General features: G+C 40.1%; 2 protein-coding genes across 4 annotated transcripts in view; one reads left to right on the plus strand and one right to left on the minus strand.

The window, feature by feature from the left end:
- The window catches only part of tdrd3 (tudor domain containing 3), a 12,555-nt gene extending 5,651 nt beyond the window's left edge, over window positions 1-6,904 (plus strand). Inside the window, exons 5-14 of the mRNA XM_086290393.1 lie at window positions 15-156; window positions 349-420; window positions 2,157-2,306; window positions 2,618-2,770; window positions 3,381-3,558; window positions 4,156-4,281; window positions 4,710-5,638; window positions 5,879-6,004; window positions 6,178-6,317; window positions 6,633-6,904. Of these exons, the coding sequence (XP_086146519.1) occupies window positions 15-156; window positions 349-420; window positions 2,157-2,306; window positions 2,618-2,770; window positions 3,381-3,558; window positions 4,156-4,281; window positions 4,710-5,638; window positions 5,879-6,004; window positions 6,178-6,294 (1,993 nt within the window). The 3' untranslated portion in view covers window positions 6,295-6,317; window positions 6,633-6,904. The remainder of the gene's footprint in view (window positions 1-14; window positions 157-348; window positions 421-2,156; window positions 2,307-2,617; window positions 2,771-3,380; window positions 3,559-4,155; window positions 4,282-4,709; window positions 5,639-5,878; window positions 6,005-6,177; window positions 6,318-6,632) is intronic.
- Window positions 6,905-16,834: 9,930 nt separating this feature from the next.
- pcdh20 (protocadherin 20) lies at window positions 16,835-36,015 on the minus strand. Of its 3 annotated transcripts, XR_015128902.1 has the most exons (4): window positions 35,865-36,015; window positions 33,233-35,467; window positions 18,607-19,304; window positions 16,837-18,125 (listed from the first exon to the last, which is right to left on the minus strand). XR_015128902.1 is itself a non-coding variant. In XM_086290413.1 (3 exons), exons 1-3 carry the CDS (start codon window positions 35,910-35,912, stop codon window positions 19,224-19,226), a joined length of 2,364 nt encoding a protein of 787 aa, XP_086146539.1. In that variant the 5' UTR covers window positions 35,913-36,015; the 3' UTR covers window positions 16,835-19,223. The 3 variants fall into 3 exon arrangements, 2 of the variants coding, with proteins under 2 accessions (XP_086146539.1, XP_086146530.1); XM_086290413.1 differs by having other exon boundaries at window positions 16,835-19,304; XM_086290404.1 differs by lacking the exons at window positions 16,837-18,125; window positions 18,607-19,304 and having other exon boundaries at window positions 31,145-35,467.
- Window positions 36,016-72,089: the final 36,074 nt, after the last annotated feature.

The following is a 72,089-nucleotide window of genomic DNA, read 5'->3' on the forward strand; positions in this document are numbered from 1 at the left end:
ATTTTGTTTTTCAGTTTTAACACCCCACCAGGAACAAAGGTGAAGCTTCTTGGTACAGTCCAGGTTAAAAATGGTCTTTTACTGCTTGACGATTCAAAAATCTCTGTCCTTGGAGGAGAGGTTGATCACATGGTGGAGAAGTGGGAACTACAAAGGGTGAGGGTCAATATTTTAATGACGGATCAGCCACTCTGGCTAAAAAGATAAAAGTCATATTTTAGTAATCATTTTAAATGTGTAATAAAGGCCTCTGCTACGCCATCATTAGCTGTTGCTGAGGTTGTATTTATCTGAGTTTTGTATTTAAAAAAAAAAAAAAAAGGGGTACCTTTATCCTTCATCCTGCAGAGTCTGGCCAAACACAGCAGGAGTAACATTGGAGCAGAAGGCGGACCTCCTCCCTTCGTGCCATTTGGTCAGGTGAGGAAGAACATTTCATAGTTCACTTAAAAAGCAAAACATCCAAAATTATATTTAAAAAAAATGTTTCTAAGAAGAACAAAAACCAGAAAGAATAACATAAAAATTGAACAAAATTAATACAGACAGGAACATTAATATGAAATGATACTTCAGCAGTGATTTAATGGAAGCCAGGCAGTAGTGAATAGCAGTAACCTCATAAATGTATGCAAGGAACTAAACACAGATCTGGCGCCAGGAGTGTCCCTATCTTGGCAATGTTCTCTCTGATCTTTTGGAACAATTACGCCTTCATGAATCTTTAAAATGTTTGATCGCTGTGTGTGTAATAAAGCAGAATTAAAAATCAAACTGTCCTGTGGCAGGTTATCTCCCGCCAGCAACATGAGGCTTAAATGTTGCATTTTTGTTAAAATAAAAAGCTCTAGTAATTGATGTAAAAGGGCAGCTGAGATTAAGCGTTGTAAACATGAAAAGCAGATCGTCAAGGTAACCACTAATAATTAGATGCTTTATTTGCTAACGTTTTTCTTTTTTTTAACGACTATTATTATACACAGAATACTTAAAGCTTTAAAAAAGACTGAGTCTGAGTCTCGGCTAGGATCACAGCTTCCAAGTGAATGCATTGGTATCAGCTTCACACTTGGATTTTGGGATTTTCCTTCCAGATTTGCTCAAGCTTTGTAAAGTTTTATGACAGGGGAGCATTTGGGACTTATTTAACAGCCTCTAGATCTTCTGCGTAACTGTATTTACTAATGCGGGGTCATTCCAGGACTTGGTGTTGAGTAAGTCTGCTTTGGGTCGCTTTAGATTGCTCTGTTCCAAGGTATTTGGCGCTGGAAAGCAAATGTGTGTGCTTGCGCTTTGCTTGGATCTATGTTCTGTCAGTTGAGTCAGTTTTACTTATTCTGGTTGCTTCTACTCAGAGGCGCTCTCACAGCATGGAGCTTCTACCATCATGCTTCACAGCAGGAATGTTTTTAAAAGTGTAGTTGTGGTGTGTTTCTACCAGACATTTTCCAGTCAGAAGAATTTAGTTTACATGGCATTAGACGGTAGACTTTTTGTCTTTTTACCTCAAGCTCTGAGTTCAAAACAGTTTTACTTACATGATGATCCTAATGATATTAATGCAGATAGATTTCCTGTTGTCTGCTAGTCATTCTCAAATCCTTTTGTTTTTGTGCCTCTTCTTTGGCTAACAGAAAATTACTGAACTTAAAAATAGTAAACTGTCCTCACTGGAAGGTGAGTTATTATGTGAGCGATAACTAAATAAGACAGAAATCCAGGCCTTCATCATTTTCACATAAGCATAATCTTGTTACTATGACGAATATCATTTTTAATACAACCTGTTATGTTAGATACCCACAAATAGTCGCAGGGTTTGATTTTTATTGAAACAAAGAGTGGCTGAACCTAGTCAAAAGTAAATATCATTGCTCCGGTCATTTGCTGGCCTGTGTGACTAAATCATCACTTGGTGCAGTCGAGGAACAGCTGCAGGAAGTGATGAGTTCCATCTCATTGGCACCGAGCCACCATCTGTAATTGTTTTGAAATTAAATACAGTTCACAGTCAAGTTTGAGAAAAACCAGATGAATTCATCTGGTTCTAGTTTGAGTCCATGAAATGTGCAATCTGTCAAGCGCACTAATTTCTGTACTTAAGAGAGCGTACACGAGTGATGATCTCTGCAGCCTTGTTCTCGCTCTCCCTGTAGAAGTGTGCAAGGAAGGATGAAGTGGATAGCCGAGAACTGGACCAGAGGAAGACCCTGCAGACTCACACTGTGGTCAAAAGCACTGACGAGAACGACGAGTTTGAAAAGCAGCGGACTGCGGCTATTGCTGAGGTGGCCAAGACCAAAGAGGTATCCAAACCTTTATCACTTGTTAGCTTTTCAGTTGTTAATTTTCGGGACCAGTGTTTTTGCCATGCGGGCAAAATTTGCTGCTTTATCGATTGCACGTCCTGCACAAGTGACTTAATTTGGCCTCAATTTAAAAATATACGCTCTTTATCGGCATACACCTCAACCTTAAGTGCCTTTGACAGTTGTGTAACTCTTCAAATTAAAAGTCATAATTACGTTGCCATTTGCAGAGTTCTGTTTCTTTTATTGTATTTTTCTCTTTGTCCAACCCTGCAGCTCTATTGATCCTAATGTTGTTTCCTTGTCAGGGCCCCCGCACATTTGGCGGTGGAGGAAATGCAGGCGGCAATTTATCCAATGCTGCCTCCTCCTCCCGGAGCCGAGAGTCTTACCAGCAGAGGAGACGGGAGGACCGGGCTGAAAGAACAGAAAGCAGACAAGATGGAAACTACAGAGAGCTGGTGAGAACACAAACTATAATCCAACACACACACACACACACACACACACACACACACACACACACACACACACACACACACACACACAAAAACGTTGTTGAAATAATGGCTTTACCTCACATTACTGAAGTCCCAATTCACTGTAACAAAGCAATTTAAAGGCTCAAACTTGCTCTGTGTTCTTCTGTGGTTTCTTTAGTCTGGTTTGAAGTCTTATTTCATGGTTCACAGATTGGGTGAGGCATCGGTTATAATATTGTGGAGATGTAAATGGATTGGAGCCCTGGTGAGGTTTTCCAATCAAGTGGCAGTCCATTTGTCTTGCTTTTTGTTGTGTCCTGCCAGTTTCTCTAGTCTGAAGGGTTTGGGTTGAAGACATTAATAGGACAGAACGTAAAATTGTAGTGTTTGACGAGGGAGTAGTGTTTGCGATCGTTTCCAACACCAACAGGCTCTCACAGGTAAAACAGAATTTAAAAGGGAGCTCCTGGGTGCGTCACACTAAACGTCTGCATTTATAACCTCGTAATTGTACTTATAATTATCATATGCATGTAATCTTCCTCTGATTTCCATACAACAAATATATTTCCTGTCATTTGTTGGGTAGGTTGACGAACGCGCTCTGAGGCACATCATGGAGATGGGCTTTAACAGAGAAGCTGCTCGACAGGCTCTGATGGACAATAATAACAACCTTGAAGTGGCACTGAACAGCCTACTGACTGGATCTTCTGGTAGCAGACCTGGCCCTGCGGCTGCAGAGTCTAACAAGCCACAACCCAGAGGTATACACACAAACACACACATACACACACACAGCCCCAGATGCACCTTTAGCCCACTTTGGCCGCATAACAATTTATGTCTGCAGAGCAAGCAGAGCCAGATTGAGGTTGGAGGAGTGATGTGGAGGTTCTTTAAATGCAATGAAAATCACCGGCAGCCTAGTTAAAGGTCCTTTGTGGCAGGGTTTTTTTTTGTTGCATTTACCAGAAATTGCAGGCACACACTTTATTGCTCTTTTCAAAAGCACACCTTAAGGTTTTAGATGGAAATTCTGTTTTAAATGCAGTCATTGCTTTGTGTCTGTTTCATTAGTGAAAATCAACCTGTTTTACCTTGAAACTTGCCCAATCACACTGAATTACTTAGATATTCTTTTTTCAAACCAGCTACTGGTACAGTTTACTCTAAAGCTATTTTAAATGTACAACACAAACTCATTAAAAGTAAATTCAGTTGAGTTCTCACGTGCAGGCTAATGCAGATAAAGTCACATACTTTATGTAGATGCAGGAGACCACAAAGTGTGCACATTCAAACTGATCGATTTAATCTTTGTCAAAATAATGTTTTGTTTTTTTTCGCTGTGTTTTCTTCAGGCAGAGGAAAGGGAAGAGGCAGGTCCAGAAATGAAGATGATCAAGAGGGAGCAGGAGGAAGACCATCTGGACCGAGCACATTGTTTGACTTTCTGGAATCCAAAATGGGTGTTTTCTCCATTGATGGTGGGTTATATTCCAAGCTGTGGAATAGTGTATTTTTTTTCTTTTTAATCATTTTGGAAAAGAGAGAGACTAAGTGTAAGGGACATAGATGTGTGCAACTTCCAACCCAGTTCCTGTGTAGTGATGACTTATGGGAGGGCCTCTGGGAGAGCACACAAATTAAAGCAAAAGTATGGCTGATGTTTGTAGCACCTTTTGAAGCCAGTTCTTTAGGAGGAATCTACTGATTTCTAACTGAGCCTTGATTAGACTGAGACAGATGGCTGTTGTCAGGTCAGAAAAACTAAGACATGTTTCTGACAACAAGACATCAGCACTGGTCTGAAATACCAACCAAGCACTTGTTAGTATTCCCTCCACTATTTTTCCCATTATTGTTTTGCCATACTTCTTAATACAGCTGATCTTTTCTTGTTTGCTTTTATCAGAGCCAAAGAGCCAGGCTCCACAGAGACATCACGAAAACAAAGGAAATTTCCACAACTCAGACTATCACACCAAAGACGCACCTCAGACCAAGTTCTCCTCGCATAATGACCATAGGCAACAAAGGAATGACAGACCGCCTCGCTTTCACAGGGACACTGATTTTCCCAAACCTGGCCAGGAGCCTCTCTCTAATTGTACAACCCCCCAAACGTCAGGCCAAGCCCAGCAGTGGAAGGGCCAGGAGAGGTGGTCACGAGGGATGTCCGATAGATCGCAAACTGACAAGAAAGAGATGCGTGACGATCAGATTTTTCCTTCTTCCTTCGTGTCTGCTTCCACTCATTCAAAAGACCTTCAGCAGCAGGTGGAGTTTAGTGGATCTTACAACCAACGGTCCAGAAATGGAGATGGTGGTGGGAATATGTCAGCGGCGTCTCATAGAAGAGGGGCACCCACATCAAAACTGAGCAATTTGGCGGGAAGTGAAGCGAACGGAAAAGGAAATAAACGTGTAGACAGAAATGAAGACTTCAACAACAGCAGGAGGAAGGGGAAGATGGAGAGGGCAAATTTGGATCACCCTGAGCGACAAAGGGATAGTGGGCCAGCAAACTTTAACTCAAAGGGAGGAGGCTCCGAAGTGGGGTCATCACAGAGTTCTTATATACCAACAGGAGATCCTTCTCATTTCCAAAATGGCGTTATAGAACACAAAAGAACTGGGCCGATCAAACCACAAACCTCGTCTTGTCCACCGAACAGGGAGCCGCTGCCCCCAAAGAGAAACAATGCTAATAACCCAGGGTCTAAAAGAAGGGGAGGTCAAGGCAAAGGACAAGGTCCTCGAGGATCAGAAAGGGGTCATATTTCTGAACACATGTGGAAACCTGGAGATGAGTGTCTGGCACTTTACTGGGAAGACAGTAAGGTGCGTCATCCCTACATGTATGAGACAGCAATAGTTAATGATTGTTGAAAACTGCTGTGTTTAAGATGTTTTCTTTTTCTTTGGCTGAGCGCTGGTTTGACAGTTAAAGTTGTTTAAAATTCTAAAAATGAATCTGCGGGATTCGTTTTGTATTGACAGTGCCTTTGATTTGTTTTTCAAAGGTTTGTATTTGAGAGTAATGAGATTTCTGTTTTTTTCTGTCTGGTTGTGTGTGTGAAGTTCTACCATGCCAGAATAGATGCCGTTCATCCATCTGGCTCCACGGCTGTGGTTGTATTTAGCGATTATGGAAATTGTGAAGAGGTCCTCCTGAATAACATCAAACCTCTTGATGCTGATGTCATGGTAAGAAAATAGGGAAACATCCATCAAACTCAGAACTTGTTGGTTCATAGTAAATGAAAGCTACTAATTAAACTGCGATCAAGTGAGGTGAGGAAAGGTGATAAAATATGAATGAGTTCTAGGTGGATTACTCACAGTAACACATCACAACTGTATCAAATGTACAATGGCAGGAGGAAGATGATGGTTACTATGACAGTTCACTAGAGTTTCGCCGCGGGGGAGACGGCCAGCCTAGACGCACGCGACCCACGCAGCAGTACTACCAGCCGCCCAGGGCACGAGATTGATGTTTCTGCATTTACACGGGCAGGTAAATAAATGAGCAAGCATGTATTTTCTTTTCACTGGTGTTTAAGCACAAACCATGAATGTGTTTTATATAAAATAAATTAGAATTTCCCATTCATTTCTTTTATTTGTGGTGGTGGGAATCTTGAATTTTGTAATAGATATGGAAAATTCAAGACTTTTATTTCAGTCACAGCTGTAAAACATCTGTTTATTTTGAAGTTGTGTGGTCATGAGATATTTTGTGAGATTCCCCAAATACAATAACGTTTGTTATATCACATAATCTGTTAACCAAACAAATTATAACTTTGTTGTCTTTTGCTTCATCCATCAGTGTGCGTGTCCCTCATCCTTCCACGTTCTGCAACAATCCAGAGTGCTTCCTGAATTTTTAAGTGTCCCGATGGGCTTGGGCATACAGGACTTTTAAAAGGGCTCGCACATCATGCAACAATAAAATAAAATAAAAAAAACACAAAACAAAACAACAAAAAAAAATCAACTGACATGAGCTCCGGTTTATTTTGTCAAGGACATATCTACTGTACATGTTGTGAAGATTTGTTAAATGGCTGCTTCAGAATAAACAGTTATTATTAGTATGTAGCAGATCTGTTTTAATGCGTTTTGCTTTTAATTATTCAATTTTAATGATGAATAAACTAATGCAGAGGTGGAAAGGAAACTTCTCCGGGGTCCTTGGATTCATTTTGACTCCGTCAATTAATTTTAGCTGAGCTTCTAAGTTAACTCGAGTTTGGGCTATTTGATGACTTGGTAATTTTTTTCAAACCTACCCTAGCAAATTTGCAAGTTGTTGTCTTACAGCTTACCTTGCCTCTGACATTTTCTCCTCTGCGAGTCCAGAGCAAGCAGCTCAGGCTAATTTGTTGTGTTCTGTGAAGCAAATCCAAATGGTAAGACAATCTCTCCCTGCTGTAATAGAGATGGTCACACTGCAGAGATATCATTTTGCACATTACAAAAGGGGACTGTACCTAGCTCTTCAAGCACTGCGCACACTCTGCTGGCTGTTTATGGACTCGAGCAGTGTGGGAGACACGTTTTGCACATGAAGAAATAATCTCCACCTTCTGCTCCAGTTTCACTCATACCAGCAGTGGGGGATAAATGGACAATTCACCAGGGTTCAGCAGAAAGGTCACCGTGTTATTCTGTATCACTAGTCCAAAGGGTTTGCTTTATTTTCCAACTGAGGCGCCAGGCAAGCATAGATGAATAATTAACAGCTGGTAATATGGAAACCTATCCACCAGAGAGGAACTGAAAGTGAAGCTCTTGACAATGTTCTAGGGGACTGACTATGACACAGTACCCAAATGAGAGGGGATTGATTTTCAATCAGATAAACGTATATTTTGGTAGAAGAATTAAGGCAGTTTCATACCGAGTATATTTTTCTTGACCCTGCAGGGAAATCATGTATAATGCAGCAGTTCTTGGGTTTAAGATGTTGTCAGTTATTAGTTTCAATAAATGCATGATTATTATGAGTGCAGGTCTTGATGCTGTAGATTATTAATCATTTTCTGGAAAGGAAAACCCTGTAGCTATTAGATCACTAATGAGCATTTGCTGTATATTGCCTTTGGTGAAGTAGGGAGTGTATAAGCACAGTTTTCAAGGTGTGAGCAGAGGCTCGGCATATGAATGGTAATATTTCTGAAACCACGAGAAATGCTGAGTGGGTGATCCAGCATAAACGTTAGTGTGACATGCCCTTTTGTTTCATATACAGTTAGGAAAAAAAAAAAGACTGAAAGCTGGTGAGATGGCCTGGATTATATCTTGTTTTTTCATGTTTATGTAACTACACAGGCCATGTAATCTTGTTGGTGCTGTGATTAGAGTAAATCTAAAGCTTCAGATGCCGCGCATGTTTTTCTGTGACAGACTGGTTGGATATGATCTCAATTATTCAGCATGCTACAAAACAATCTTGCATCATAACTGCTTCTTACATGGAAGCGTTTACAGTGGGAGTGAAATGTGTTGGAGAAGTAGTAGTACTACTAGTAGTGTTTGTGCTTGAGCCTGTTTTTGCACAGTCAGCTTAGTTAATTGCATTTCCTTTTACACTGGATCAGGAGACGGTGGCCTTATTATTGGCTAGTTAGCGCTGCTGCCTCACAGCAAAATATCTGTGTTACCAGGCAACAGTAGTATTACCTGTGGGTGTGAATCTCCACAGTTTAGCCATGTGACCAATTTCATACAAATGCTAACATGATAATGCTGCATCGCTGGTATTACAGTGTTTACCACGCTAACTAGAAAGTGACTGACATCCACAGAGCTATGTGGCGAGTGATTTAATCATACATGTATTTAAGTATTGTTTGTTACACACTGATACAAGATTGCTCATTTCTGCGTTGTCTTTACCAGGCCTCTCTGAAACTGCAACCTGATAACCTTTAGCAGCAGGAGGAATACTTTTCACTCCTTGAGAGGTATCAAACCTCTTTCCCACATTAACATCCCCATTGCTCTGCCCCTTTCATTTCCCACCTGCCTCCCTCCTCCTCCTCCTACCCTCATTCACAGCTGTTGGCCATTATCTTCTTGCCTACCTGACCCCCTCCACCTTCACCATTGTACCTTTGTGGCAGTGACATTTGAACCTAGCGATCCTGTTAAATGCAGCCTTTCTTACATAATTTCTACATTGGCCCCAACAAACCAATCCATTCTCTTCTTGTGGAACAGTGGGGGGTGTAACCTCCTTTCTTCTGAAAGTGACTCAGAAGAGAGCAAATTTCCTTTCTAGCATGTTTGATAGGTCAACTGGTTTAACAGAAGGAACTTGTTTTTTATTGGGTGTAGCATGCAGTTGTTAATCCAGTAAAATTATCATTACGATATTATTCAAAGACTACCATCCAATTTCTTCCACTTATCCAATTTTGGGTTTTGGCAGGTTACTGGAACCTATCCCAGCTATCATAAGATAAGATAAGATAACCTTTATTAGTCCCACACGTGGGAAATTTGTTTTGTCACAGCAGGAAGTGGACAGTGCAAAAGTTATGAGGCAAAATGAGGCAAAACCCAGGATCTTCTTGCTATGAGGCAACAGTGCTAATGGCAGCAACTTGAATTGCTTATTTTTTAACCAAGGAAAGAAAACACTATTATCAGCAATAATCTTGCTGACAAGGTAACAGCTGCTGGTGTGGTTATTTGGAAATTTAAGAATTATAAAATTAATCGCCTTCAGTCTGGAGCTTCATTTAAAATCTTGCCTCATTGGGTGAGGATGGTCATGAGAAAGGTGTTGTGGTCAGATGAAACTGAGATCCAGCTGTTTGGAATCAACCTGACCCTTTGGAGGAAGAGCCAAAGAGCACCATTCCCACAGTCAAGCACGGAGGTGGAGACGTGAGGTATTGTGGCAGTTTTTCTGCTAAGTGAACATCACAACTTCAACACATTGAGGGGCCAAAGTACAGGGCCATGTACCATAAAATCTTGAACGAGATCCTTCATCCCTCTGCCAGAACACTGAAGAATGGTCTTGGGTCTTCCTGCATGGCCATGACACAAAACATACTGCAAATCAATTTATAACGTCTATAATGTTTTTCTGGATTTTTGGTTGATATTCTGTCTCTCATCGGTAAACTGAAAATACATTTCTTGCATCTTCTTTGTAAGTGAACAAACATTATTAACACTTGATGGTGGACAAGTTGAAATGCCCGCGGTGAGTTCACATGTTCATGGGCAGTGTTGGGACTAACGCGTTATTAAGTAACGCGTTACAGTAACTACGTTATTATTGTGGTAACGAGCACGGTAACTAGTTATTATGCCAAAACTAGGAACGCGTTACTCGTTACTGGGATTTAGATAGGCTCGTTACTCGTTACTACGTGTGGTGGCTATCACGGAGCTTCCACAGATTCAGTAACATTAGCAAGTGGTGGAGGCCAGCAGGTGGATGAAGGAAAAGGGACGCAGAAGGAAAAGAGACCCGAGGCGGCCGCCGGTCCAAGTGTGAACTGAACTTCAGGTAAGAAGTTATGACCTGCAGTCTCTCTGGGTCAGATATAAACCAAGTTTAGGTGGAGTTTATTTTCGTTATTCTGACTTTTTCCGTACTGCGTGCTAGCTAGCATGACGGAGTTTCTATACAGCTGGGTGGTGCTATGAAGTTAATGATGTTGAACTTTATTTTGTTCATAAGTTATTAGAGTTGCCAACCGTCCCGTCTGGTATTCAGAGAAAATATTACGCGTTTCTTATTGAGGTGAAAAGGAACAGTTTGTCCCGTAATCCAGCTACAATGAAAAAGGCACAACGCTGGAGTTATTCTGTGTTTACGCTGCACAGCTGCCTCTCATTCTCTCCCCCTCCCTCTCCTGTTTCTACTTCAATCATGAAACTGATCAATGATCAGCTGATCGGCTTTTCTCTCTTGTTTGTTTATCGCTCACTTTGCGCCGAAAGAGGAAACCAGCGGATGTGGCGCTAAACAACAGCAGCACGTTTAAGCTTGATCAGCTATCGTTAGAATTTATTTAATATTAATTTCTAGTATCAGCTGATGTTTGCTGGAGCCACAGCTGTAAAGCTGCTGGTCATGATATGGTTTGGTTATCTGGTGAGAGGGAAACATGAAGATGAAACCAGGAGATGTCCTTACTGGATCATCAGAGCTGTGATGGAGAAACAGGTTTATCTTTTAGGTCACATGAATGAGTTGAAGGGAAGTTATGAACTGTTTCTGAGAGACAAATAACACCAGGATCCTTTTTTAGGTAGCTGACAGCTGGTAACTGTGCAGGGGCGGATCTAGCAAAGTGTTGCCAGGGGGGCCAGGTAGGGCATTAACAGGGAAAGGGGGGCACAAAGAAATACTTTTCTTTCTTATTCTCATTTAAAATGTCTAGCTTTTAAAAAATAATTATCTGAATCTTACAACAAACGATTGATAGATTGATGCATATATACCATCAAAACAGTGCACATTACTGTCACAACAGCGTTTGTTTTCATTCAAAGGCTTTATGATTTTTCCTATAATGGTGGGCCAGTCTCTAGTCAAAATGCCCAGGACGATTTTTTTGTCCCAGTCCAGCTCTGTATGCAGCTCATCTGCAGTCTGGTGTTACCTACATCTTCCTATTCAGAAGGCAGAATTTCCGAGTTCTGAGTACAATCGAAAGCACCACGACAGCAGTTTTTGTGTTGGATGTAAAAGGCGCACATGACGCTGTGACGTAGGCTAGAATCATGGCAGCAGTCAATGACGGTCCAGGCGTGGGATTTCTCTCGTGGAAATATGCACATTATCTTTTCCTTTCTATTTGTCGGTGGCACAGTGCACTTGTGGCAAGTAAGCAAGCTAGAAGACTGGCAAAGTTATGGAAGCAACACATTAACAAGAAAATTCTGAGTAAAACCAAAGTTACTTTCCCTAGTAACTAGTTACTTTGAAAGTAACGAGTAACTTGAAGTAACTGAGTTACTTTTGAGAGAAGTAACTAGTAATGTAACTAAGTTACTATTTTAAAGTAACTTACCCAACACTGTTCATGGGTCATTCTCTTTTTCTTACTTGTGGAAGGCTTGGATTTGTCATTTGCATGTGAATCAAAGTATATAAAGCCAAACCACCATCTGGCAGATGTCTACACCACTAACATACAAAACAAGTGCCTTCTTGTTTATGCTGTGCTGGAGTCTCTCGGAAAATGTGATTTGTTTCGCAAAGCACTTACCATTATAACAGCCACAGTTCTGGACAGGATGTAGAGTGCTACCGTCACTTCCAGCGTTTGCATATGATCTACCACTTTGCTGCTGAACAGATGCAAGTGGTATAGTATCTGATTTGAATGAGGTTTTAGTGTTCGTGTTTTACTTTGTGTTTAGGTTTTAGGCATGACTTAGTGATTTACAGCTCATATCATTTTTTTGTTTAAAAGAAAGCAGTTATTTTATGTTAGAAACATGATCTATGCAGGTAAAAAATGGGACAGCTGACCTCTAAACACTTTAAATTGTTTTCATGGATGGATGGTGACTGCATGTGCAACTTGTGACGTCCACGCAGCATCATAACCTTTCACACTTAACACTTTCGGCATGTGCAGCGCTCTGCAATCAACCGAGAAATATTACTGCTGAAAAAAAGCACTGCCAGAACACCAACTGATGATGAAGTAGAGTTGTAGGAAGTAGCCTCATAAACTCAAGCTTTCTGCAGAAAATCTCATCTTTTCCATTTATTGTGGCTATTTCCCTGCACAACTTCTGTGCCATCTGGGAATCCCTATGCTGCTGCATTGATGGATTGTAGTGATGCCTCTGGAGGCTCACAGACTTGTGCCTCCAGCTCATTTGTTGTGCCAGCAGCACTGCACACACCAGGTTACAAAAATTGGGAGGGCTGCAGCCAGCTGAAACACCACCAAAGCATGTCATGTGCCAGCAGTAATGATGTCACTTTTGGAGTCTGCTGCTGTTCACAAGCACGACAATGGCAGTGGTATAAATTAAGTATTATAGTTCAGACAAAGAGTCATTGAATTTGAAGCCAACAAATTCAAGGAGAAACCAATATAAACAGACATGAATTAAGCCCCGGCCTGTGCTAAGATAAAAATTTAATGAGTATCTAAATCGAAAAATGTTTTTAGTTCAGGACTTAAGTTAGCATAATCAGTCTCAGAAAACAGAGTCAAAGTGACTTAAAATCTGCCTCCTTTCCACCGATGCAGTGCCAGTACCTAATGAAGAATTGTTCTACCAGTGATTGATGCCAGTAGCTAAAAGCTGACCTCCCCGACCTTCAATGGGTGATGAAGCTGATTGTAGAACAAGAGCATCTTGGTGTGATCAAAAAGTCACACAAGTCTTTGTTTAAAAAGCTAAACCCATACCTATTTTTTGTTTGGTGGTTAGTCACTGCAACCACCTCTCTGTGAAGAGCCTTCACCATTCTTCTCTCCTCCTACATCTGGGTTCCTCTCTGAAAGTGAGTAGTGCTTGAAGCTTTTCAGAAGTCTTTTTCCAAGTTTTTCTTTGGACATTAGCTGTTTTTTTAAACTCATTTTTAGTCCAGTCCATTTACCTGAGTGTTTTTTTGTTGTTGTTTATGAAGTCACTTAACATTCACCTCTGATTCATTCAAGCATAACAAAGACACCTAACTCAAGAGATGGATCAATGTTGTAACTACACATGACAGGCAGCTTAGCAACCAACCAACCTGAAATTGTATCTTTAGGCATTTTGTTACTAATTTGTTTTTTTTGTTAAAAATACTAAAAATTGCCAAAGGTAACACAGTTTGACTGAAATAAAGTAGCATTTTTATCTCAACAAAGTGATTCCCAAAGACCTATTAACTGAAAACTGGGCATATGTTGGCATGATGCGCAGCAACCCTTAAAACATTAGAGGGAACTGGACAAGCAGAGGACTTAAGAACAAGTGGTAGGCTTAAAAAAACTATATATAGCAGATGAACAGGACCTGAAAGCTAAATCTTTAAGAAATAGGAAAAAAAAACAAGTCTGAGAGATGCATGTGGCCCTTCAGTTGATTAATCTACAGGGAACATAAGAAATAGACTAAAAATCAGTGGCATCAGATCTTATAGACTTATGAATGAAAATTTGAGTTCAAATCATTTTCATTAACCATAGAAATGATTATGATGGCAGCCCACAGCTGAAGAAGAGCTTTTGATGTCTTTTAAGATGTCTGTAGTTTTCAGTCTTCAGTTTTATTTGTCATATGCAAGTTAGCACAGGGTCAACACTGCAATGAAATGTATTTGACAAGCAGAAGACAGTCGCTCAGCAGAATGGTACAGTAGGGGGGGGGGCAAATGGGATATTGCACAGTTACGTTTTGTAGTTTGTACAGCATTGCACTTTTTTTTTCTTAATATAAATACCAATAAAGTGGAGTGACCAGTGTAGATTGTACAGAGTACTTGTGAAGCTGCAGGGTAGCTTCTGAGTGCATCCTGTGGAGTGTGTTGTGTGTGTTTAAGTGTTGTGGTTGAGGTGTCGTATGGCTTGGTGGTAAAAACTGTTTTTGAGTCTTGTAGTCCGAGCAGACAGGCTCCGGTAACGTCTGCCAGATGGTAACAAGGAGAAGAGCTGATGTGCTGGGTGGCTGTGGTCCTTGATGATGCTGTGTGCTTTACGGAGGCATCGCTGGAGATAAATGTCCTGAATGGCAGGAAGCCTCGTGCCAGTGATGTGCTCTGCTGCCTTCAATACCCTCTGTGGTGATTTGCGGCTGCTAGCAGAGCAGCTTCCATACCAAACTGTATTGCAGCTCATCAGCAAGCTCTCAATTGCACACCTGTAGAAATTTGAGGTCATGTTAGCGTTCATGCCAAACTTCCTCAGCCTCCTCAGGAAGTAGAGTCGCTGGCGAGCTTTCCTGATAGCAGTGTCTGTGTGAAGGGTCCAGGAGAAGTCCTCGGTGATGTTGACACCAAGGAATTTCTCTTTCGATCTTGACACTGGTTATGTGGATGGGCTGGCGTTCCCTGACTGGTCATTTCCGGTAGTCCACTATCATTTCTCTAGTTTTGCTGATGTTGAGAGACAGGTTATTTTCCAGACACCACTTGTACAGTGCCATGTCTGCAGAACTAATTCTGACAAAATATAAAGAAATAAGGGATGGCTCAAGACTTCTACACAGTGCTATATTTCTTTTGGGCTATGTACCCCAAGAGTTAGACTTTACTCTGCATTTGCTGAAACATCCTTAAGTGCATGAGGGGAGAAACAACCTAAACAGTTGCTTGTTATTGAAAAGGCACCCCATTGAAATGGCAGGATCATTGCTCACCACCTGCCCTACACGCCTGAACTAGCTCTCTGCATCATTGTCTTCTTCTTCCCCAGAATAAACTACACAAATCTTACACCTACTGCAAACGTGCACCTGAAAGTGATGAAAACAAGACTACCTTAAGTGCTCTAAACTCTGTAACACTTCTCACTACCCCTCTGCTTACTAACTGAGCACTGACTGACCGTGAAGTTTGACTAAAATCTCTTTTTAGTGCACTATAGGAAGAAAAAATCTGCTGATAGATTAGCAAATACGAATAAACAAACTCCATATATTTCTGGACCAGTCATGGTGCTCATTTAATCACTGCAACTGACATATTTATGGAACATTACTTACTAAATGAAAAAAATAAAGTTTGGCTGTCTTACAAACTTCAGTGTTATGACTTCAGTGTTATTACTTGAGCTGCAGTTCAGAGGCTCAACGCTTAATGAGCAAGATGGGTGCCGCTTGTCAGTTCTAATGGCTGTTTTCTGTGTGCAGCAGACCATGGCCTATGTGGGTCATTCTTCAAACATCCTGCCAAACATTTGTTGCCAAGCACCCCTCGTGTTTCTCATAACACATGACAATATAATGGTCAAATGGGGCCAGTTAGTTTGACCAAAGACAGTATGGACTAAGGGTGAATGATGAATCAGCAGCAGGGTATTGATCTTTGCCTTTACCACATATGGGTCTACACAACAAAGCAAACAGAGTAAAGCACCTTTCAGTCACTTTTATGGAGCCTGTCCAGTTACACCTAATGGCTACATGTCACATGAAGAAGTAGAACTATTGAGTTGAGCTCATGCAGCTGACTTTGTTGTTTTTACTTTTTCATTGCTACTTATAAAAAAGACCTGCAGTCATATTTTCATTAAGTGACCTGTAAATCAATGAATCTCGAGTATTTTCATAACACAACAATTCAAAATCATCGGGATTTCATAGGGGACTGTCTCTTATGCTAAAGTGAGCTGTGAGGACAGTTGCTCCTGACAAAACTGTACCTGCAGGCACAGAGGACAAAATGCTTCATTCTTTGGTTGTTGCTCACATAATCTTATGGCCTCTGTAGCTCCGACTCCAGTCCTCCAAAGCAAGCAAAAAAAACTTTTAAACGAAAGAGCTGCTGGTATGAGCATCTGCTTGCTACTGATAAAAAGACTGCCAGCATCAGACATGATGTGACATGGCGTACTGGTCAGTGACTGAAGCTTCTGATCAAAGGCATCCGGTGATCTAAAACGGATTTTTCCGTATGGTGTTAGAGGTCAAGGGAGACATTTTTTTCATCATGGCGCAGCAGGGCAGCACGTTGGAATCGAGGAATCTAACAATGGGATTTCTCTCTTTGCTCAAATGATGTATTTAATTGTTGATTTGTAAATGCAGTAGGCAATAAATGTCCATTTTCTCCTTCTTGTCTACTGGTAGTTCTTTTTGTTTTGCTTTGCTATTGATAAGGTGCAGGATAACAAGACTTCACTCAAAGACATTAAATCAAAATGTAGTCAGTTTGTAAAAGCTCAGCAAAAAGGATTCACTTTATTGCTTTTGCTTTAAAGGTCTAATTACCTTGGAAAAGGAAAAACATGGAATAAAATGCAAAATAATCACTAGAATTTTGCATTTCTGCTTTTTTATCGGTGCTTACTCATATCATTTCCCCCAGAATCCCAGAAACACCAGCACTGGCATCAGATCAGTCATAAAGAATCACAAAAACTGATGAGCCTCACTCTTTTCTCAGCTGTCAGCGATGTAAAAGAAGTTTTCTTTCCCTACATCATTGCAATCAAGATCTTTAAAAAAAACACATACTGGAGCTACAGTCTATTGCACAATTTGTTTTATGTCAGTACACATTGGAATAGAACAGACAAACGCCTTTGTTTTATTTCTTTGAACTTTATTTGAATGTAATTTTATCAAGGATCTTCTTTCACAATGTTACTCAGTTGTCCTTTATTCCAATAAATCTGTTGCAATACTTGAAAGAACACAGAAGGCTTGCTAGATAGAAAAACTGCTTGTCTGGGCAGATCAGGTGACATAAAATAATAAAAAAAAATCCCATCCCACTTCTGGCCTCTTGTGTTATTTCTTCAGCTTCTGGTTCCATGGCTTTCCTAATTAGGTAATTACTGTATGTTGTGGAGGTAGTGAATTGTGAAGAGCAGATCCTGTTTTGACCCAGAGGGAAAAGAGACTGTTTTTGGTCCTGCCATACAAAAACTGTGAGTACAACCCCTTGGGCAAGGCTAGATTCAGCTTCGAGGGTTTTAGAAATGAGATAATTTCCACGGTGTGAGAGGACTTGGTGAATCATGCTGAAAACAGAGGTCAGGACTGTGCTGGAAAATGAGCTACCAACTTTTGGGGCTGACATTAAGACTCTAATGTGTTCAAACAGAATTGAAATAGTTTAAACTTTAATGTCTCAGGAGATACCATGAACATATGTTTGGAGTAAAAGTATTTGATCCCCTGTTGAACTGATAAGTTTATGTACTCACAAAGAACCAAAATAGTTTATGGTTATTTCATTTTAATTGAGAAAGACAGGATATCAACCAAAAATCTAGAAAAATAAAAAAATAGCTATAAGTTATAAGTTGATTTGCATGTCACTGAGTGAAATAAAAAATTGATTCCCTACAATACAACCAGAATTCTGTCTGCTACAGACTGGCTGTGTGCCCATGTTGCATACAGATTGCAATCAATCAATTACAGATACTTCTGATCTCATCTCGTTATATCTACAAAGCCCTCTCCATCACCATGGGAAGACCAAAAAGTTGTCATGAGTACTAAAGTTGTCAAGATGGTAGACCTGCTCAAGGTTCAATAGGCTACAAGACTGTCAACAAGACGTTTGGTGGAAATATAAAATTAAATGTTCTCTTGCTGGAGATCCATGCAAAGATCTCCCCTCATGCGGTGAAGATGATCACGAGAAAGGCGATGGATCACCCCAAACCTACACAGGAAGAGCTTGTTAATTATCTGAAAGCAGTTGGGGCCACAGTCAACAAGAACACCACTGGCAACATACTACAGTAATGGAGAGCACTGAAAAGGGTCTGGGACAGGTCTTCAGGCATGATAATGACCCCCCTCCCCCCCAAATATTGCCAAGGCAAAAAAGGAGTAGCTAAAGAAGTAGCACAAGACTTTATGGGGAATTTTGTGGGGTCAGTAAAGCTCCCATCTCAGCAACACTGAAGGATTAAACAGTTATCACAAATATCCCCCTGGATGGCATTAGCCATTTCAGTATTAGCAATTACCAGAGCAACATTATCTGTCTTTTGGAGCTAAACAGCATTCAGTATCAGTCCAGTCTGTTTGTAACATTAGTAGGCAGTATTAATTTAACAGGATAACACAAATATTCTCTCAAAGTCTGTGATTGAAGCTGAGAAACATTAATGAGCAAGTAAAAAGAAACAGCGGCCTACCTTACCAACTCTTTCTGATCAGCACCACAGACAGGCCAGAAGCACAGCACTATTGTAGACTTCCTAACAGTAGTGTTGTCCTTTATGCATTTTTGCACTACATAAGAGAATTTTAAAATATTTGCCATCATATATCTATATGTATAAAATGAAGAAATAGTGGAGTTATTAGAAGAGCATTAATAATGAATCTGAACTTGAGTACAGCTAGGCGTGTTTGGCCACTCTTCTAAATAAACAGAATTCTATACATGCTTTTATCTAATTTTACTTGTTTTTTTGCACTTGCTTCCTTTCTACAAAGACTGAAAGTCTGTTAATCAATGCTTCTTGACTCTTTGTTACAGAGACCAGAGAAGGGCACAGCAGCAGAAGAGACACTCATCATAATGGAGTACTCAGTATCAGTTGGCAAGCATATTACAGTCATTCTGTATAATTTACAGTGCTAGCATGGACTAATGGTTGTATAGCTGGTATGCTAAAATGCTTTGGTCAGGCATATGTTTCTGTTAAAAATTGTAAATGGGTTGCATTTATATAATTTTTTCAAGTCTTATCGACCAGTCAGTGCGCTTCACAGTACAGGCCATGTTCACAGTTTTCTTCATACAACGTTAGTATCCAGCGTCCTGTCCAGGGTGAACCCCGCCTCTCACCCTATGGTATCTGAGATGGGCTCCAGCCCCCCTGCGACCCTGAAATGGATAAGCAGAAGAGAATGGATGGATGAATTTTTCCACAAAATTCTTTTCCCACTACGGTGTCTGTCGGAGTGAATCTCTTAAAGATACAGTGGTTATAGGTATTAACAACCCTTGTTTGCCTAAATAAATACCACCGATCACGAACACCTATACCATGTACAATCACAAAATTTGGGTCCAATGTGTCACCTGCGCTTGTTGCAGCTAAATTTGGTTGATGAAATACCTAAAATCTCTCAAATCCCAGGTTTAACCTGTGGACAATAGAGATTAGCACTGCAGCCAAACTACGATCAACAGAGATGACTAGTGCCATACGGCTTTTTTCCACTAAGAGGCTTATATTTCATAGAAGGTTATCTCTGGTCATATGTAATTTACACTGCAGTTATTAAGCATAGCCACCACCATGTTTAGTTTCTGCAGTCAGAAAAGATTATATTGGAAATGCACAGTGGGGTGTTAATTTAAACCTTACAAAGTGACATGTAGGTATAATGCACAGCCACTGACACCTGTTAATTCATACTAAGTAGCAGACTGCCAAAATTACACCTCTCAATAAGAACTGTATCACATTAATGCACATCAGGAGCATTATTTGTCCAAGATGCAAGTTAAAAATGCTCCCAAAGGTCTGAGCATGCAGGTGACTGAAGGTACCTCAGAACATTTTAACCATAATACAGATGACACTGTTTTTACTGCAGTAAATACTCCTATCTAAATTTCTTTACATATACTTCCATTTATTTTTTCATTATTTAGGTTTTTTATATTTTGGAGTGCTATTACTCAACAAGAGAAAATTGCCTTGCTCAAAAAGCGTCTCATCCGAGCTGGCAGAGCATCTAGACCTCATGCATGTGTTTATACTCCTGTCTGCTTAAGAGTGAGTTGGCACTCTGCTGATCAGAGGTGTGTAAAATTGCCAACACAGAGACACAAGGTGAAAACGAGTGCAACAGTACTCATGCTGAGTTAGTCACCAGTAAAAATGACACATTAGCTTGCACAAATAGAATGCTTAAGGACGTTTAAGGGTGTTCTTTTGGGGATGATCTGCATTGGGAATGTTTTCTCCCTCCTGTGCTCCAGATTGAAGACTAGAATAATTTAACTGCAGTGTTCTTTCAGTGATTGCCTTCTGTCTTGTGTTACCTATCAATATCTATATTTATTTTTTAAAATAAACTGAGGTTTAGTTTGAATTTGCAGCTCATAATTAGACTGAAAATGAAACCATGCAGTTGATAAGGTATGTAAAAGCATAGTAAATATAACATATGACCTGTAAATGTATCAGAATGCATAAAGTCAAGCTTGTTAACAAGAAAAACCTCCAACTGGGGGCATAAACTATGAGCTCGCAGCTGGAAGGTTTTTCATTAAGCAGGCTACAATACATTTGTTAGTTACATTTGTTAGTTATTTGTTGAAGGAAAAGAACAACATTCATTCTACAAGAATTATACTCGTATACTGTTACTGCCTGATTTCTTTCCCTATCTCGTCTTCTCTGCCAGGCTGAACCGTTTCTTTTTGTTGAGCTGACACCTTGAGTGTATCTGATAGCTCCACTTATAGTCATGAAAACTTAAATGTGTGTTCACTTACTGTCAGGTTGGAGCCAAGTGAGTGATCCAAACACAAACCTATCGAACACTTAACCTACACTGATGGAGATTTTGTTTTATCACCACTGGAAGTGTTATTTATAGCTACTGCAGCTCACCATAGAAATCTGTTTAGTTGTTGCCAGCTGAGTTAAAGATATTGTTGGATTCAACCTGGATATTATTCTTCATTTCCAAAGTCAAAACTCAATATCTGATTTAAAAAGTGTTAAATACCTGTCACTATACTGCATATGGAAGCCATTTAAAATCTAATTATGATATGTATATTTTATATGGACTAGGTTGAAGAGCTTCCTGTGTGCCATTTACATTTTTTTAACCACATTTTATCCTCTCAGCTACTGAGTGTGTTTTCAGTGGCACCTGATTGTAACTGTGATGTTGAATTCTTGATTCTACTTACTTGCCCCAACCAGTCATCTGAGCTCGAGTGTGTCATATGCAGTATTATTTGCCAGAGTGGTCCAAATGCATCCCACTGACATCTGATAATCCTCCACATTCTTGCAGTCCTAACAGGCACTAGGGCAATTACAAGAACTGCGTCACACAAGTGGGCACTTGACTGCTTACTGCAAGTGTGGGTTTTGAGAGGGTCCCTTGGCAGCAGTGAAGTACACCTGAGTATGGTGGACTCGGGAGTTTATTAGTCAGACCTGCAAGATCATCTCACTCTCATCTCCCAGCTCGCCAGCTGACATTTCTCATTTTGATTTGTGTTTCAAATCCGTGCACTTTCACACCCCATAATATTTATAGACAGTGCGTGCATAGGATTGCATTGCTTTGTGTGCTTAAAATAGTATTATTTAAGGACTATGTGTTGTTTGCTCTCTTTTGAGCTGGGGCGTGAAAGCACTCATCCAAAGTTCATTGGAGAATGTTACACAAGCATGCAAATGATTTGTTCCTGATCACTCTGTTTGTTGCCAGCCGGAACATATGACTAGTGTCTCTAATCCTCCCTGTAAAAGAGTAATGCATCATGCATAATACTTCAACTGGTCAATCCTGAAATATTACAGGAGACTCTTTTTAGTGCAAAGCCATAATGAACAGTGAAGTCATACTTCTTGTTGCTGACTAAAATGAAGGGAATGTAAGGAATATAGTAAGCATGCATCTGAAAAAGTGCACTTTTAGTAGTTTGTATTTTTACTATTAATTACAGAAATGCATGTTTTCCTAGCATGTAGCGAAGCTCAGGTAAAATCAAACATCAACAAGGTGATCCAAAAATCAGGGCCAAAAAGGTTGGCCTACAAAACATGTTAAATGAAATAAAAGTAATTTAATTATTTTGCTGAAGCAGAGGACATATTCATTTAAATCTCTGCATCTGAATTTTATCAACCTGTCCTGGGAGTTAAAAAACCCCAAAGCCTCGTGAAAAAAAAAGAAGCAGACATGGTTTAAGTTTATTTAAAGAAGAAACAACGATGGAACAAAGCACTGGGCACAAAATTTTAGGTTCCATATGGCATTAATTGCAAAACTTGAAGCAAAATGAGCTGCATCATAAACATTTATTTCTCTAGCCACCTGTTCGTCTGTCTATATTTGTCCTTTCTCTCTGCTGCCTCGAATCTGTGCTCATTTCTTTCATTTCTGTGCCTTTTTCCTTTGTTTCTTTGCTCATCACTGTCAGGTCAGAAGGTAAAAACAAAGTGCAAAAGGATTAATATGTTCACTCCTGTTTTTCTCTTTCTGTTGCCCTTTTATTGCCATCCAATTAGTAGTGTGCAGCCCTGTTGCCTCAGCTGAAATTTCAGCTCTTATTGGCATTACCCACTGCAAAACAGGAAAAGCGTGACATTTCGAGTATGTTAAATTAGTTAACTGGCAGATTGTACCGCACATGTTTATGTGATGTGTGAATGCATAATTCGGCCTCTGGTCTACCCATTTCCAAATATGGTATACTTTTTCACTTACAGTGCCGCAGATCAGTGACCAGCATCACTCAAAGAGGGCAAATAAAAGAAATGAAGACAGAGCTTTTTTTTTTTCTTCGAAAAACTTTCACATTTTATTCACCAAATTAGGTAAGTAGACTTAGTGCCCCTTGAAAGAAGAAACGGCTTCCTGAAATGCATGAATGGCTGATATTAACAAGGAACACTCATCTGGCACTCCATTAACTCAGGCTAAATCTACAGCTCAGTGAGACAGCTAGACAATCAGACCATATAGGGCACCTGTCTTCTAAGTCTTTAATACCCTTCTACTTTTCTAGGAGAGGGAGAGGGAACACTTTACTTGCAATGCGACATATATTCAACACAGATCTCCTTCAACCTTGAATGAAGTGCATTATAGTCTCTTTAGTACTTTGTTTTCTCGTTTCTGATTTTACAGCATGCCATCCACAAAGCAAAGAACACAGAAAGAATGAGGAAAAAAGTTCGTAATTGTGATAAAGAAATAACTCCTTTATTTCTTTTTTAAGTGGTTAAAAAAATAAACCACTTAAACCTGTGCTTTCAATTCAAGGATAGATAGTTTTAAGCAAACAGTGTCATGATCCTGGGTCTGTTGACCCAGCGTTTTGAGTTTTAGTTTATGTAAGCCCGTCAGGTTTCCTAAGTTCATTTGTTATCATGCCTAGGTGTTTCTAGTTCTTATTATTTCCCCCTCGTGTTTCCAACTATGTTAAATCTCCCCTGCTCTTCATGCGTTTCATGTCTGTGTCTTATGTTTCCTGTTTTATTGTGAAGAGGTCTGGTGTTTCTGTGTTCATCGTGTTCAGTTTTACTCTCCCACTGTGACGTCATTATGTTCATGTGTGCCAGCTGTTTCCCCATGTGTTCCCACTTCCCTCATCATCCTCCTGTGTGTATTTAGTCCGTGTGCTTTCAGTCATTTGTTGTCAGGTCGTCTGCGCATCCATGTCTCATCTCCAGGTACCCATGTCAGTTCACTATGGTTAAGGTTTTTTATGTTTTGTTATTAGTTCACCCAGTTTAGGTTATTGTTTAGTTTTCACCGATGCCCTATTATTTTGTACCCTCGTTGCTAGTCTCAATAAACGGCTTGTTTTGTTAATCCACACCACGTTTTGGTCTGCGTTTGAGTCCTCCTCTGCAACACATACGGTCTGCCCCCGCCAGACCGTGACAAACAGGACATGCCCAATACAAAGGCACTGTGGTCACTAACAGGGTGTTAGTGACCACAGTGCCTATATGACATATATACACTCAACACCTTTTGTAGTACCAGGTTGGATAATAACCTTTAACATTAAAAACTGCTCTAATCCTCTGTGACATACATTGAACGAGGCGCTGGACAGTCCTCGGAGATTTTGCGTCATATTATTGTAGATTTATCAGCTTTTATAATGTGAATCTCCCATTCCCTCAAATCTCAATGGTCATCTATCAGATTGAGATCTGGTATCTGGAAGTCATCTCAATGCAGTGAACTCTCAAGAAACCAGACTGAGAAGATTTGGGCTTTGTCACACGGTGCGTTAACCCTGTTAGAAGCAGCCATCGGGAGATGGGCACACTGTGGTCATAAAGAGATGGATGGATGGTCAGAAACAATTCTGTTTTTACTAAGTGGCCCAAAGTGTTCCAACAAAATATCCTCCACACCATTAAGCCGCCACCAGTCTGAACAAGGCAGGATAGATCTAACCATTTGCATCGTTTACACAACATTTTAAACCTACCATCCAAATGCGGCAGCAGAAACTGAGACCAGTCAGTTTTTTTTTTTTATCTTCTATTGTCCGGTTTTGGTGATCCTTGTGATTCTGGCCTCAGTTTCCTCTTCTGAGCTGGCATGTGTGGCACCTAGTGAAGTCTCTGCTGTTACAGCCCATCTGCTTCAAGGCTGTATGTGTTTTGCTTTCAGAGATACTCTTCGGCAGACCTTGATTGTAACAAGTGCTTATTTGAGTTACTGTTGCCTTCCTATCAGCTTGAAGGAGTCTGGCCTTTCTCCTCTGACATTTGGCATCAAGAAGGAATTTTCATCCCAAAGACTCACACAAGTTTTGAAGCCACTCACAATTTCACAGCTGGGTTACATGTATGGTGGCCGATGGATAGTGATCTAAAGCCCACCCATAGCGTCTGTTAACAAAGCTGTAGTTTTCAACATGATACTTTTTCAAAATATCAAAGCACTGAGGAGCACTGATAGAGTCACAGTTTTTTCTGCAAAACAACCACAACTAATTCCATTAACATATGCAGTCACTATCTTGACAATTCATAACAAAGGTAATGCAAGTACAAAGTAAAACTGATGACAGGTGGAAAGGAACCTTTTTAGAGTTACCTTGATAGTCACACCCATAATCCCATAACAGGATTTCCTCTATACAATAGCGCTGACACCAGTGTTCTGTACACCTTAACATCTCAGCTGCAAATAACAGAGAGTGGAAAAAGGTGATATTTGGTGTGGACATGAATATTAGCCAGTCTAGGTTCTTCTATGCATTTTGGTCTTCTGTTCACATGGAAAATTGCACAAATATCTGTGAACCCAGCATTTTCTGACTGAACCACAACATTTTATGCCATGGAATGAGAACACACTTATATCAACTAAAAACGGTTGAGGTGAGGTTGACTTTAACTGGGCACTTGAGTTGCAGAAGAAAGAAAACAAACAGACAAAAAGAACAGTTGTCAAAAGTATATCAGCTCTAAATTAAGTGGCTTTGAGACCTTTGAAATGGCTTTTCACCAGTGCGCAAAAGAAAATATTAATTAAGTTCCCCTTTGCCAGCTGTGTCATCTTTTAAAAGGATTTGTGTAGCTGTGTTCCCTATCAGTTTGGAAGGAGACACGGGAGAATTAGAGTCAGCTGAGAGAAGGAAGAGAAAGTGGATGGGGAGTCAGTGGTCTGTGAAATCAAGCACTCTTTTAAAACAGGAACCGATGAGCCAGCGATCTTGTAGTCAGCTAATCAGAGAATTCTGATTCATTAAAAATGTTCGACTTGTTAGTTAGCTCTCCTTAGAAATCTGTTTGCTGCTCCAGTTAAACAGAAGCATTAACCAGCAAGCATCAAGTGCATCGTTTGGAAGAAAACCAGTTTAACAGTTGGTACGAGTGGAAATGATTGCTCCAAGGAATGGCTGCTTGATTCACTTTACAGTAAGCCCCATTACAGCTTGGAGCTTGTTGACTTCCTGTTACATTCCAGAAAAATGGCTAATGGGTGAGGGGAGTAGCAAATGTTAAATGTGGGTGAAAGAAAAAGCTAAACAGAGCAGATTAAAAAAAACAACATTTGTTTTTTTGTTTTATTTGTAAGATGAGGTAACTCAGAGACAGCTACAAGCACATGATCAGACAATACAGAAAAGATATGGCTAAACAAACCAAAGCAAGACACTACTCACTTGTAGATCAAAACACCACTAAACTCACAATCAGAACTCAAAGTACACCACTGAAGCTCACCACTCACCAAACGCTTACAGCAGTGTGATTGTGAGTGGCTCCTCAGGACAAATGGGAATCGGAGGGGAAGATTGATAGCAACACCACAAGCCACCGATCAAAAAGAATACTATTCTCTCTTATGAAATCAAGGTAGGCCCAGCTTTAAGGGTTGTTTAGGCCCTGAAAATGTTGTCTATATGCCTCTGGGTTAAATTTGTAGTCTAGCAAGATGGCACTCTTTAGTTTTTAATCTTGTCGCCAGTACATTGCTGTAGCTTTTTGCACAAAGGCCTCAAAGTAAGTCTCTATCAATACAAGGAATGACTGCCTTTTGCATTTCTTGTTTACAGTCTAACAACAGAGGATGACGTTTAATGGGGCTGAGAATTGTTTAAAGACAGGAAAAGACTTAAGGCTGTTGGTTTTGTATCTATAGTGTACGTATTAATGGGGGATTTGTGCGTGGTGAGGATGCGGACATGCATGAAAGCTATCTGGCCTGACTTACTGCATTGTGCAAAGGAGGAACACATTCCTCAGTTAACTTTATGTAATATTTGTTAGGACTGGCGAGTCATTTGATTAAAATAACATATAAATAACCAAATGCAAGTGTAAGACTGATGTTGAAATTTTTATCCCCCAAACAACAACAACAACAAAAAAACAGTCAGGGGAGTCATCACTAACAAATGACTGCAATTTATAAAGAACCTGTGGATGAATATATTAGCAAAAACAGAAAAGAAATTCAAATAGTAATCCATTTTGCAAAAATGACCCTAGTATATGTGCCACCTGTGCAAAATTATTATTACATAATTATTCCGAGTAGTAATGGCAAAAACAAACATGCACACCCTCCTAAAGATTCAGCTGTGTGCATGTAAAAATACATTTGTCAAAGCTCACCTGTGGCTGAGATCCCCACAGCACCAGAGCACAGGTGCAATGTAACACTGTGCTGTAAATCTTATGTTCTAGTTCAGGCTCTTTCGCCTGGTAACAAATATTGTGGTGCATACTCATTTTCACCTCAACACAACGTGCTGAAGAAATTAGCCAAAGCAGATCTGTCCTGATATAATTCTTCTATTGTTCTGAACTATTCAAATGTCACTAAAATGCCATTCTTACCTTTGACTATATAGTTGCATCAATACACTTCAATTACAGATCATATTCAACCCCAAGCGTAGAGTAGTATTACGTTTCTGTCAAAGACAACCCTTCAGCACGGTTCAAACAAGGAGAAGCAAAAATCCTTTTAAAGGATTGTAAATGAGTGAGTCATGCTTAGTTCCATGGTCAAAATAGACTAGAATCATCTGAATACACGCCCAAAACATTAAGCTAGAGTATAATTTTTGCTCTTAGCCATTGAAATAAAACAAACATCAGAATAGAAAATACAAGTTTCTAATATTGCATACAGTGGCAGAACAGGACAATATTAAATTGTAAGAAGTCGTGAGAAAAAAAAAAGCAGTTATTCTGAAATAAATTGACGCAGTTAATTCCCTAGAAGCCCCTCTGTGTTTTGCTGGGATGAAACAGGATGAAACTGAGAGAAAAATAGGGATGGAGGACTAAAGAAAATTAGTAACGTAATCCACAGCAGGATCAAAAGAGTGCGATTGGATTATATTTTGTTGCATCAGAGCAAATAAAAGATGTTTCAGATCAAAGGCAGTGATTTTCAGTGGGGGAATATGGAGATGCATTATTGAAGATTGAACAAAGTCCATTTGTGTGTGCGTATGCATGTGTGTGTGTGTGTGTGCGTGGGGTGGTGTCGGTGGTGGTGGTAGGGGCGGTCGTATTTGATGTCATAACTTGGGAAACATAGCCTCTCTTATTCAGCAGAGCTCTGTAACTCTACCTGGGCCTCTCATTGTGTCTTTATTTGTTTGATTTCAAGGGAGGGACGTTACAATAAAGCCAATCTGGAAATGAGATCAGGCTGTGACTGATGGTAATTACTTGCTGTCTACACCATTAAGAATTTAATGTAATTTCAGATAGACTTTCCTGGAAGGGGGGGTGGGGTGTAGCGGAGAGAGAGAGAGGGTAAGAGAAACAGAGAGAGAGGGAGAGAGAGAAAGATGGAAGGGAATATAGCTGAACCGTATCTGTAATTTCTCAGTGTATCTGCATGAGATTATGAAGAAAGACCTCTCTGAAACAAATGAACAACCACATCAATAAATGCATCGAAAGTTGTAGCCGCATATAATATAAAACACAGAAAACTAAGGGTGTCTGTCACAAGTTCAAGAACACGATTTAAATCACGTTTATTCTGTCCTGGTCTGGGGATATCAAACTGGCTATCAGCAGGATCACCACTTGAAGTGATCAGTCATGTAGAAAAGCTGTGGGGTGCCTCTGTCTTTTTGGCCCCCTTTCCATCTGTTTCTAGAGATGTAAAACCCAGAACAGGATTTATGTAACAAGACACATATATCAAACTCAGTCTCCTGAAGATTAGAAAAAACAAAAAGCAAAGGTTAAAGGTACTTTGGAAGACTGGGTGGGACTGAAGGATACAGTACAGCTGAAATATCTTGATTTTTTGACTGCAGAACAAATAGCTAGGGATGCAGATTCATGCAGCAGGTTTGGATACCCCAAAGAAATCTTGTATTTATCAGTCTGTCACATCATTGTGAAGGAATATTGAGCCACTTTTCTTTGCAGCATAGCTGTAGTTCATTCAGATTGTGAGCAATTCTTTATGCAGGCCCCTTCACAGAATTTCAGTCAGGTAGATTTTTCTGCTGTGCTTGGCATCATTGTCCAGTTGCATGATCAATTTTTGTCCAAGATGGCCTCATATTTGACTACAATACTTTGGTACACATAGGAGTGTTTGATTGACTCAATGGCTTCAAGGTGCCCAGGTCCTGTGGGTGCAAAACAAACCTAAATCATCACCCCTCCCACCATTGTGTTTTACGGTTACGATGAGAGCTTTTTGTGGATATGCTGTGTTTGGTTTTTCCAAATGTGGCGCTGTGCACTATGACCAGATGTCTCCACTTTGGTCTTGTCTGTCCAGAAGTCTTATTGTTTCTTCAGATGCAACTTTGCAAAAGCCATGTTGCCACAGTCTGTACTGTCATGAACTTTAAGAGTCTTAGATGTAGCTCTTGGATGATGTGCACTTCTGGTAGATTGTGGCATTGTGGTAACACAAATCCTCCAGACCAGCAAGTTATCAAAACTTCCATTATAGTAAGAAACGTTACTTATATGTACTAAAAGTGAACATGTGAGAAATAGCATGGTGCTTTTTTCAGCTTGTAGGCCACAACAGAGACATACAAGAGAAGAGTTAATATTGAAGCCAAATGTATTCTTTTCACCTATTGAAACATCTTAAAATGAAATAAATCCAATCCGATCCGATCTTACCATTTATTAATAGAAACCAGTGTTTGTTATTGCACACTGAACCATACTCTATCATCATAACATCTGGGTTTAGGCCAGCACAGACATAAAGGTCTTGTATGACTGTTTCCTGTCTCAACATGCTGAATGAAACGACTTATTGAAAGAGTCAGAACGGGTGAAAGAGAAATGAGACACACTAAAGTGAGACCTCAGTTGTTATTACTGCAATTAATCACAATCTGTAGTTGTTTGCTCAGAGCAAGAAAAAAAGAAAAGAAAAGAGAGAAGAAAAGAAATCTGCAAAATTTGTTATATTATGTGTCACTTGGCTTCAGACAAACTGAGTCTGGGCTAAGCTACTTGAAGTTACTAAGTTACTGTAGGATGACATCAGCAACATTATTAAGGCAAAGACTGAGTATCGCCTCTGGCTGACACATGAGGAGAGACTAACATAGCACCTGTATTTGCAATGGTGTTCTAGCATTGAAGGCTTTTTATAACACAGCCTTCCAGTTCCTGTAGTCACATACATCTAAAAATATCTTGATAAAAGCAAAAAATGAATTAATCAGTAACACAAAGAAATTCATATTTTAAGTTAATACAAATATTTAACCTCCTAAGACCCGAACTCTTCCACGGCATGCATTTTTAATTTCTCTTTGATATTTGGGCTGATTGGGTCCTAATTAATGTAAAAACAAAGAATTATTACCAGATTTTTTTTTTTTTACCTAATTTTTGTTTCTAAGAAAAACGAGAGCCACATATGAGGATATTCGTTTAAAATTTCGATACAACAGTAGCAGTTTAATGTCCTCGTAAGTGGATATTAGGCCCTTGTTGAGCAAAATTGAGTATTTTGGTCTAAATAACCCAAAATGTGATGTCCACATATGTGGACGCCAGGTCCTAGGAGGTTAAGACCATAGGAAGTATATTGAATGTGCGGCTGGATTACTCTTTTTCTTAATGAATGTTAAAGTCAGGCCAATCAGTTACAGCTCTGATAGTACATGAGACTAATGATGTTGATTTCCTTTATGTCACCCATATTATTATTTGTCTGAAATACATTATAGTATGCATCCAGCATACATATGCCAAAGGTGATTACTAAGGATTACACGGAGCTATTTCCAGTTCCTGATGTGCTCTGTGCGTTAATGACGTGCTACTGTTAAAAACATAAGGCTGGTATTTACTTGAGAAACTGCGCTGGAGAATGTACTCTCAATACAGGTTTGTTTGCATTCTTGCTGTCTTGTGAAAGCCAAACCTGAACTGGTTTTAGAGGCATATAACACAACAGAGTGCATCACTTGGGAGGGTGCATACAGTAGTTAGCCCAGGTACAAAGAGTCCTGAAGCCTCTTTGCCCACATAACTTTCATAGCAAACATACAAATACAACAAAGAAGCACAGGGCAGAGAAAAAGCAGCTTTAAAACCAAAAGGCTTTCTGAGTTGATCTGTTGGGGGAGAATGTGTCAGAAGCACTTTCACACTTTCCAGATATATCCCAAAGTTGTTGTGGAATGAAAAGCACAGTGATTGCGAATACCACTCAAGAGAGGTGAGAAATGTGAATTTGATCCTCAAACACACCAGACACGAGCAGCTGCACTATGTTTTTCCTTCTTAGTGAGACTCTTGGTATTACCTCACCAGGTCTGTTCTTCACAGGTGATGGCAACAATAATACAGAATCATGTACTTTGATCTTTAACTCCTTCAGTGACACTCACACTTCGTAAGATCCAACAGGCACTTAATTTGTATACCAAATTTGATATATGAAGAAGATGAAGTCTAAATGTATTTTTTATTAGGTGCCAATCAGTATCTATCAATTTCCTTCCTTACTTTAAAGTATATTTCCATTCTTTGTGTTTTTCAGTTTATTTTAATCTAAACTACAGGCTTGTTTTCTTTTAAGCATATAAATGACATTTATACCAGTCAAGTTTAGACACACACATCTGAGTGCATGTAGGATATATGTGTGATAGCAAGACATAATGAAATCAATACAGAATAAAATCCAGTGTATTATAAAAATAAAGTATCTTTAATAGTTACAGTCTATCACAAACACTTGCATATTTTCACAGACACATTGAGAATTGCATGACTCTATAAAGGAAAGTGATGTATTTAACTTAAAAGTAGCTTTTTTGACAAGTTTGGACACAGTTCCAGTAGCAAAGTGATGAAAATGTGATTATTTTGTTGTTGTGCTGATTTGGCACAACAGCTGTACGGAATTTTTATTGATAAAAAGAAAAGAAAAGGGGACAAAAACAAACAAACAAACAAACAAACAAACAAACAAACAAACAAACAAACAAACAAACAAAACAAAACAAAACAAAAAAGCTCAAGGTGCACCTACAAGCTTTTTCCCCCGGAACTTTTAACCTAACATTATATCACTCAATTATCACTTATATGTACTATATTATTGCACAACATCTGAGCAAAAGTAGAAAGTAAGACACAAGTGAAAACGTGTGAAGAAACGTCTAGTTTGTTTGTTAGTCTAGTTTGGTCTGTTGTCATTGCGGTTGTCGTGTATAGAACGACGTTTTATGGCATTCACGTATTCTGTGTTAGCTTTTCCAATTCACTTTGATTGCCCTTTTCTGTATTACAGACCTCACGGTTACCTCATGAATATAGATAAACATTTAACTTGGAAATACATTTATTTTTCAATTATATTTGTATAACCGATACAAGTGACAGATGGTCTAAAGAGATGCATTTTTTTCTCTAAAGCAGTGTCTCTTGTCCTTACCAATCAAATGCAAAACTTGTATATAAAGTTGTAAATCTTTTTATACAGTATTTACATGGGACCTTGGTAATATTCACTGAGTTACTGTGATGTTTTTGTAATGACACCGTTGCTGCCTGCCAACAGTTGACAGAAAGTGGTGGCATATGACAAAAAACAATCATCACAAAGCCCAAAAGAGGAACTTCATGTAAGAGAAAGTTCTTACAGTGAGTTTTGTAAACATTTATGTAAACAGTGGTGGTGTTTTTTTTGTTTGAACGAGTGAACAACTGAACATCAGATGTTAGAGATCTGTCTGAGCTTTCTGTTCACAACCTGCATCGAGTCATTTTGAATTTTTAAAGGTATTTCCACTTCTGATCTTTTCATCCTGTTCTTTTTAAACCTCCTACAGCATATGTAAGACGTCAGCGTGACAACCAAGAAGAACAGCCCCAGACACGTCACTGAAAGAGCAATGAGGACAGGCTGACACGGGAACGGCTCATACCTCTCAGGCCCCTCTGCCATCTGGCCAATGTACCAGGGCCTCTCCTCTACCTCTATGTCAGCCTCTCTGGTCAGCAGACTTTGAATGTAACTTTCATTACTCACTGTTTCATTGACAAAGAAGTTAACCATAACTGTTGAGTACAGAGGTTCAGGTTGACCATGATCACTGACCTTCACCAGAAGGCTGTATAGGCCACGATTGCTGAGCTCCCTCTTTAATGTGATATTTCCTGTTTCTGGGTCAATGGCAAAAGACCCGGGCTCACCGCCTTTCCTTTTAATGATACTGTAGGCGATCACAGCATTCATCCCTGTATCTTTATCCACAGCGTACACCTCTGTGATTGATGTTCCTGGTACAGTGTTGGGTAGCACTAGCATGTAAGACTGATTCGACTGAGGAAAGAGGACGATTGGTGGGTTGTCATTTACATCCAGCAGCAGCACGGTAACTATTGTGACAGAGGAGAGAGCAGGCTCCCCACCATCAACAGCCTCGATCCATAGCTGGTAGGTCCCCTGCTGCTCCCGGTCCAGTGATGTCTTTGCCCTCAGTGCCCCTCGGCCTGTGTCTATCATAAAAATGTCACTGCCATTCAGGATGGAGAGGGCCACCCAGCCATTTTCTCCAGCATCAGCATCAGTCACAGAGAGGACACCGATCTCACCATAACCTGGGAAGTTCTCTGGCACAAAGAAAGTGAAATCCTTGTTGATGAATCGTGGACTGTTGTCATTGCGATCTTGCACGGTCACCACCACTGTTGCAATTGACTCCCTTCTGGGTGTCCCCTGGTCCACCGCTCTCACGATGAACCGGTATGTCTCTTTCTCCTCACGGTCCAGCGATGTGGCCACAGTCAGGATACCTGTAACTCGATCCACAACAAAAATACCAGGGGCGTCGCCTCCGAGGAGGTAAAGAACTTCCCCTCTGCTTTCACTGTCCTGGTCTGACGCTTGGAGCTGAGTGAGAAAAGTGTTTGGCGGATTGTTTTCTTCAACTGATATCTCCACCAAAGACTGCTGAAACACAGGGGCATTGTCATTCTCGTCCAAAACTTGCACCTTAAGGAAGGTCTTGATAACGATCCCACGGGTGCTATTAGCAACCAAAATAAGATCATACTCCTGTGTCCTCTCAAAGTCCAAGGGCTCTGTTGTCTCCAACAGGTATTCATTCTTGAACAGCTGATAGGGGCTCAACCTGAAGGGACCAGGTCCTTCCAAATAACAGTCCACCCTTTGGTTCTTATCAATGTTTTTAACAGTAAAAAAAGCAATTGGAGAAAAAGCTGGTTCAGATTCCTTTATTGTTACCACCCCATCTTTTTCTGGCGCAATGTACCGGGGTATGAGAGTAGGGGGTCCAGTGACAACTTTGATGATATGGACAATAACAGTGGCTACAGCAGGAATACAACCAGGTCCAGTAGCCAGAACAGTGAGTTTGTAAAATGTGGCTGTGCCAGTGTCTATTTTCCCTGCGAGCTTGATCACTCCTGTAATTTTGTCCAAATGGAACAAGCTCCTGGTGTCCCTTGGCACGCGTTCACTGTAAGCATAGCTGATCTGAGCATTAGCACCAAGGTCAGGGTCAAAAGCATGCAGACGTGCCAAATGTACCCCTTTGGTGGTATTCCCATGCAGAGTGACATTAATTTGTGACTCTTTGAATTGGGGACAGTTATCATTCACATCCGTGATGACAATTTTCAAAGTCGCAGCACCAAGTAGAGGAGGGGTCCCCCCATCCTCTGCAATTATATCGGTAATGTATTCCGCCTGAGTCTCTCGGTCCAAAGCTTCTGTCACAATGAGGAAAGGCGTCAGCTCACCTCCTTCATTCTCCTCAACATCCAATGTGAACATTCCAAAGTCATTAACCAGCCAGTAGGTTTGCACTCCATGAGGACCCAGGTCTGGGTCAACTGCCGATTGCTCTACTGCATAGCGAGCATTGATTGGTGCGTTTTCAGGGACAGACATAGCGATCTCATCTGTGGGGAACTTTGGCCTGTTGTCATTAACATCCTCAATGAGAATCTTTACTTTGACAAGCTGAAAGTATTGTTGAGGCAGCACAAACACATCCAGTGAGAGGACACATCCCTGTCCCTCTAAGTTATCAGCACAGAGAGTCTCCCTGTCAATCTCTGTAGCAGATGTGTAAAGCTCCCCGGTGGTATTATTTAGGTTCACATACTGTTCACTGACCTTCTTTTGAGCGAGACTGAATATAAAGGGGGGGTCAACAGAGAAATCCAAATTTAAATCTACTCCAATAGCTCCTATAAAAGTCCCCCTTGGTAATCCCTCCTTTATCTTATAGATGAGCTCTTTTGCTTGACTGAAATTTGCCAAACAGGAAAGGGGGTTGGTGTAAAGCAAAAGGATGCACAATCCCTGTAAACACAAGAAAAAATGTTAAAAGATGAAGATGTTGTGGTTTAATTAAAGTTAGTAAAGAAATAGGTATTTGGGATATATTATTCTTATTCTCATTAAAAATAAATATTTTGTTTTCCTATCAGTTACAGAGCTGTTCTGAAACCTAAATAACAAAATAACATCCATATGTTCAGTTTATGAAGTATTTAAATCAGGCCCTGAAATTAGACTGTTATGAAATCAAGGTTTATCTGCACAAGTTTAAGAGAAAGATGAAAAACAATATGATGTATAAGGGCCTAATCCTATATCTGCCTTAATGATATGAAATGGTGCTCACAAAGCCATCTAACATATGTGTAGCTGCGTAACATTAAATTCTGTTTGTGAAGCAAATTGTTGTGAAACTTACCCATATTCTTCCTCTTTTGCTGAGTCTAGGATGTCTGCTGTTGAACATGTTTATGTCCGTTTGTAGCACTTTCCACTCATAGCAGGAAGAGGAGCAGCTTAAGTAAGCCAGGCATTTTGAGCGTTGAGCTGTGCAGACCTCTGCTAAGTGCTATGCCTTATTTCTATCTGACTTGAACAAGTCATTCATCCCACTGCCTGCTCAGGACACTCCCACCATATGCAAATCAGGCCCTTGTGACAACCAATGAGAGACGATGGCAAGTGGGAAATCCTTCTTTGGTTCACAGATTCTTTTGTTTTTTTAAACGACGCTATCAAAGCACATTGACACACCTGCACCTTCTACACACGCCCACACGGCTTCTGCCAACCTGTCTGTGTGGCAAACTAAAAACATATGATTGCCAACTGAGCTTATACTGACTCAGGAGACTAAGCCAGATGTAAAATATCAGGCGCCTACAGATTAGTTTAATCCAGCAGTAGTTAACAATCACAGCAGAAATAAAAATCCACAGAATCAATTAAAGAAAAATATATGATAAACTGTAAGATGCTTCTTACAACCCCTAAATGGAGACTTTGATTTTCTAAATGCATCTATAGATAGGAAAGTATATTGTTAAGATGCAGACATGATTTAGATTGATCGTAAACATAAGCAAATTGTGAGATTCATTCAAATATGGCTTCTTCATACATGCAGAATATGGATGAAATCAATAGAAGAAAAATGAAAATATAATCAGCAAGCCAGCAGAGAGGTGATCTTGGCATCATAAGTGGTGCAATGGTCAGACTCTGGATTGAGCCTCTAAATAAATCAACCCACTAATCCCCATGTGTTCTAAATGCCAGGCCAGCTGTTTGCTGGGATTGGAAGCATACTGCTCAGAGAAACTAAATGATTGAAGTTCTTTGGAAAAGGGCAGATTGAGACAGTCACACACACGCAGTATGTGTCATACTGTGTTAGGTATTTCTTCATTGCAAGGGTTGGTGGCTGGGCAAAACTGGGGCTTAATCTTAGTAACACACTTCATGCATTTCCTTCTTTATTAGGAATAGTAATAGTTGTCGTATTTTCTGTAATATTTTTGACGCACTTGGATAATGTAGCATATATTCCAGTGATAAAACTTCTAGTATACTGAATAATCTCCAAATAAATGTTACATCCTGTAACCAGAGTTTTTCTGGTCCATGCACTGAGCTCGGAAATATTTCTGTAAACACAGACTTAAGACATGATAGGCCAAGAGGCTTTAGAGCGTGGGAAAGAAGCAGATGAGGGAAATTAGACTCATTTGAAAGCTGCCTTTAGGTACAGAAGGTCTGAGGTTTAGTTGCTTGAGATGACATGACAGAATTAGAGTTGTACACCAGAATAAAGCTGTTGGCATTACATGATTTACCCTATAGTAGTTGCATCATGGGAAGCTGAACAGAAAGACCAGTGAAAGTGATGTATTTTAATGACTTGTGTATCTGTTAGTCCTCAAAGCTTGTGAAGCTCATCTCAGCTTCAGAAACAACAAACTGAGGGCCATAGAAAACAAGGTCTGGAAAAAATCAATTAGAATGTAAAGTAAGAACATTACATCAGTTTTGTGTTTCTGGTATATAAATCATCTTTATGAATGCAGTGCCCTAGTTTGGCCCATAGTCTGGCCTGCTAGTCATGTTAATTTCTTTATCTTCTACTTCTACATCTCACAAAGATTTTAATCTAAGCCTATTAATTTTCTGTTTAAAATTGCAGTCGACAGCTCTACGATTTCTCAAGTGTATTAAGCAACAGAAATTTCAATATTTTATTTATTTTTTGTGCATTCTGTAAAGTGGAATCGTATTATTATATTACACTACAAAAGATTGAATGAGGCGAGAGGCCAAGGCCAAGAGGCAGTATTTTTGTGGCCTTAATTACATCATTTGCTACTCTGTCTGTATGAGATGAGGCTGAGTAATCTTTTCCCAGATCTGCTAACAGATGTCCTCTAAACTTGGTCTATTCATTTAATCAAAGGGCTGCTAAGCTATCTTGATATCCACAATACAGATTCATGGCTGTTAAGTAAGGATGATAGAAGATGAAGAAGCAATACTATCTATCTATCTATCTATCTATCTATCTATCTATCTATCTATCTATCTATCTATCTATCTATCTATCTATCTATCTATCTATCTATCTATCTATCTATCTATCTATCTATCTACCTACCTACCTACCTACCTACCTACCTACCTACCTACAAGTGTTGGTGCACTGTAGCAGCTATAAATCATATAAAGGCTACACATGAAAAGACTAAAGCTACTGACATGGCTCTAAGGAACTGGTGCTAAGAGGACCTATTAAACTACAACTACACAAAGGATTGCATTTATGTTTTACAACTGAGGTCTACACAGAAAAATCATTACAACAAAACTTACTTGCAACCTATCACAAAAATCACCTTATGCAAAGCAACATCTATATAAGCTCATACTGAAAACAACAATCTGGCCAAAACAACCAATTACAGTGTAATTGGTTTGATTTAACAACAAGGACAAGGACACAGTACCTCAAATCCATTGTACAAGCTAGAGAAACTCTGGCAACACACACACACACACACACACACACACACACACACACACACACACACACACACACACACACACACACACACACACACACATATTGTAATTAATGTGAAATCAAAAGAAACAACATGTAGTTACTGCATATAGCTTGAGAAAACCCTATTGTATATGATTACTCATTTCCAGACATATGTACCACAGCTTTTTATATTTTTGTAGAACTGCTTCTTGGCAAATCAATACACTGCAGTCGGAAATACTTGTTTTCTACCACTGAATTAATCAAACTTGCTTTTGCTGTGTTTATCACAAGCCGATAATTGTTGCAGATTAAGCACAGATTTCAGTTTAATGGAGTAGCACACAATGAAATGTGGGTAAATTTATTCATTTGGGCAGAAATCCATTTAGTTCACATATATTATGTCAGTCATAGTTGAGTGGGAGCCACAGTAGAAAGCCCCTACAGTTACTTTACTTTGCAGTACCGGGATGCATAATGGGAGCTGTTAGCATATAGATATTTCTTGACAAAGTCTCAGTATAAACCTTTAGCACCATGATAGAAGGGTAGGCCTAAATGCCAATAAAAAACCTATCTTGTTTCTATATTTCTGTTTGGAAACAACATTATGCAGCCGTGTGCTCTTAGTGCATCCCTCTGTCTCAAGAGGACAGTCTCCAGTATTGCCCACAGCATTTCTACTCATCTCCAAGGAGGAGATAACAGATAGTGATTAGTTCTGCTCCTAGTAATGAGCAGGAGAACTATTTTCTTTAACATTATGGGAATACAATTTTTTATTTAAGTAAGGTAGAAAAGAGTTATTATAAAGTAAGCAGTAGTTGTTATTGCTCTGTCAGTGCCATCTACTGGTTGAATTAACATAAAAGAAGGAAAAAAAGGTGTGTTTCGGCTACATGTTAACAGTCCAGATATATAGGACTACTTTGGTTGCTTGTTTCTAGTTGGGTCCCAAATACCATCTTGGACCTAATCTTTAGTTTTGTTATTACCTGCCTTGGTTTTATAGCTGAATTAGATCGCTACAAGTGTAAGAATCGGGTCCAAGGCTAAAAACTTGCAAAAGTACTTATCCCTGATAACTCGATGATTTGTCATTTTTCCTGTGGAGACCCAATTTTCTCAAAGAGGGAAAGCTAGAAAGGAAAAATACTTTAAAATGTCTCTGTGGCTTGCCATTATAGAACCAATTTTGGTGTAAAATGGAGCTGTCCTAACATGATATTATACTACACAATTTCTGAACCCCAAAGGTCTATTTGTATTAACTGAAAAAGAAAGAAAGAAAGAAAAAAACTTCAACTGCTCTCCACCCCCTCCTCACATCTCCCCTGCTGCTTCTCTCTTCTTCTGTTTTCACCCATCAGTTTTTCTCCCTTTTCTGCTCTTATCAGCTGCTAAAGATGCATCCTGGCACAAATGTAAGAAAGCTCATCTAAGGCTGGGAGAGAGAAGCAAGGCAAGAGTATGAAATAACACAAAATCCTTGTGAGCTCGTATTTGAGACAGACAGAGAAAAGAGATGGTAAGATAGTGAGGGAGTGTTAAACCGCAGAGTAGTGTGAGTGTGCCTTTGTGCCTGTGCAGGTGCAGACTGGATATATCATTGAGAACAGGTGCTGTGGTAGAATGTATGTCCCTCACAGCTGCAGCCAAGGAGATTACTAGCCCGGCTTCCTGGTAATGAAGTTTCTATCGATTGGCCCACCACAGGTTCTTGTTTCTGCCTGCTAACAGTGTGACTATTTCAAAGCCTCAGTTTGAGGTTTTTGAGTATATCATTAAGGTATAAAATTGAGTTTCCGGAAGGGTTCGATTTGTTGATGGAAAATAATCGCTTAGTAACTTTTTATACATCCATATCTCAAAAACTAAGTCAATTGTTGCCTCATTGGTTTTAGAGAAAATCAATTCTTGCTCCGGAAAAGGCTTTTTCATTCTGTTACTGCTGTGAAACAACACACATTTAGTCCGGATCCAACACATTATACAGCTGACATTGTTTATTAATACAATACAATGACGTGTATATTTGGGAGCAGTACACCACAGATGCCTTTTATTTTATTTTGACAAAATTTAAGCAAACAGGCTTTAGTGAGCATCTAATCAAATTTTGCCTCGCATAACAGTAATAATTTTAATTTCCTCAATAATCAGTGAGCAGGATTTTCAGGAGGCGCACAGAATAAAACAAAAATGGGAAATTGCAAAGAGAGATCGTAATACAGCTCAAAGCTGTTTAACTAATAGGGTAAGTTCCTGTAAATTTAATGCACGATGTTAAAACTGTAGAAATGGCTGATACAGTAGCTCGAACATTATTTCAAAGGCACACTGTTGAAAGCACAACATGTGGAACCTTGAAGTAGCTACAGCAACAGAAGACCATGCTGGATTTCATTTCTGTCAGCCAAGAATGGGATCACAAAGAGTGGACAGGAGAAGATTAGAAAAAAAGCATGAAATAAAAGTACCCAAGGCAAACATTGACGGCTATTATAAATTTAGTGAAATTTCATTTTCAAAGGGATATCTATGACCTTGACTTTCATGAGCTGCCAAGTAGCTTTCATGAGCTACCTATCAGTAATAGGTACTGATATCATTGATTTTAATTTTTGTAACTGTACTTCTGAGTGTAATTTGAGATTTAGTTTGTCTGGTCACACAGGGGCTTGTTTCTGTGCGTTATCAGGAATGGTTCAAAGTATATACACATTCTCCAGTACAAGAAGGAGACAATTTTCATTTGTTTACAAAAAACTATTAGACTTTGAGTTCACTTTAGGACATGAGCCAGAATTGTGAAAATGATGCTAAATTATGTCATGAACTGTTGTATTCTTAGTGTCACATCGGCACACACTGCATCCTTAGATATTTCTTCAAACCCATGATGTTTTCTGTTGTTGGTCTTTAAAGTGATCGGTGTTGAATTTACAGTTCTGGTCAGAAATTTACATCCACTCATCGTTGATATACATGTCATGGTAATTTGGAGCTTTTAATGATTTCTTTGAACTGCTGTTTTACCAGAGTGGAATATACACATGCAAGAAAAAGACTGTGCACCCACTTTGTGTTTTACAAGAGATGAAAGATGTGTGCTGTACAATCAGTCCACCCTGGAAATAGAACAGTTCAAACAAATCTTACCACGACATTCATGCCCATGACGAGTGGATGTAAACTTCTGACCACAACTGTAGGTGGGTGTTAAATTAGCAAGATGAATAAAATCACAGGAATGACTCACTTCAACTATAAAACAGGTGTGTACAAAAACAATGGTGTACCAACTGCAGTTGGGTCTTGTCAAAAAAAACATTGTATAAAAAAAATCAAAATTACATGAAAAAAAATCCCAGTGGAAATTAAAATTGTCTGCCAACAGATGCAAACTGTGCACGAATACTCCAGAGATCTGCATAAAAGCTGTTTCAGATTTTGTAAGGTGAGTTAACAGCATTTATGTTCTCTCATCCACTAAAACACCACTGCATGAGTTTTTGAATCAGTGTGAAAGCTTGAGGTCAGAACTTACTTACTCACGGCTTGGTGTCTGAAAAGTTCAAAATTGGGAACAAAAATGAAATACAAAAATTCTATCAGGAAGTGTCTTACCCTGGAAGACTCATATGCTTAGCCTCCTATTAATTCCAACATGTGATATCTCCACATAATTTCAAGCTTGTCTTGTGACTGCAACACAAAATGAACCCACAAGCAACACTCCGGGGTGCCATAATCTGAAGCATGATACTAGGACTGAAGCTCATGTGATGCCCTTGTGCTTAGAAGAATGTGCCAGACATATCTTTCCAACTTTACGCAAGGATGGGCCAAAGCTGATCTTCAACCCTGGGGGTGCTTTTGATTGACTGCACATACCCACAGTTCAACAACAAGGCTCCTTTAAAAAAAAAAAATTCTTGGAATGGATAGTTTATAATTGGGAATGCAGTTCTGCTGTTATCACAACATTTCACCTGGACACCCTCATCCGCTCTCTTCCTCCCCCATCCTTCCTTACCTTACCTCCCTTACACACACCTGCACACATAAGTACATATAAGTACCTTTACACCTACACGAACCCACGCATCTGTGATTTATCCATGTGACATGTTGAGATACATGCCCTCTCTGCAGACATGTCACCATTTCTCAAACAAACCTATCTTCAGCTATCCATCCATCCATCCATCCATCCCAGCTGTCACAGGGTGCAAAAAGGGGTACACCCTGAACAGGTCACCAATCCATTATTGGCGAACCCCATCATTTATAACTAAGTTTTCATTCTTGTCTGTATTTCCTTCTTACATATTCATATTTTAAATGGTGCAGACATTTAGAAATAATTCAGACAATCATCATTTAAACCCCATCTGAGTCCCTCATCACACAAAGGTGTAGTCAAATGAGTCATTCGGAGTGAATCACTGAAATGCCATAAGGGCACAGATGAGAACTATGTGCCACTTAGCTGGAACTAAAGCTCGTGCAATGCCATGTGCAGTGACATAAACATACGCATGAAGGTGAGATAATTCCTAAAGGCACGGCCCTAAATTTGGCATTTTAAAGCGCCACACTCCAATTCCTAACATTTTGGACATCCAAAATACTAAGTGTAACTTTTAAATCTGGAACTGGAATACATGCAAGTCCTGTCTGCCACATTACCATTTACTGATGTTTTGCAGATTTGAGCCTATGTGTTCATGCAACTTCAAGTAAACTGACTGAAGTAAAAAGTTCTTCTAAGCTGCAATTTAATAATACATTTAAAGGCACCGTTATTTACCAAGCTTAGGAATGTCTCTGGGATTTTTTTCCTGTTTGTTCAATGGTTTTATTGAGACAGCCGTTATATAATGTCATTTAAACCAAGCACAAGAACAAGACAGGCTAAATCATAAAGATTATACTGTACAGATCCAATTACTGTGAATGACAAACCTGCCCCAGCTGTGAAACAACACACATTTAGTCCGGATCCAACACATTATACAGCTGACATTGTTTATTAATACAATACAATGACGTGTATATTTGGGAGCAGTACACCACAGATGCCTTTTATTTTATTTTGACAAAATTTAAGCAAACAGGCTTTAGTGAGCATCTAATCAAATTTTGCCTCGCATAACAGTAATAATTTTAATTTCCTCAATAATCAGTGAGCATGATTTTCAGGAGGCGCACAGAATAAAACAAAAATGGGAAATTGCAAAGAGAGATCGTAATACAGCTCAAAGCTGTTTAACTAATAGGGTAAGTTCCTGTAAATTTAATGCACGATGTTAAAACTGTAGAAATGGCTGATACAGTAGCTCGAACATTATTTCAAAGGCACACTGTTGAAAGCACAACATGTGGAACCTTGAAGTAGCTACAGCAACAGAAGACCATGCTGGATTTCATTTCTGTCAGCCAAGAACGGGATCACAAAGAGTGGACAGGAGAAGATTAGAAAAAAAGCATGAAATAAAAGTACCCAAGGCAAACATTGACGGCTATTATAAATTTAGTGAAATTTCATTTTCAAAGGGATATCTATGACCTTGACTTTCATGAGCTGCCAAGCAGCTTTCATGAGCTAGCCGTTGCTAGCTGCTTGCTAATGCAACTGATGCGCAGCAATACATCATTGGGATGCTGTTGTTGTGTTGTTTTTATTGAGAACACTGAAGTGGCCTGATGTGACAGTGTGAGTGAAGATCCTGGGAGACAATGGACTTGCTCAAGGTCATATCTGACAGGACATTATGCTCAGAGCCTATCTGACTGTCTGAGGAGGAGCTGGAGGGGAATAAATACAGTATGTGTTTCCTGTCCTTCCCTTGCATCTTCCTCCTCTCTGTGGTTAGCATGCTGAGAAGGGCCCTTGAAGATACATTTTGCTTTGTACTCCAGATTACTTAATGGCTTGCATTCGCTGACCACCATTAGCCCTATTTACACAGTATGCTTCTTGTTCTTTCTCTGTCCACATGAGTGTTATACATTTGGATCACGTTGGGAACAAGCCTGCACTAAACATAACTCAATGCGGTGAAGTTCGCTAGGTGATGTACATATGTCCTTCTGCCCTCTGGAGATTTATGAGTGGGAGGGAAAATAGGCAGAATGTGGATGCTCTGGTGTCCTTTTGATGGCATCTTTATTACCTATTTGTGACATGAGATTGAAAACCCCAGGAAACTGCCAGGGAGGGCAAGGCTGTGTGTCTTAGGGTGTGTAAGTATAGGTATATAGATGAAAAGGGAAAACAGGACAAAGAGGGCAAACAGTTGGTAGCACTGGAGTCCATATGGAGAAAAGTAAATGTTAAATAAAGATGAATTGGATAAAATGAAAAGAAAGACCAAAGAAAGGACACGGAATGGGGCGCTTGGGAGGAGGGGCATCTGATGAAAAGGGTATCTGCTCTCCCAGGGGTCAAGCTGTCAGAGTGACTTGGTGGCATTTGTTGTCCCACCTTTCCACTGTGACCTTACAATGAGCCAAGGGGAAACAAGAGACTAGCATAGTGGCTTGTCATCAATATCGCATCTGACACCATCTCGCTCTCTCTTTCCCTCTCAAGCAGACTCATGCCAACCCATCAGCCCATGATGTGTACTTACAAAGGCAGACAGTGTCTTGCAAGCTCAGGTTGCACTGCAAGATTTAAACCTGGAAAACTTTAATTGATGAGCTGTCTGTCTATACTTGGCAATGTCAAGAACAACTTTTTTTTTTTTAACTAAAGAGTCTATTTTGCAAATTTATTCCAAACCTATTTCCGAAAGCTAATTTATGACAAATTTGACATTTCAGGAATAGGTTTCAAAAATCATTGGTAAATTCTTGGCGATTCTGCCGGTCAGGTCCAGAAAAGAGATTTTTTTTTTTTTTTACTGATGTCTTCGTGAAGAAGAGAACCGTCAATCATCCATTGTACAGCCTACCTGGAATAATAATCTTTGTTTAGAAACACTTTTATTTATTAGCTCAAAGGAGGAAACTGATCAGTTCTTGCCAAAGAGTAATGAGATGGTTCCCACCTCCATCTGCTTTCAAATACCGCCCCCCCCCCCTTCTCTCACACACTCGCATTCACATTTCAACTCCCACATGGAACATCAGCTATCACCCTTTATTTACGTGAAACAAAAAAAGACCTCCAAATGATGAATTCACAGGCAACCTGTCTCAACTGTCCTCCCTCTGTGTGATTGTCAGCATCGTTTACCCCTGCTATATTTTTTCACTTTGCTAATTTACCCACAAGGTGAGAGGGTGCTGGGAAGCTCCTAAAAGTCCTCTGGCTCCAGATGTCTGGACCAGATGTCCCATTATTTCTGAAGTGGGCCTGTGATTTTATTTTTATCTGTTTCCAGCTCTTTGCACCTACGCTAACCCCTGCTTACACACACGTGCACACGTACACACACACGCTCAAACATACACCTACGACAGTGGACTATTGGACACATACATACATTTGCATGCAAATAAAAAGCCCTTTGAGATTAGCCCCACGTTTAGCATTTATCTAAATACTTTCTAATTAAAAGTTAACAAGTAAAGTCTGTGTACAAAGTATTTAACAACAACATTTCACAGATGTTCTTTTACAAACTTTGGTGTTATTCTTGCAGAATGCAAATTAGCCTACCAGTTATACTATTAACACCCTATTAGGCAGATGACAACCTAACACAGTATCCATGGCATGGCTTTGTTTTTTACTATGCTGCACACAGTTAATCATCTGGGATGACAGGCTGGTGCGGCGCCTAAAACCTTTTGATGTGGTCAAGGTTAATTAATATTTGCAAGTAAAATTTATTAAGTCATTAAATGAATGAATATCTAAAGGAAAAATAATTGTTTTTTACTATGGGCGCTGGACAGCAGTGATACATTTGCTCTTTCCTTACCTCAGATTATGCCATCTTTCATAATTGCATTAATCACTTAATTGAGTCTACAAATATCTAATTTTAAAGGAGTAACCCTTTGTTCTTAAGGTTTATGTTTTTGTCACTCAGCTCTGCTCAGACCATAATGTTTTTGTTCTCTGATGATGACTCTGTTGACAGACTAATATATACCTCAAAACCGTTCAGTTAATCTCACAAATATGTACTATATGATGCATATTATATGCATTTGATATTCTTTTATTTTCTAAAGAAAATAAAGAAAATGATTTACTTGGATTTATGGTTCATTTTTCTTCCAGAATATATTTGCATGATACTTATTAGCTTGACCTGAAATAAATTCAGTTTATATTGGGCAAATCATCAGCATCACAAGTCAGAAAAAGAGCAATGCATATACAGAGCAAAAAGTTTAAGAAACTGTTTTAAATTCTCACGTGTGTTATTATCAACATGGCACCAAGCTGCTTAAGCTACTATAATTTGCATCACTGAGTCGTTGGTGAACCAGCACAAGGTGTTTTTGCTTACTTCAGAGGAACTGCAGAAAACACAGACACTTAAAGCTCACTTGTGCACAGGTGTACCACAAATTCGAAGACCTGTACCTGTACATTGCATTCATCTGTAAAAACACCTTCTCAGATGAGCTTTTTGATTACATTACTGCAACGCAACAACCTGTAACTTATTACCAGAGCCATTATATGGAGGTCCTGCTGAGCTGCCTGCCACTAGATGGCAGTGAAGCACTGTGCAAAGCATGCGCCATGCTGTTATGTGTTTGCTGTTGTCACTGTTGGTTGGTCCTATCTTATCTTCTTTCAGATCCTCCTTTCCTATTGTAGCAAAGGAAGATAAAACCTGCCAGTGCACACCGGTATCATATAGGGATCTGTTGCTGCTGACAGCACATGGATAGTTAGAGCCCAGATAGGGAAAGTGAGAGAGCGGTAGAGAAAGGGAAAGTGAGAGGAGAGGACACAGAGAGAGAAGGAAGCCAGAGGAGAGATAGAAGAGAGGGTTAGCAGCAGAGTAATTGGCCTGAGACGTGCTGCTAATGCAACCTCGTCTTCATTGTATTCTTTCTTCGAGCGCTGCTCCTCCCCCCCCAGTCTCTCCTTTCTGTTAACCCCACATACCCTGTTTGTAGCCACACTCTCTCCACTCTCCTCCGTCCTACCTCTCCTCTTTCTTCTCCTTGAGTCTCTCCTTAACCACACTCATTCAAAGCACTTTCTGTCCTCTTTCACCTTCTCAAGTTCCCTTTCCCTCCCTCCCCGCACTTCCTTTTCTCGCCTTTGCATACAGCACCTCTTGGGTTGTCTTCCTCCGACACCTCTAGGAAATGAACATTGAGGATGAACACCTAAAGGTTGAAGGTTACGAGAGCCCCCCAGAGGGACTTGTGCTCAGCTTTGACCTCTTTGTGCCTCCTGGCTGTCAGGTTTGCTGGAGGAGTTAGCTGTGAAAGGAGCTTGCGTGGGTTTTAACCCAGATGTTATCTAAATAATTTCCAGTAATTACACGATTGTATTGTATGTTCTAATTCGCCCGCCTGAATAACAAAGCACAAGCGAGAAGCCCTACTAACTTAAAGCCTGATTCTGTAGTCATGCGACGCCATGCACACGAAAAGACCAAAGTAGTTTGCTCCAACTGAGTAACCTAAATTGCCATCCTTAGAAGTACTAGCTTTCATAGCAAAGGCTAAAATGGTTTACATCAAAACCCAGCAGACTGGCTGCTAGCTCTAGCAAGGCAACATAAATGTGGCGGTGCCCTGTGATGCAAGAAAGGCACTAAACGCTAAAAGCTCAGCAGCTGCAGATGAAGGAGGTGGCATATCCAGCATTCGTGCTTTATGGCATTCATTTACAGCACCAGCTATCTTGCTCTTTCATCTTTATCTACTTCTCAGTAAAGCTTGTGCTTACACGTCAGTGCCCCAGACACGAAACAACAAATAACTGTAATGTTGTATTAGGCTAGTTTATGGTAACAATAACCTGACCAGAACTCAGTGTGGGTGGTATAGTGTGCATATGGTCAGTATAGATGGTACGTCCTGTGACCTAGCTGTGTTATTTTAAAAGATGTTTTACACTTGAAGCCTTTTGCAGCTGACATCTGCAGTAATAGTTTTCTAAACACTTTGCTATCAGAGTTTTTAACCCCCTTAACACCCCCTTAACACAACACACACACACACGCACACACATGCGAACTCACATAATTGGACCCTACAAACTGCTCACAAGGGGGGACCCATCTGGAGGGGTTGTTTATATGTGTGTGTGTGTGTGCTTTTATGTGTGTTATAAGGTACATTTCTCTTGCAGTCCACCCTTAGGCCCTGGGCTACATTTGCTCCCATCCATCAGCCAGATGAGCTGTGTCCTTTTAACATTGCTGACAGCATGGAAAAAAATAAACTCAAACAATATATTTACTTGTAGATTAGGACCCAAATCAATAACCCCTTTAGAGGCAAAGGGTAATGTTGCAGATGGAAACAGATGGCTCTGAAAATTAGTTTTTAATAATGACAACTTTGGATTTGCTCAACGAGGAAAAAAGGTTTCCTCTACTCAAACTCCACTGTCAACATGCTTGTCATTATGTACCTGTAAAAGGGTAAAAGGGTGCACTTTAGTGACAGCCGGAGACAGAGCAGTAACAGGGGGAGGAATGTTTGTATGAATGTACTGTCGTTCGGCACTGTGGCTGTGCACATGCCTCTGCTTGATATATTATCATATATGCTTTAGAGTGGTTTTTCAGTTGTCATCTTAAACATTGCATTACACAGTTCAATTGTCGGTGTCCCTGTTTTAAAGAATTATTTCTTGTTTGCATGATTTGTTTGTGCATGTGAATATGTTTGCAATATTGTTTGTGTGTGTGTGTGTGTGTGTGTGTGTGTGTGTGTGTGTGTGTGTGTGTGTGTGTGTGTGTGGTGGGGGGGGGCAGGCAGTGTTAATCAGATGTTTACAAGCACTGCATAGTAAATGCGTTTGCTCTTAAGGCTGAGAACTGCTGTATAAGCTTGGGAGAACACATTGGTTAATTTCGAATAAAAGTACTCTGTATGCGATACAGGGAGAGGCATTGTGGGGGGGAAAAAAAAGAAAAAACACAGACTTCTCAAGACATAATTGACTGAATGCGGTAGTTGGGCGATAGCACATCCAGTTCCTCAGGTGCACCACAAGTTATTCGGGACCTTACAACTGTCAAGATGCCAGCAAGGATTTAAGTGATGTTCTGAATGAGATCCTACATACTACCAACAGCACATGAGTATTTCATAAACATATGGTAAGAAAAATCTCCATAGCTGTAAAATCCTTATTTTTTCCTTTAAAAAAAGCTATTGCCCACCCACCATGCCGGGCCATCCACACATTTCCACCTCAGTGGTGCACACCAAACAACTTCTCTCTACCCTGCAGGCAACAGTTGCTGATGTGCCTCTATTTCCATCCTGATTCCCATTTGCTTTCAAGTGCCACTACATCCCATGTCTACCAGTCTGTCCATCTCCCTGGGGGGTACACACATCTCCTGAGCCTCTCTCAATCCTCCTCCCCGCTTCGTTTCTCCACACACTTTCTTAAAGGTCAGGTACCTACAGGGCCGTTAGGATGGAGGGATGTGGAAAAGTGGGAAGAGTTGGGTTACCTCCAATTCGCAAACGGCCACAGCACAACTTGAAGGACAAAGGACACAACGGTCAAGTCAATTGGTCAACTGGTTTCAGCTGTGGCTATCATCAGCTTAAAATAGATGCGTGGCGGCATGACGAGCATGAGGCAAGGGTCAGCTCTGCTGGTGCGCGAGTGTGATATGATTTGATTGTATGCTGAGCACATTTTAAGCTTCTAGGTTCGCTCGCTGTTTGTGCGTGAGCGAGTGAGGCCTATTACTGTTGAAGTTACTGAGGAAAGGATAATAAATGGTGAGAACAAAAGAAAACATGGATAGGAAGGCCACGCAACAGCTGTGCAATCCCACCTTATGTGAAATAAGCAGCATGCATTTGAACAGCTCCTTTAGTTCTCGGTGTGTTTATTCATTTCTTTGCAGTAATTTGAAGTGTGATGGCATTTGTTGTTAAAAGGTGTTTCTAATATACTGCCCACTTTACTCACATCTGTGAGAATGCGCGACTTAAATGGAACTAATACATTTCAAATTAATGCAGACTATCAAACTCACAAAAAGAAAGTGACAAGTAGGAGTATGTAAATTTAATGGAGCGCATTAAAAATAAACGGATACAAAATAACAACAGCGTTGGAAGGTGTGCAATATCAGTAGTGCAGGCAGTGCAGCCTGTGTGTCATAGGTGCTGCAGAACTGTTGAAGGTGCAAGCACAAATTGGAGGCAGGAGAGAGACAGAGCGAACACAACTGTCATCTTTTATAGCCTGGAAAACCCACGTGAGCTGCATTGGCTAAAGACTATCCAGTACCAGCCAGCTGCCCTCCACGGCAGCCTAGACGTTACAGGACTAACAATAAAAAACAAAGTTAAAACTCATCATTTAATCAAAAGCACATTATTCAGTCAAAGGTTTATTAGAAGAGCATTGAGAATCAAGACCTTTGTGTACCTTGGAATTTCCATCCCACACTGCAATGTAAAAAATTAACCCAATCATAAGTGCTGTTTTGACACTTGTTTTGTTTTATAGGTATCCTTATGCATTATCCTTACAAGCATGTGATCATCTTTACTGTTATCTTCTTTTCCTGTTTCATATGTTAGGCTATCCCCTCTCTAATTTTGGTAATTCCACGCATTGTCGGGAACCCAAACAAAACACGAAATAAGAGGCTCTAATGTAAGCGTCCTGTTAATGTTGGTGGCGTCAGTGACACAATGGACCCAAAGCCAGCATGACAGAGCCAGCAGTGCGCGGGCAGGAATGCATTTCTTACTTGAAAATCTGACACCACTTCACATTTAAAGAAGAAAGGGATGGGTGAACTCTGACTGTTCAATGCAACTCTGTTGGCCAGCAAATAAGCTGCTCTCAGCACCAAAAGACTCCACCTCCAACCTAAGGAAACATCCGGAAGTTCTTTTGTAAAAACTAAAGTTTGCCTACAGCTGCAAATAATCATGAGCAGTTCTGAAAGCAGTCTATGAACTAACCTGATCTAAGCTAATAATGTTAGCTTGATAGCGAGTAGCCTTCACTAATAGTAATAAATCACGCAGCAATAGTACATCCATGTAGTTGTAAAAAGCATGACAATATATTAAGTAATCCAAAGTATTCAGAATGCGTTACTCACATTGAGTAATGTAACTGTCACGGTTATGTTTTGGTTTATTTTTGAATGATAGATTGTTCTTTGTTTCTCTGGTGCTTTGTTGGGTTTTATGATGAATCTGCCTTTCAAGTTACTTTGGTGTGTTTGATTGTTTCCTTATTCTCTTAGTGCTTGTGATGATTATGATGATGTTCTATTTTCCAGCTTATTCTGGTTTATTCTTAGTTCTGCCCGTGTTAAGTCTGTGTTTCTTAGTCTGCATCCTTGTGTCTTATTTCCTGTTTTATTGTGAAAGTCTGTCTTATGTTAGTGTGTGCCGCTTTGCTCCCCCTGTCTCGTTAGTCCAATTTCTCCCAGCTGTGTCTCCCTCCTGTTGCCCATTCCCTGATTACCACCCTGTGTATATTAGCCCTTTGTTTTCCTGTACTCAATTTCGCGTCGTACCCTCAACTAGCTGTGTGTTCTGCTTCTATGTTCCTAGTGTTTAGTCTCCTGCTCCAGTTTAGTATTTCTTTTCCAGTGTTTCAGTCCTTGGTTCCTCTGTTCAGACTTTTGGTTTTCTTTTGGTGAGTTTAGTTTGTACGAGGTTTTCCCAGCAATAAAGCTGCGCTTTAAGTTTCACTTCCGTGTCTGAGTTCTGCATTTTGGGTCCACCACTTCTGCTTGCCTGCCACACAGAGATTCATGACAGTAACGGAATATGTTACAAAATACATTTTAGAGTGTATTTTGTAATCTGTAGTGGAACACATTTTAAAAGTAATCTTCCCAACACTGGTCATCTGTTCATTTTACATCTCCTCTTTGACCTACTATCCTGTTTTATGCTTTCAGCTCTCACTCTTTATACACCATAGTCATCGTCAGTATCATCCATTCCCTCCATTGCATCTCCACATCTACAGCTCTGTTCTATTTACCATCACTGTCTAGTTTCCATCTTCTCTCTCTCATCCCTTCACGCCCTCCAGCCAATTTCCCCACAGTCCCCTTTCCAACATCTAGTTTTCTCTCTATATCACTGCTGATCTACCTTTCATGCTGAGCTTGTACACGGTCTGATGCCCTCCTGTGTTTATGCTGTATGTGTGTTATTTGTATACCCTACCTGCCAACGTGAAACCCATTGCTTTGTATAAGGCCCCACTGGTCCCACCCAAATCACTCACTATTCTAGCTATCACAGGGGTCAGGCCACTGAAGATTACACTTCACTGAGCAAGTAGCCTTACTGCAGGCCTGTTCCCAGCAGATGCGGCTAATGCAGCCTATTATCATTGTGCCCCCATGCTTTCTCCTCAGATCTCCTTTCTACTCCATGTTATTCTTTTATTTATAGGCTCAACCTGGTCTGTGAAGGCAGGTCATTTCTTGCCAATAAAAAAAAAAAAATTGTTAAATAATTTTATAATGTTTGCTACATGTGTACTTTTTCCCATCAAACATTTAGCCTAACAGCTTTACATTTTGCATGTTTGCAGCATACTGCTGATATTCCTACTTTAAAATGCAAATTGGAAAGGAGCATGTAGAGACACAAGGCATTAAAGGTTTCAAAGTCATGCTTACATATTGGCTAGAGATATGGAATAAAGGGGGATGAAAATGTCTATATATCCAGCCCTGATATATCTGCTCACTCAGTCTCCATAATCACAGAGCTAACTATGTTTCTGCTTGATTAATTCACTGTAAATTCATACCATGGTTCAATTTAACAAACTTGGGCCTTATGCTGCCTTAAAAATCCAAATTAGCTGGATTAATGTTTATCATTTTGGTCAAAATCACCTTATGATTTGTGAAACTTAAATGACTCAGTCATCTGATCAACATTCAAGTTTAATAAACTTTAGATTTTTGAGGTGAATTGACTGTTTAGTCACATCGACAGTTGTTACTTGCTTTCCTTTTAGACTACATTTTCTCAGTTGGTTCCTCATTAACATCAAAAACTTACAGCTGCAGCTGTTGAGGCCATTTTGTACCAGAGGCAGTACAAAGACAACCTGTTTTCAATGATAGTGAGATGAATTATAAGTCTGCGGTGGTTGGGCCTGAATTCAAAACTAACCTTCATCATGGTTAGAATTGTTTCTGTGTTAATGAAAAGAAGCAGCCATGACTTCATTTACCATTCATTACAGACACACTGCCAGCTTCCACCCTGCTGCCTGCTTTCTCTAAACTGGTGGTGGGTGAGGAAGGAGGAGGAAAGAGGTTTAGGATGGGAAGGCTGCTCTTGAATAGTGCATCATGGGAAATCTACATATTCACACTGGGTAAATATACAATTAAAATAAATTTCTGTATGGTTGGGTTTTTTTCTTCTCATTTTGGTCCTCTCACAGTAAAGCATATGCAGTTAGGGATAATTTATGATGTCTCATATCTTAAGTCAGTATAGCTGGTTTTCTAAATGCTATCTGTGTAGGAATCGCAAAAATGACAACCAACTATGATGACAAGTCATCTTTCGCTGGACTTACCCTTCTTCACTGTTGCTGTCACAGCGTAGCATGTCTTTATATTTAATTAGTAGCGGGTTTATTTTAATTAGCTTTTTTGATTGACATTTTTATTTTTACTAACAGTTAGTGACATCTTCCAAATATTAAAAAAGCATCCTTGCTTTCAAAACTTCTCTGAAGCTCTGAAGGAATTCAAATAATGCAGTTAAAGCTGTTCTCCTTTAATGTGTAAAGACACAGCCTTTGTAGGTTTTGACCTTCATCTGCATAACCCCAATTTAAACACAACATGATTTCCATGTTTCCTTTGTTGTTATCTTGTTACTATTTATTGTGTATTTGTCAGTTTCTCTTTCGGATTCCTCCTAAAATGGTTATTTATTTCAGAGGCCACCTGGTTAAAGCTCAAAAGAAAAAGGTCCGTGGCCTCTACAAGCCAGCATTCAAGCCAGTTGGTCAGGGCACCGAGGTTGAGCCGTTTTACATTACCCTATAACCCTTTCTCTTTCACTTGCAGCTGAATTTTAGAGCACTTTAGAGGACAACCTTCTCTCTACACCCTTTGCAGATGGCTAGTACTTATCTCCCTATTGAACTTCCATTAATTGAGCCTAAGAATCTGATGTAATGAATGTCATGCTCTATTAACAGATGTTAAATAATACAGCTGAATCAGCATGCCTTTGTGGCGTCTTTAAACTTTGCCAAAGGTTTTTAAACTTGAATGAACTGAATTCACTTTTAACTTTCTTTGGGACTTTTTTTTTTTCAAATTTTCTACTGTGTTTTATGTGCTATTTGCCCTTTGCGTCAATACATGTCATTCATTTAATGAATTCCCAGATTAACTGGTAAGATTATGCTTAGGTCCAAGTTAATTCCCATCTCAATGAACACCTACAAGTTAATTTTGAGACTTACTTTGACTTGTCTAAATCTGCTTTAACTGCCAAAAGGTTAAGGTCCCCTGATACCTTCTCTTATCCAGCTGTATAAGCAGCACTGAGACAGGTTCAGATTTTCAGATTGGTAAGGAGCACAGCTTTGCGACCAACTTTGTCTCGATTTAAAACATTATACCATCACCAGACTTAGGTACCCACTTTCAGTGTGATCACGTCTTTTGGATCTTTTAGCTTTCCTGGCAGCACAGCTCAGTAGTGGAGCTGATGACATCTCAAGACTTTTCTGAACGCAGTGACTCTGAGCTTTCACCAGACTCTCGAATCACTCCCTTGTTTCTTCTGGGGAACTCTTCTGATAAAAGTTTAGGCGTGACCGGTGGTTGTTGTACCCCATTTCACAGTCAAACAGGAGAATCAAATGAAATGACCTCCTGTACAAATGGTTTACCACCTTCCATACTTAAGGAGCTTGGACATCACTGCTGCTACTGACTACATATATTTACCAAAGAGGACACAAAAAGAACAGGGTATAACTTCTACTAGCCTCTAGCCAACACTTTCTGGATGCTCAGGGGCTTTAGATATATGACTGCACAATAACAGCTTGTATGAACAGACAAGGGACTCTTGTGAGGGGGCACTGTGACCCCTTTGGACCACACATGTGTGAAGAGTCTTTCGGTCAGCTCAGGGTCTTGAACCATGAGTATGTGGTTAACAGACTGTCTCTCTGTTCACATGGCTACTCTCCACACAGTCAAACTCATTCACTGCAAGTAAAACAGAGATATCATAGCTGCTGTGCACAAGTACAGTATTAAAAATTGTATATAACAAATGTGCTTTTAAAATTTGTCTAAAATGAAGATGCTTAAGGGGTTACTAGATATAAGCTCGCCAACAAAATATTAATGCTATGCTACTTTTAAAAGATGATGGAAATGCTTCTTTGGTGTCCTACGGGTTACTTTTCCAACAAATTTGAGGAATACATTTTCATCAAGTATAATATGTGTATGGTGCAAGTTTAGGAAGTTAATGTTTTCAGATTTTTACTTCTAAATTAAATCTGTATGCATTTGTTTTTGAAGTTATGAGGAGAAAGGTAGACATTTACAGTATACAGTCTGCAGACTCTACCTAATCTGTGGACCCCAGGAGCAAAGAGTTGGCTTGTGTGGAAATGATATATGTCAATGAAAGTGTGCAGACAAAAAGCATGATTGGTGGACAACTTTTATTTTGGCACTATCTTTGTCGTCCCTGATAGCTTCACGTGAAACAAATGTGCTGATGTAGCCTTTGCCATGTTGATGGTTTTGTCACGGTCTGCGGAGGCAGACCGTGCGGGAATGTGTATGGTGGACCCAGGTGCGAACACAAGCGAGGATGCAGGAGTGGATTTAAACAAAAGCGAGCCTTTTATTATGGCTGATGAAAGGAACAAAACAGAGTGAAGGCAGCATATGAGTAGTAGCTCAACAGAAACCTAAACTGGACAAACTAAGGAAAGGCTATGGCTGGAAATACGGAACACAGGGGGTGGGAACACAGACGACGCGACACAGACTGTATGAAACACAGAGACTAAATACACATGAGGGATGATATGGGGAAGTGGATGCACACGGGGAACACAGGTGACACTGATAATCATAACAAGACACGGCAGGAGTGAACGTAACACTGATGGGAGATGGGCAAAGTAAAACAGGAAGTACACAGAGGTTCAAACAGGAGGAGAGAGAGCACGGGGAGAACGCAGACATAACGGGCTGGGGAAAACATAGAATAAAACACAAAGAGAGACGAGGGCTCATAAATACACAGAGGGGCACACAGGGGGTAAGAGTCACGAAGGGAAAACACATAAGGAACAACGTAACAGATCAACCCAGGAAGCATGGCCTAAATAAAGAACAAAATACAAAAATACATGAAAACTAAGAATACTGGGCCCACATGGCCCAGGACCATGACAGGTTTAGAACAGGGGTATGCAATTCCAGGCCTCGAGTGCCGGTGTCCTGGAGGTTTTAGATGTGTCCATGATCCATCACAGCTGATTTAAAGGGCTAAATGACTCCTCAGCATTTCTTGAAGTTCTCCAGAGGTCTGGTAATGAACTAATCATTTGATTCAGGTGTGTTAACCCAGGGTGGGATCTAAAACCTGCAGGACACCGGCACTCGAGGCCTGGAGTTGCCTACCCCTGGTTTAGAAAATGTTGGTTTGGACTTCTGATTTTATTTTATTTTTCTGGTAGGTTTGTTTGTTGATTTTTGGCTAGCTTACCTTTTTAACTTTTGCAATGATTTCAAGGAAACAAGGTGACAGTGCCTTAAAGTTGGCTTCAAATGTTCAGATTTAAGGCCATTACAAACCATTTGCAAAAAGCATCACGAAATTCTGAATTTTCTGGGTTTGAACTTGCTGTGTGACGTATATATACAATGAATGCATTGCATTTTTTGCGAGAAAAAAGTAATCCTTGCTGTGAAAAAAATGACGTAGACATCGAGGCATGATGAGCTGGTCCTGATGTGTCTAAACATGAAAGCAGTGGAAATTTCATGGTTTGATCCAGGAGTCGAAGCTTTATCATGACCGCATTTGTACAAATTTCAGGATGTCGGTGGGGTGGTTTCAAATCGTATTGGCAGGTAGGGATAAAATCTGAGGAGGAAGAGAAATAATTTTAGAGAGCCAACTGACCCAGAGCAGCGTCTAGCTATGTGTTTGAGGTAAAATGGTATTATTTTACTATTTATATATGTCAGCACACTTGTTACTAAATGCACAGGTCTGTTTGGCCAGATCTGTTTATTTGGATCTGAAAAATCAAGCTTAGTTTTAAAAAATCAATCTTGCAAATTCATCCAGTGAAATTATATAATCACTCACACAAAACACGTAAAGTCTTTTAAAAATTGACGCTTGGGACGCATTGGCTGCCTCAAGACAGACCGTGACAGTGTGTGTGTGTGTCTACTCCTAAAATGTAACATTCCTCAATAAGCCAGCTATGGTACTGGTTGACTGGTTAGAAATGACAGAAGACAGAAGACGGTTTTTAAAGTGTTTTCCCTCCTCCTTCTTCTCTTCTCCAGTTTCTGTCGTCTTTCTTAATATTTATGTGTATCTGTCTAGCTGACTGTCTGCTGCCTTCATCAAGTTCACTGTCACCAAACCTTCAAGCATAGTGCTCTGTTCATTCCTCCAATACATTTCCTTCCATGGGTTCCTCTCATTTTGTGCCAGCTCATTCAAGCCACACCACCTGTCAGACATTGACTTCATAAATAAATCTTTACTTTGGCACAGTCGGTTTTGCTCTATCATTTTGCATTTATCACGCAAAAACGAGATATCATGTGACACTTCATATTTTGCTCCCGTGGCATCCACTATGTCATTCTATAATAATGCATAAACACAGAAAAGGTGTTCACTTTGTCTATGGTTATATTGACCACGTGTGTTTAGCATAAACTTAACTGTTTAAACTGTTTAAAATGTAGATACATTGGAACGGTTGTAGACATTTCTTTTTTTTTTTGTCTAAAGGCAAAGAAAGATGCCCAACGGATTTACTTTACCAAATTGACCATCCCAGCCTTGCCGTAATGGTCCATTTGATTCACCTTTTATTGTTTATTTTATTTTCACTTGCTGAATACGGGACAGACTTGACTGGGGGAAAGAAGGGGAGAAAGAAAGAGGGAAAGAAAAACAGCTGAGAAGAGGGACGGGGGAGAAGGGCAAAAAACGGAAACCAACAGAATGAGCAGAGAAAAAAAATACATATATCGATCACCTGGATCACCTGTTGAGAAAGAAAAAAGAAAACAAGCAGAAGAGAACAAGAGTAATAGAATAAACAACATCACAATGATATATGGGAATATGACAGTAAATACTAAATATTAAACATTATTGTGCAGCACATAAGATCAACAGAACACAGTGTGCTTTGAGGTAGGAGCCAAAAAGGGTGTAGTTTGTGGGTGTGATCACCCGTGTGTACACCTGTGAGCATGGACGCGCTTGTTTTTTTAAAAGGTTCCTTCATGTAATGATCTGCTAGAGGGTGTGGGGGGGCCACAGCCCCATCCTCCAGGGCTTGAAGCAGGTGTGGAGGAGATCAAAACTCCGGACATCCAGAGGCCCCCAGAACACAAGAGACCAAGGAAGACCAACAGAGGGGCAGCTGCGCCACTGTCCCAGAAAGAGCTGAGGAGAGTCCCAGATGAGGGTTCACTCAGCAGCCGCGGAGCAGAAGCCAGGGGGGGTTGCAGTGACGCGCCCATGAGCTCCGCTGGCAGCCAGCTGTGCCTGAGTGACCGAGCCCCAGGCTCCAGGCCCCGATAAGCGGCCGCCAAGGAGTGAGCCGGTGTGTACCTGGACGCCCATCCCCAGACACAAAGAACCACCAACGCACCGATGTCTGAGGGAGTCCGCCACCGGCAGGGGAAGTGGTGGTGGGGGGAGATAGGCCTCCAAGCCTTGGAGGGCCTGAGATGTCCCCAGAGAGGTGGCGTCTGATACCCAACCTGACATATAGACACAGAAATACAGGCACACACAGATACAAACATCCATTCCCACCCTCATGCTCTCATATGCACTTACTCCACACTCAACCAACGTGGAGACAGACATAAAGAGACGCTGTACACACGATCACACTCCCCAAGCGTACTCTACGAACCGGGTCTAGGTACCCTTGCCCCTGGAGGGGGGAACTGCACCCAGACCCAGGAGGTGTTACCCTTTTCCCTGCGGTGGGGAGAAGCAGACCGCCCCGACTCCGCAGCAGCAGGGAGGCCCCACACTCCAGACCGCAGTCAGACGGCCAACTCCTCCTCCTAGCCCCCCGCTCCAGCAGGCCGCAGAGAACGGGGGTGAGAGAAGACTCCAAACCTCCCTCCACACGCTCATTGTAGTGTTGATGCATGTGTGTTCTAAGGTGCATTTAAAACCCAGGAGGGCATGGAGCTACCTGCAAGAGAGCAGCAGGTAAGCGCATGGTCCCTCCTGCTAGCCCTCAATGTCTACGTGTATTTAACCTTGAGAGGTGGGCAACGACGCCAGGGGTGAGGTGTACACCCTGATGGTACTTTGGATTCCGTGTATCGTGCCCACCCCCAAGATCCTATATGTATGTGTAATGAGAGTGTGAGTAATGTGAATGTCTAAGTTGTGGGATAAAATTGAGGCAGAGGCAGCCAGAAGGGGACAGAGGGGGGGGTAGCCTCCTCTGCACCCTGGTGACACACCCCTACTCCAAGGCCCTGCATGTGTGGGTGGTTGTGGTGGAGCGGGAAGAGGGAGGCAGACATGTAGAGATTTCTAAACATCCCGGCTTACTCAGACAGGTTTGTTTACTCAGAGCAAAATGTGCAACAAATGTGTCAGCTCAAAATATGCATTAACTGCATTTTAAAAAATATTTCTTGTCACTTTTCATAGCTAAAAGTCTGGAATTTAGTATATTTTTCAGACTTTTGTTCTTTATCTAGCACACAGACCTAAAATGCTCTAAGAAATAATGGCAGTTCTCAAACATAACTGCTCATATTTCATATTTGTTTGATAATTATTGGAATTTCTGCAGCATACGGTCTGATATAGCTACATAGTGTAAAGCCTCAAATGATTAAACCTTATAGACTAGTATTTTAAAATGTTTACGTGTTAAGAGGCCAGTATTACTTTGTAAATGTCTATAATCAGAATAATAGAATGGAAATAGGAGGCAAAGAGCTGCCCCTTTCTTGGCTTAGCTCATTTGAGCATGATTGACACATGGCACCACACAACATTCTCTGCTCAACCACACACATCAGTCACTTCATTATGTGCTGAAACAGTGCAGAGTGGGTGGTGAGTGTTGTCAGTCATCTCCAGCTGGAAAAAAATGCAGAAAGACATGTTCAGACAGTCAACAATTGTTGCCACCCAGGCACTCCTGCTGCCATAGTGTAGTGAAGTGGAGTTTTGAGAATTCAGGGGCAGAGATTGAGAGTGGCTGTTTTCTCCCCTCTCTTCATCTTTTGAATGCCCTCTCTTGTGTGAATGGCTTGCTGACAACAAATGTTGCTGCAGATCTGAGCAAGAAAGCATCTACAGGTTGTGCCAAGTGTCAGCTCGATGCAGAGCTGCCAACGCCTGAGCAATTTTTTAACTTGAGGAATGAAAGCAAACATCCTCAAGATCACACAATTATTATAGTCCACGCATTGTTGGTTCAAATTAGACTGACAGCCGAGTGACAAAAACCTAAATAGCAGGTAATTTAAGTGTCTGTTGATAAATCTTAAGATGCTGAAGTCTATTGTTTTGTGCATATGGAGACCTCAGTCTGCAAATGTATTATTCTCTTTAGTACAGTTTCATATCTACTGCGCCCTGTGTATGAGGAGTTTTGTGTTTACTCTTTATAAATGTAACATCATGTTATTACATGCTGAAGTAAACGTAACATATGTGGAACTAATATTATCACTTCCTAAAATATATATTGTATTAAATATATACTAAAACATTAAGCAACTTCCATATTAATAATCTTGGGATTTCCTACATAGTTTCAAAGCTAAGATGTCAGAGTCCCAAATGTAGTAGTTTATTTTCAACTGACAAAGAAGTGTTGCACAGCCAAATAAAACTGCCTTTCCCTTAAGCACTACTGATGTGTAGAAGGAAAGGTCAGTTTCTGGTCACCGCATTCTTTTTAGTATAGCAATTAAATGCTGAAAGAACCACAGCTGGTATTCCAAAGTTGTTACAGTCACAGGCAAAACGACTGGGCCACGTTCTTTGAGATTACTGTATGTGACCCCTGCTGTAGTAACTCATTTGCCTTTTTTGGACACAGTCTCTGTGTGATGGTTTGCAAAGAAGAGGAGCTAAAGGCAGGCAACCAGCAGCAGATTCAAGTCTAAAATCCAAAATCTTCAACCAACAAGCTGGAGGTCGTACATGTGTGGTAGTATCAGCAAATATTAAGGTGAAATGTCAAAGGCAAAAAATTAGGGTGATGCAATTCACTACACAAATACAAAGCATGAACACAAGCAAACAAAAACAGAACAAAGCAAACAAAAAAGATTATCAAGGAATTCATAGGAAAACATGGAGAAATGGTTGGAAGGATTTACTACAAGGACAATCTGGCAAAGCACAAAGAGAACGAGGGACGCATATATAGACAAAGCTGATTGTAAATTAGTAACAGGTGGTGTACAAAACTGATGGGGAAGACATCTTCATACAATAATTGTATACATCAACCGGCTGGGATCCCTCATTTTTTTGTCGTCTAAAGCCTAATTTTCTGGCTGTTATTTATTAGTGCTAACATGTAAACAAGCAAAAGCAGAAAGACAAGGAGAAAACAAACTAAAAATCTATTTTTTCTTCACTTTACAGTTTATAACTAATTGCCCTAGAATTAAGCGATGTCACCTTTATTTGTATAGTACATTTAAAAGACATCAAGTGTCAGCCAAAGTGCTAAACAGAAGCACAATGTAGCTAAAATAAAATTAAAATTAAAATTGAACAGAATTTCAGTTATATTACAAATATTTATATATATATTATAATGTCTTACCAGCAGATACACTAGAATAAGAGGGTAACAATGTAGGATTTTACAGGAAATAATATATAATAGTTTTTTGTAACATGCATAGTCGAGTGTAACTGTATGGTATTCTGTTGCAAGTCATTTTAAGCACTGCTTCCGTAGAAATTAAAAAGTTTAATTATTACATCCTTATTCTCTTGTATGCACCAGAAGGTGTTGTTATTTATTATAATTATACAGTAATTTCTGATCAAGTACATTGAAATTCCATTCCCTTAGTCACAGTTTGTTTTGTTGATACAAAACAAAGCAAACGTGGGAATTAAGAGTAGTTGGTAGGTTTGTTTGCATAATAAGTTGCATAGCAAACACGTTTTTTTTGCATTACATTAAAATCCTCAGAAAGACCACTACTCTACAAAAGAGATTGAGAGGTCCATCCGGAATCAGCTGAGATGATGGTTTGCAAGTGGACAGTTGCACCTCCCTGCCACCCAAAGCAGCTGCGCCCCTGATTATGCATAACTTTAAACTTGATAGAATTCAAATGGGGAGTTTATGTAAAATTCACTCCTCCGTACAGGTGCCATTAAAGAGTAGATTAGCTATGGAGTTAGAAGACTGTTTTTCCTGGAGGTTGCCACTTGTGAAAACGCAAAATAAAATGAATGACAAAACCCATTTGGTCATTAATTTTAATTTGACTTTACAATTCTCGACTGATCACAGCAGAATGATTTCACAGCAAACATTTTAAATGTACTATAATACAGGGGTGGGGTTTTTTCTGTCTCATTTTTTCTTTTTACTTCATCTAGTTTTTACAACTCTCTTATACATCCTTGACTTAAATCTTTAATAAAGTATTACTCTCGCCTAAATGAGCAGCATGTCCTCGTATCTCTAAATGCCACCCTAGTGACAGATAGTAATTAATAGAAACATTAGTCAAACTATTTTTAAAATTGGAAAGGAGTCACTTCAAGAACATTTTGAAATGTCCTTCTCCACCAGTCCTGTTGATGGATTTGTGCATTTCAGGATCAACACATGGGAGCCTTCTATCGCCTGGGACAGCATTTGGCAGACTAAATAGATAGGGTGAAGCAAGGTTTGGTTTGTAAATGTATGTCTACACGTCTACTAGAAAGTAGGGCTCCTATTTTTGCAGTCATATTCCAATGTAAATTAAAATTGTTGGTATTTGCTGAACTACTTGATAGTTTCTATAATGTCCAGAGGATGATAGTGGTATCGTTTGCCTGATTTTATTTCCCTGTACTTACCCATTCAATATATGTTTAAATTCCTCATTGAAAGTACTCACTGAGAGTGTATTGCCCTTGCAGTTGTTGGAAAAAAAAGTTATTTCTTGTTCCTATGGCCCAGTCAATCCATGCATGCATAATATTTATGGAATATTTTACATTATGAACAGCAAAGTATCTTAAAAGCTGAATTCCCATCTTGCAATCCATGTTTCTCTCTTGCATATGTGCTTGAGAATCACTTGCTATACTTTGCTCATCTGAAGATGGTGTTTTATTGTTATGCTGCCAAGAGTACTGGTGTTTAATAAAGAAGTAAAAAAAATGATAAAAGCAGAACCACATTTGTAAACTTTGCACAAATTCCACTGTGTTGGGCGATTGCAATGGTACCATGACACTTTGCTAATGGCCTCTGCCAGGAATTGGGAATCTGGCAGCTCCAGCTAATGACAGTGGCCTACAGCACATCTGCACAGGGTATTTTCAAATGCTCTCTCTGTAACATGCTTAAAATTGGGAATATTTCACTTCCCTTGAACCAAGGGCAGCTGATCCTTGGTATATGTAAGCATTTATGTAGCTGATGGATATTTAAAATTACTGAAGGCAAATACAGCAAGGGGACAGCTCAGAAACCTGATGGAGATGGGGGTAAAACGGATGCATATCAGGAATTTATTATTTTATTTATTGGTCATTGTAAAAACAACTAAAGTAAAAAAAAAAAAACAGTACTAAGACAACAAAAACATACCTTGTATAATTGACATTAAAATAGCTGATTTAGTTGATGGATGAGATTTTAAGACAAACTATAAAACTAAAAATAAATCTATGGGGAGAAATGACACAAGGATACTTCACAGTGCAGTGTAAATTAAATTCTTCACACAGGGAAGCAATTCTTGCATCAAGAACACAATGACTCCTTAACATTACACCTCAATCAACTATCCAGGTGCATTAATTAATTCATACTAAGGTGCTAATGGATTATTATGAATTAAGGGATTTGTTACTAATGAAGAGTCATTTTTTTTTTTTTTTTTTTAAAGTTGAGGGTAGTCAGACTCTAAAAAGGCTAGAAATAGTTGCTTTCATTCAGTATGTTGTAGCAGGAACTCTTAAATCTTGATGCTAATGTTTCAGGAAATATGTCCACCTATGCACACCCATACACAGAGTCACTTCAAGGTCATAAACAAATCCTCGATACAACCGTTGTTGTGATCTGATGCTATATAAACTGAACTGAATTGAAATTAACATTTAGAAACTGGAATTTAAAAACTCTTTAGTGTCATTATGTTTACTATATTTCTGTTTATATTAATGCCACAGAATCCCAAAATTGTAGTAGTTAAGCAGGAAGGTTGGTAGGCATGACTATTCACCCTCTGTTCTCCTCTAATATCCCCTCTATTTCATGCTCTAAGATGGGTTGCTCTGATTGCAGGCAGTAGCGGCATGCTGCTTGCCCTTATGTGCAGGATGTGCTGTTGGCTCTGTCCTTGAGTTGTCAGATATTTAACTCATAACTTTTAACTTTATATTTGATCTATGACAGAATTTTTACAAAAGCCTAATTGGCAGAAAAACTGAAAACCTTGGAATAATAGCTCAGGGTCTGTGTGTGCGAGAGAGCAAGAGAAAAAGAGTGAGAAAGAGAGAGCGAGAAAGCAAAATTGTATGTATGTGTGTGCATTTGTGTGGCTGGCTAGCTGGGGGGCATGAAGCTGAGAGTAGGGCATTATTAAAAACCATCTGTTTTCCTGCAGAGTCAGAAGGCCGTCTGGACACAGTCTCTTAACAGGCCTTGTTTTTCTAGATGCCCTGAGGCAATATGACAAATTTGAATGCCCAAACTAAAAAGTAGAGGGGGACCGGAGAAAGCATTTTTTTGCTAATACAAATTTATGTATGTGTTCAAACAAAACGGTTAACACAAACCTTGCATATCACAGCAAAGTTTTGAAAAAAATAACTAGAAAAACAGAGCACTTGCCTGAACTGGAACTATATTTTACCATTTAAAGCCATGCATTTTCAAGTATGGCTCAGTGTGGTTTAAGCAGGAGACATGAAGGACAAACATATTGCAATCCACTTGGCTCGCTCTTGCCGTTCACGTTGACCTACAGTACCTGATCTGGATTAATCTTAATAAGAAATTTGGTATATTCATTATATTTCTCTGCTCTGCAGCAACATGCCACGCTTTCTAACTAGGAATTATTGACTGTAAGTTAAGAGCAACTAAGACTTTTAGTCTCATGCAGCCATTTGTACTTATACCTTTTATTTTCAAATGGTCAGTCTGTAATAACACCCTTAAAATGAGCCGGCCAATGGACACTGAAATTACTGCATGTGATTAAGTTGAGATAATAGCACTCCTTTGTTTGCATCACAGCACAATTTCCTCTCTGCTCTGCTCAATGACCCTATTTTTTTCCCCTCTCCCCTCTTCTTTTGGCATAAACAGACAGTAATGGCGTCTGCATTTTCCTTCCCCCTCACTGGTCCTTCACATGGCTCAGCAGCTTAGCTTGACAGCTCCGCTGCGTGTGGGTTCAATTGGTGGAGTTGAAAGCCTTTTGCAGCATTTGGGTTTGGCCTGATAGAATCCTCCATTTACCTTTTGCCCCCAGGCAGTAAGAGAAAAGGAATATGGTTAAAGCCATGCTGGTAGCAGAGACTAAATGAAACATGATTCTAAAAAACATAAAAAAAATTGCAAGACAAAAATAGGCCATTCTTTGAGAAACTGAATTAAGTTTTAGTTTCAAGGGAATATTCTGTGTCAAAGCCTTTCATCAATCCATTTGGTTCTTTGAACGACTTAACTGACAATGAGCTTGCATGCACAAATGCACACACTGAACTCCTGACAGTAAGGTGTGTCGTTTCCTTATAGCGGGAAACTCTCTTAGCTTAGGCAACCGCTTCTCAAAAGGGATTCAATCATGCGATAAGATGTCTGCAATTAAAAAGGTAACCTCGGAGAAATGAGTTTTACTTTTCATAGTGAGTAAGGGCAAATTTACACCAGTTTAATTTCTGATTTTTTTGCCACTTACTCCCCTGACACCTACTGATTTATTGGCCACACTCACAGGCAACTAGGCGTCTAATATGAAACCCAACCCAAAGGGAGTTAGTCTAGACAAAAAGCTAGGAGGTGAGCCGAGTCCCCTTGAGAGGCTCTGAACTGGCTGTTGTGGAGTACTGTAGGTGTGAGATGCACTTGTGTTGGCAAATGTTTGATGAATGACAGCTGGCTGTCAAAAATTATAGTGAAATTGTTGGCAGGTAGCAGGGGTCACAGTACTATTGTTAGTAATGATAGAAAGAGGGCAGAAGCAGCACCGAAAGAAGAGCCGTTCACGTCTGTCACGACTGTACTTGAGGTAGTGGGCAGGCATCCATACTGAGATGTCAATGTGGCAACCACAAATGAATGCATCACACTGTGTACTGCCAGAAGGAAAGGAAAAGGTTAGGTTAGGTGTCATCAGCATAACAATAGCAAGTAATATTATTGGATGACAGAACAAGGACATTTTTATTTCTAAAGGACAGACATTTGCAACTATGTTCATTTAACATTCACCAGGAGAGGGTATTTAGTGACAACCAATGCATTGATAAACTAGAGGTGTTTTCACACATGAACTTTAGACTGTCTGGTGTGGAAGCTCTGGTCTTAACCAAACTATTTCTCACCACACAAACAATGGGAGATGGTCCACGGGAAATAGATTCTCACTTCTGACAATGCTTTGTGTGGTGCCTGGATAGAGGACGAAAGATGCAGGAGACATGATGCTCACTTGTCATTGTGATTTGTATTTTCAACTCTCACATGAGCGCAGTTGGATATTACACAAATGTAAAGACCCGTTAATGTTAAATCTGATGGACATTTGCTTTCTCTACTCATACTTCTCTGCCAGGTAGTGTGTAGCAGTTTCAAGTTGAAGCTGAAGCTGCTTGACAGCAAATTTCTGGGCTGCTTTTCATTTCCAGTTCAAGCCTGTTAGAATGAATGAACACAACATATATTGTTTAATTTTGGCTGGCGTCTTGTCAATAATGACATCAAGCTTTATGCACACATAAATCTAAAGCCAGGACTGTAAATAATTTCAAAACTTTCAGAATGTTCTGAAAAGGAATTAATATTCAATTAAAGTAAACTTTAATGTAATATACAAATAATGTATAAAGGTAGGCAATTTCAGTAAATAACTTCTGAGAACAGACAGCACTACAGAGAGGAAGAAATATATAATTAAAAGGCATATTGAATAGATTATTGAGAAAAACAGTATTAATGGACAACTTTAGTCTTACCAAGCAGAAATTTTACATTTTTCATTCTTTGTTCTACATCACATTTGGCTTTGGCTACTAGTGTGACTTTTTACTAGTAAATGCATACTTTTTCTCTAGAGTCTAAGATTTGTGATAAATAAAACACAACCAGTTTGCCATCCATCCACCCGTTTTCTTCTGCTGTTCTGGGGCTGGGTCAGGGGTGCAGCAGCCCAAGCAGAGAAGCCAAGACCTCCCTCTCCCCAGCCACCTTCTCCAGTCTTTCCAGGGGAAACACCAAGGCTTTACCAGGCCAGCCGAGAGATATAATCTCTCCAGCGTATCCTTGGTCTGCCCCAGTTTGCTGTAACAGAAAACACTTATAACTTATAACAACAGTTCTCGTGATAATTAAATTTAGTCATGAGACGCTATTACTGTCTGAAATAATAGTGGCAAAAAAGAGAAATTTGCAAACAACCCTACTGACCATCCAGCTGTAACACTGCACTATTTCTCTTTACTACCAGTATTGCAGTACCAAGGGAAATTGCTATTGACTTAAACATATTTTGAATACATTGGACAGATCCACATGTTGATTTTGCACAGACTTATTTTGTTTTTACACCCGATGCCATATTTTATATATGTGTGTGTGTGTATATATATATATATATATATATATATATATATATATATATATATATGGAGCTTGAGGGTCCTGCGCAATATCTTAGCTGTTCCCAGGACTGCGCTCTTCTGGACAGAGATCTCCGATGTTATTCCCGGGATCTGCTGGAGCCACTCGCCTAGCTTGGGAGTCACCGCACCTAGTGCTCCGATTACCACGGGGACCACCATTACCTTCACCCTCCACATCCTCTCGAGCTCTTCTCTGAGCCCTTGGTATTTCTCCAGCTTCTCGTGTTCCTTCTTCCTGATATTGCTGTCATTCGGAACCGCTACATCGATCACTACGGCCGTCTTCTTCTGTTTGTCTACCACCACTATGTCCGGTTGGTTAGCCACCACCATTTTGTCCGTCTGTATCTGGAAGTCCCACAGGATCTTAGCTCGGTCATTCTCCACCACCCTTGGGGGCATCTCCCATTTTGACCTCGGGACTTCCAGGTTATACTCGGCACAGATGTTCCTGTACACTATGCCGGCCACTTGGTTATGGCGTTCCATGTATGCCTTGCCTGCTAGCATCTTGCACCCTGCTGTTATGTGCTGGATTGTCTCTGGGGCATCTTTACACAGCCTGCACCTGGGGTCTTGCCTGGTGTGATAGACCCCAGCCTCTATGGATCTTGTGCTCAGAGCTTGTTCTTGTGCTGCCATGATTAGTGCCTCTGTGCTGTCTTTCAGTCCAGCTTTGTCCAGCCACTGGTAGGATTTCTGGATATCAGCCACCTCCTCTATCTGCCGGTGGTACATACCGTGCAGGGGCCTGTCCTTCCATGATGGTTCCTCGTCTCCCTCCTCTTTCTTGGGTTTCTGCTGCCTGAGGTATTCACTGAGCACTCGGTCAGTTGGGGCCATCTTCCCCATGTATTCTTGGATGTTCGTTGTCTCATCCTGGACTGTGGTGCTGACACTCACCAGTCCCCGGCCCCCTTCCTTCCGCTACACATATACATACATATATATATATATATATATATATATGTATGTATGTATATGTGTATATGTATATATACATATATATATGTATATATATATATATATATATATATACATACATATATATATCAGGGGAGCAACGATACACAAAATTCACGGTTCGGTTCGGTTCGATACTTTGGTGTCACGGTTCGATATTTTTTCGATACAAAAAAATGTTCATGCCTTTTTAATTTGTCATTTATTAAAATTATAAATATATATTTTAACTCAAAAGTACAGTTTTTAAATTTAACCCTAACCCTTGTGCTTTTTTTTTATTTTGACAGCGAATGCGCACCTGCGGACCACTTATGTGCAGCCCTGGTTATTTAGCTCGTCATATTGCAGCCACAGAAATTCTTTTGTCCATAAAACCATAAAGCTGCACTTTCTTTTTGCCTTATAGTCTGATTTGTCATAACTTCTCCGTTTTGTGGTAAGCTTTTCTTTGGCTGTCACTTCTTCACCCTGACCTGTCTTATTTGGCTCAGCAGAACTAAAATATATATCTGTCTGTGAAGGTTCTCAGTCATCCAGGTCATCGTAGTCAAATATATATCCTGCTGCTTTTACACGCGCACTCACATAAGCTCAGCGATTCTCTGCGCGATCAACCTCTCACATGTTTAAGCTGCGGGAGATTTCACTTGTCATGTTTGCATAGTAAGCTAACAATTAATAAGACGATGTCAGAGGAATTGGTGCACAAATTATCATCACTCACAGATCAGTACTGTCGCTCTCTATACACAGTTCGCACGATTGCAAAGTGAAAGCAAAAAAACAAGCGCAAATTCAAACGCGATTTTAATATGTCACATATTGACAGTGGCTCACCGATGCCAATGACATAATTACCCAGCTACATTTCTGAAAGAATGCAAAAGCATTGACATATATTTTTCCTTCCTACAATAGCCCGACGGGCAGGGAAGAGATAGATTTTGGTAGCCCGACTGAAAAGATCGCTAGCCCCGGGACGTCGGGCTAGCGATATTGCAAGCCCTGTATCTGATTGAGGAATCACTCATCTTTGGAAAAGAGAGTTTATTACAGAGAAATGTCTCTTTCCAAAATAAAAGCTATACTATCCGCTTCTTCTGGGCTATATTCTCAGCAGCATAAGGAGAATCATGTGCTAACAGCTGTCTAAATGACTCGGCTAAAGTTAGTAGCATGCTTGTTGTTTTTGTCTTTGCACTAGGATGATGTTGGCGTAAATGTGCAGTCATATTCGTTGTGTTCCCACTAGTGCTTTCAGGTTAATCTCGTTGAAATGACCTTAATGCCACAACACGGCAAATCTCCGTTAACGAGCTACCGCCGATCGCTCCGTGCATGGGGCTAGACGGCCAACACGTTAACGAGCTAACTGCGCTAACACACTAGTTCACACCAATGTAATTGAGCATTGCGTGGCACATCCAACATACTGTTTTACTTTAGTCCATGACTCGCTTACCTTCAGGGTCATACGTCACATGAAAACCAAAATAATTCCAAACGCCAGATCTGAATGAGGTTCAATTTGCTTGTTGCAAGCAGAGCTTAAGTTCTGTCTCGCTAGCTTGCCCTGCGCTCTTCCTTCTGACTATGCTGTCTGTGTTGAGCGCTCAGTGGATCTGCGCTGGACAGTGCAGCCTAGGCGGAGTAGTCGAACACAGATTCACTGAGCGCTCAACACAGACAGCATCGTCAGAAGGAAAATTGATAAAATAAATTACAAATGTTGTATTGTTCGATACATATGCGTACCGAACCGAAAGCACTGTATCGAACGGTTCAATATCGATACGAATATCGTTGCACCCCTAGTATATATATATGTGTATATATATATATATATGTATATATATATATGTATATATATATGTCAGTGGCAGTGGCCACTGACATAAAGACAAGAAAGCTCCTTACCATGCATGGAGGGTTTCACCCCAAGTCCAGCACCCTGAGGCTGTACGCTAAGCGGAAGGAAGGGGGCCGGGGACTGGTGAGTGTCAGCACCACAGTCCAGGATGAGACAACGAACATCCAAGAATACATGGGGAAGATGGCCCCAACTGACCGAGTGCTCAGTGAATACCTCAGGCAGCAGAAACCCAAGAAAGAGGAGGGAGACGAGGAACCATCATGGAA

This window comes from Aulonocara sp. 'chitande type north' Nkhata Bay, linkage group LG1 (assembly GCF_057382095.1).
Source record: "Aulonocara sp. 'chitande type north' Nkhata Bay isolate Kocher_YH1m ecotype deep benthic linkage group LG1, A_spYH_male_GT1.1, whole genome shotgun sequence".
In the NCBI taxonomy this organism is placed as follows: Eukaryota; Metazoa; Chordata; class Actinopteri; order Cichliformes; family Cichlidae; genus Aulonocara; species Aulonocara sp. 'chitande type north' Nkhata Bay.

Bases quoted from the DNA above. Each gene is read 5' to 3' on its own strand.
- pcdh20 (XM_086290404.1), bottom strand. From the start codon at position 35,912: ATGTTCAACAGCAGACATCCTAGACTCAGCAAAAGAGGAAGAATATGG. The intron at 35,468-35,864 runs GTAAGTTTCACA...TTGTGTTTACAG, and splicing joins GCAAAAGAGGAAGAATATGG to GGATTGTGCATCCTTTTGCT.